We start from the raw sequence: 72,089 nt of genomic DNA on the forward strand, positions 1-72,089 counted from the left end.
GCCGATTCGATCTGGCAAGTGTACTCACTTGCCAGGCCCAAACCTTCCCTTTTACTACATGTAAGGCTATAGATGGTTGAACTCTCCCTGGCCATCTCCGCAGAGTGTTTCCCACCAAATTGTGTCTACCCAGTCACAAAACATTTATCACTTCCATTTCATTGCACATACCAAAAATAAACCAGAATTGCATGTGCATCAAATATTGTAACCCCTAAATCCAACGCCCTATCACAGTGTCAAAAAACAAGGCAGTGCAACAGTTTAAGTCTTTATCTTTCCAGCTTTCTTGCTTGCAAACCTTGCTCAGTTCAACTCCTTCCCGGGCCTGCAATTGTTCAGGCCATGGTCATGGACCTAGCCTTATCTGCAGCTCCTGCTTCCTCTACAACTTGGCTTAATCCACCCAATGTCTGCTCCAGTTGCTCCATAACTGATGGACGCGGGGAATACTGAATTGTAGGTGGCGCTGTTTCTGGCTTCTAACCATGCAACCTCTTTCACGCAGCTTTTGCTTTCAAACCTGCCGGCCCCGCTTCCCGGTTTGTATTCTGGAACCATTATACCTTTCCATGTTTACTGCTGCATGTTGGACCTGGCCCTTTTTGCAGGGTCATTCCCAAACTTTTTGCCTCCTTCCTCCTATTTTTCCTGACCTGTTTTTGTTGGCTTTTGAACTCTGAGCACTTTACCACTGCTAACCAGTGCTAAAGTGCATATGCTCTCTGTGTAAATTGTACTGTTACTTGGTTTATCCATGATTGGCATATCTGATTTACTAGTAAGTCCCTAGTAAAGTGCACTAGAGGTGCCCAGGGCCTGTAAGTCAAATGCTATTAGTGGGCCTGCAGCACTGATTGTGACACCCACACTGTAATCGTGTCTCAGACATGCCACTGCAGTGTCTGTGTGTGCAGTTTTAAACTGTAAATTCGACTTGGCAAGTGTACCCACTTGCCAGGCCTAACCCTTCCCTTTTTCTACACATAAGACACTCCTAAGGTAGGCTCTAGGTAGCCCCATGGGCAGGGTGCAGTGTATGGTTAAGGTAGGACATATACTAAGGTATTTCATATGTCCTGACAGTGAAATAAAACCAAATTCAGTTTTCACTGTTGCAAGGCCTATCTCTCTCATAGGTTAACCTAGGGGCTGCCTTTAAACATGATTAAAGCGTAGATTCACTTTGAGAGCAGATAGGCATGTGGAGTTTGGGTCCTCTGAACTCACAATTTAAAAATACATCTTTTAGTAAAGTTGGTTTTGAGATTGTGTGTTTGAAAATGCCACTTTTAGAAAGTGGGCATTTTCTTTCTTGAACCATTTTTGTGGCTCTGTCTGCTTGTGGATTCCCTGTCTGGGGTTAGTTTGACAGTTGGGTTGTTTGCACCTCTCTCCAGACAGTGACACAAAGGGGGCTGGGGTGTAGCCTGCATATTCTGATGAGCCATCTGTGCTAGGAGGGAGGGGAGGAGTGGTCACTCGCACCTGAAAGGGCTGTGCCTGTCCTCACACAATGCAGATTCCAACCCCCTGGTGTGTGTCTGAGGCCTTACGTGGGCAAGGCAGGATTTCACAAACAAGTGAGACTTTTCTTTGAAGTAAGCCTACTTCAAAGGCAAAAATGGGTATAAGAAGAGGACCCAAAACCACAGACTTTGGAGACTTCTTAGGGTAGACATTCTACATCACAGACACTTCTGGACAAGAAACCTGCTGGTGATGAATCCCTGAAACAGACCTGCCAAGAGGAACTGCCTGGCTGCCCAAAGGACTCACTTGGACTGCTTTTCTGGCAAAGACTGCTGCCTTGCTGTTGCCCTGCTGCCTTGCTGCTCCCTGGCTGTGCTGAGAAGTGCTCTCCAAGGGCTTGGATAGAGCTTTCCTCCTGTTCCCTGAAGTCTCAGGACTAAAAAGACTTCACTCCAACAACTGGACTCCTTGTGCGGCAAAAATTCAATGCACAGCCTGCTAAAAATGACGCACAGCCTGCCCCACGGTGAGAAATTCACTGCACGCTGAACTGGGACGACGCAGCGTGACATTGCAAGGAGAAGATCGACGCAGCGCCTTCGTTGCGACCAGAACTTCAACGCACGGCCCACCGGATTGACGTATAGCTGACCCGGGACGACACAGCCCGACTTCCCGAGAGAAATCGACTCAGCGCTTGTGACTTTGCTCCGCAAGCCCGGAATTCCACGCACAATCCCTGGGGCGCCAGAAATCCCTACTATCCGGAGAGGAACCAAGTCTGCACACCGGAAATCGATGCAAAACCTTCCACTGCGTGGAAAATAATAACGCAAGTTGGTGTGCGAAGGGGCGAAACCGACACAAACCTCCCCTTTTTCGACGCATCGCCTCCTCTGCGGTCCCTTGCGGAGATTTTTAGCGCGAACCAGGTACTTTATGCTTGCAAGAGACCTTTATTGTTTTTAAGAGACCTTTACTTGTTTTTAAAATCACTTTTACAGTGATATCCCAACATCTACTTATTGTATTTTAATCGTTTTGACCTGCATCTTATCAGATAAATACAACGAGCACACCTGCCTGCTGTCCTGGGGACCAGGATGCAAGGCAGAGGCTTGTTCCTGCCACTGCTCGCACTGCCCTAACCGCTTGCACCAGCAACTTTGGGCCCCATCTGTAATGCCGCGAGAGCCGGGCCACGAGTAAATATTCTGCAATAATACTTCAGCTCACACACCGCCCCAGCCTCCTGTGGGCTTCTCGTACTACAGCCTGAGGCACAGAGCATGCTACACAGCCAGCTCTGTGAAGGCTAGTCAGGGGGAGCTCCATTCAGCTGTTTCAGCCGCCGCTACCCTATGCCAATGTATTAGTTCCATAATCAGTCTGCTCCACCTGATGCAGAGCTCTCCCTGAGTGGTGTTGGGGACTGAGATCTTTTTGCAGAGCCAAATCCTCACTGTTGAGGTGTCCATAGACCTCAATTTGTTCCTCTTAAATAAGTTGGCTTCTTTAGCCTGTGTTGAAGACCCCATGACCTAGTAGCTAGTAGCCGGAGGGGCTCCTACGTTCACAGTTAGGATCAAAGGATTGTGATCGCTCTCGCACCTGTTGAGGATCTCAAACCTATCAAAATGGTTTGCTAGGGATTCCAGCAGTAAAATGTAGTCAATAGTTCTGATTCCTTTAAAGGTGCGGAGGATCTGATGTGGGGAGCTTTGACTTTTTAGAGCATGCTCGGCTGAGATTAGTTTGAAAGTATTTAGGAGGTCGTTCATTATTCCTTGTTCTTTAACAGTTCTTGTGATAATATGGGGATTTCTCAGGACCCTGATGTTAAAACCGCCTGTCAGCAAGACCTAATGTATGGCATATTTGAGCAGTATAGTTTCAAGGCAGCTGCAGAGATCGTTAGTTGTGCTAAGTCTCTGAGCTTTTGTGAATTATGGTACCAGTTTATCAGGAGTAAAAGTGTATTTTTGCGGCAGAGTGCTAGCCTGGTTGTCAGTGCCACTTATAAGGCCGGGGAGGCTTGGTTCAAAGGCATATGGTGGCCTTAATTGTTTGCTTGATAAAAATTAAAAATACAACCAAACAGGTTTGCACGTTTCACTGGTTTGAAGAGCTCATAATAGTCTTGTAGGACTGAAGGGCTAAGTGCCAATGTTTCTTGTAGGCATATTATGTCACTTCTGTTCAGCAGTGCAACTGCTGATTTGCTTGTCAAGATTGTCTTCCGGCCTTCCACGTTCCATGGTGTGATAACGACTGGTTCACCTCTATTTGTTTGAGGGTCAGTTCTCTATCCCTCCACTGATTAATTGGCGTAATATGATCAATCCTGTGGAACTAGAATCTTAGATTGTTCGGATGTGCCATCCTATAATGATCTGTCATGGGATATCTACTGCAAAAAGAACAGATGATGGACTGAATGCTGAACAATGCAATTATTCACCCACAGTCAAACAAATCTGTGTTTAATCCATTGGTTTTTTGCTCACCACGCCACCCCAGTTTGGACCCAGCTGTATGCAAATCAGGCTTGACCCTGCTCCCTATGGGAACAGTCAAACCCGAACTGCCAAGCCAGGTCCTCCTTGGACTGGAAACAAGTATCCTCGGACCGGTTTTCAGAGTATCACCCTTCATTAGGCAGGGTAACTTGAATCCAGTGCTCTCCAATGCTCCTGAATCCGTAACTTAAGACTGCGGTACGTGCTGTTAACATAAATCATATTTCAGCAACAGTCTGTTATAAAGATCTCAAATTGAGTGTTGCAGTTGATAAAGTGTTTAACTTTATGCACACGAGAGGTATTGTATTTAAACTCTTTAATCTTATTCTACCCATTTGTGCAATTGCAGCACGTATAAAATTCCAGGGATTTATCCGGTAGCCGTGTATCTTCAAGTTCTAATGACGTTACATAGCTGGGACATAAAAATCCCTAAGCGTGTGTCCTCTTTTATACACCACCATTGGATTTTTGCTTATTTTGCCCAGCACACCGGGAATCTCCAGCAGGAGATGCCAATGTTTCTTTAATACCTTAAAAATCCTATGACTACATAAGGTGTATCTTGTGACAAATGCTAGTTTAGCTTGTTTCCATCTAGCCTCCCTGCCCTTAGCCATAAGAGTCCCCTCTCTCTCTGGGTACATTCTGTACTCTTCTTTCTGTTATACTAATGGCCTCATTTACAACAAAATGGTGCATCAATCACGATGCGCCATTGTGCTTGCCCAGCCCTGCGCTCTCCTAATGACACCATGGTAGCGCTGTATTTACAATACAGCGCAACATAGCACTCATTAGCACAGCTGCATCAAAATTTCGGACCCAGTTGTGGTGCTTTGTTGGACTAATATCAAACATTTTGGCGATAGTCCAGCAAAGTTTGGGGAGACCCATTTAAAACAGCCTAACGTCACTTTCACGCCTGACCTTGAGCAGGTGTTAAATAAATGACACTAGAATGATGCAGTGGAACTGTGTAAATTTCACTGTTCCATTCCTGCACGTCTCCTAGAGGGGAACTCCTCCCTTGTATACCTCATACCTGGCACAGGTATAATGTAGCACAAGTTTTACAAACTGGTGCAATGGTCTCATTGCGCCAGTTTATAGATATGACATGGGGTGGGGGACTATTCTGCACTGCCGTAGCGTCAAAAAAATAACGCTACGGTAGCGGAAGGAGCATGTAAATGAGTCCCTAAGCATTTCAGGATTATAGCATCTGTGCAGGAAACTTTTCTTTGCATCATTGATGTTCATCTTGAAATTATCTTAAAATGATCAAGTTCACTATGTTTTCACATTATACAGATCATTTCACCAAACAGGATATTTTTAATTACAGATTGTGCATGTACACTCGAAGCATGCAAGATGGAAGGTTGCCCTGGTGCTGCCTGTGCTGTGCCTGTTCTTGGGGCACTGAAGCTTGAATCTCCTCTGCCTGTTCTGTAAGTGTCACCTGCTGCTCCCAGCTGCTGCCTGTACTGTTCCTCTTCTTGAGATAATTAACCTGAACCTCTTCTGCCTGTTCTGTAACAGTGTCGGTAACTGAAGGTTACCCTGCTGCCTGTACTGTGCCTGTTCTTGCGATGAGTAACTTGAACCTCTTCTGCCTCTTCTGTAACAGTCTCAGTAACTAAAGGTCACCCTGCTGCTGCCTGTGTTGTGCCTGTTGTTTGAAGCTTTCATCACTGCTGCCTTACTGTGCTTTGATGTGAGTGAATGCTGGGGAAATCTTCTCACTGAACAAAGTCAAACTGATTGGCTTTGTCAATGGGTCTTTGTAAGTCAAAAATACTCCAGTTGTTGGTACAATACATTCTCACTGTAACATGAAATAAAATCACATCGTTTATTTACCATGCATAGTTAATGAAAACCATTTGGTGACTGAAACAGCTCTCTAAAAGACCCCTGCTGGCAATAAAATACAACATGAAGTTCATCAGTCACATGTATAATTCTTGCATCTCTAGAGTAACAAAGTGTAGCACAAGTATTTCCCATAAGCCCATTGCCCAGCTGTCCCTACCCAAACTCGCTTGTGTTTCGATTAGATCATGTGCAATCATCGAGCAGTTAAAGTGCACGCTTGCAAAATACATATTAATTCAGCAATGCATCTAGAATGGTCGCTTCTAGTGCGAATGGCAGCGCAGATAAGGTGTAATTATTGTTTATTTGGCCACATGTCAATATCGCTTCTCAGTCCACCTCTGTCTTTTAAATGATGTAGAGCCGTCCAACTCTTACACTGCATATGGTGTTGAGCAGCAAAGAACTTATTTATCAGTAAAAGGGCCCATTAGTTCAAGCATGACGGGGCCTCCGAAACAGACGTTTGGATATAGATAGCCTCACAAATAACATGCAATAAATAACAATCCATGACTCAGAGCCAATGAACAGCCTACATCTATCAGTACATAGGACCCAGACTACATTGCTGCCAACTGAAACTCAGTTGTTGCCATAGGCAACAGGGGTTACCTGCATGTAGAATTTAACATAATAAAAAATTAGCTTGGTAGGGGACTCATGGTATAACGCATAATTATAAGAGTGTGGGTTTGTAGACTATATATTTTTTGTCAGTTTATTTGCTTTAATCTGTTTGGAAAATGTAGGCACTAATGAGATTCGATCTCACGATCTCCTATTTACTAAGCTAGCACTTTAACAAACCAAGCCACAGCGCCACCCTGTGAACATTATCGTCACTGTGTCTTAGTCAATGTTACAAATGTCAGATGCCACAGCGTGTTCAATTGTTTAAAGCCTCCGCTTCTTTTCATCTGATCCCAACAAAAAGACGAGAGAAAAGCAGACTAAGGAATGAATGTGTGCGTAGCCCGCGTGCCCGCCCTACTCCTCACGTGACCCCTAGCAGCCCTGTCCAGTGCTTCACAGAGGTCCCTGACACGCACTGGGTAAAGCAAAGCCCCAGAGAGCTCCCAGAGATAGGAAAGTGGTTTAGACGTTCTACTCGCTACATTCTTTCCATCTCCAAAGATGACGTTAAGCTAACTTTCCCGGTATAGCCGAGGGACCCGCCACTCTCGGAAAGAAAGCGAGATTGTTTTGTCCATGCAGTCCCCGAAATAAAGAAAGCGTGAAGAAGTGCGGGTCGAGTGTACCTAGAAAACGCTGAGGATGGCGCTTCAGCAAGTGTCAGCTATAACTATTACAGCATCCTGTAATCGCTCACACTTTTATTTAGTAGAATAAAGAAAAATCTACTCTGTAAACTGCTACTTAAAAGGTCCTGCAGGATGTGTACGTGGTTTTCTAGTTCATGAAGCTGCAAAGGAAAAGTGGTCATAAATTACAGGCCCGTACGGGATCGAACCCGCGACCTTGGCGTTATTAGCACCACGCTCTAACCAACTGAGCTAACCGGCCACATGTTATGAGAGGCTCATGCATTGGTAAATAGCTGTATACTGATAGAGCACAGGAGGCTCTGTTGACGTATTCCTTCAACAGACGTGGGATGAGTAATGCTTATGCCATCATCCTTTCCCTCAAGACATTTACGATGAGTAATGCTTATGCCATCATCCTTTCCCTCAAGACATTTACGATGAGTAATGCTTATGCCATCATCCTTTCCCTCAAGACATTTACGTGCTCTGGCAATGCTAAGTAAATCCACAACTTCAAACAGAAGGAAGCTACAACTACATAACACCGACATTATATCAATAATTGTACTGAAGGCGACAGGCTATCAAGAACCACAAGAGCCCCAACTCCAGGGAAAATGGACTGAAAAGTAGAATCGCTCCATAGACCCCGTCCAAGTACTGTGCATATGCAATCTTATGCTACTTTGTTGTTTCCTGTTCTACAGGTTGTCCTCATGCTTCTCGAGCTCAATCTATAGCACACACTATCATAAATTGTACTCTCCGTCCCTAGCCCTTCACTTCCCGTACCCTTTTCTCGGCACTCCTTCAACAACTCTTTTCCCGCCCAATACATTTTCATTGACTTTGAATACTTTTAGCACCTTTTTGGGGTCGAGCCTTCGCTAAAATGCGCTTGCGCATGCGTATCGCTTGTGAGACGCTGTAGTAGTTAGAAAAGGGATCGGAGCCCCGTCCATGTCACATCAGAGTCTTTCATTGGTTCGTGGGCTTGCTTTTTAAAGTCTACTTGCTTTCATTAGTGGAAGGCATGCATACGTCATGTCTTTTCCAGTGGTTAGCCCTCCTCGAGTGCAGCGACCAAGTACTGAAAACATACGAGGCTCGCTGTTTTCCATTAGGTTTGAAGACTACTTTTTCTCTTTTTTCACAGCACGATCTCGCTTGGCAGAAGTCTAGCGCTTTGCATGACATCACCCTGTTATATAGTTAATTGCACTTTTGCCAGTTATGCTAGCGCGCCTGGTCCTTAATAAGTAAACTTACAAGGGGATGTGTACAGGCTGATGAACTTTTTGGATCGCATGGAGTATCCTAGCTATGTAGTAATTGATGACCATCAATTATCAATGTACGTATCAATAAGCAATAAGTAAAACACTAATCATCAATCGATAATGTCAACATTTCATGAATAACCACAACTCAATTATACACTTTATCAATTTTATTTCCCTATTAGTTACAATACTAGTCCATTGATTAATTCAAACTTTATTTGATCAGCTCAGAATTAGTTAATTAGTGATCACGAATAACATAATCTAATCAGAACTTGAGAAAAACATATGCTGTAATGCTTCAGCATAAGCTAACACAGATGAATATATCAGCGTTAATGGCAGAGTTCAGTAATCAGTTTAATCAATCATTTGTCACTGTTAACTTCACCTAAAGGAACCTTACCTAACCTAGATTAGCATTTTCATGTGGGACTTCATGCGAAAATAATTTAGAAGACTAATTTAGAAAACATATAGCTAAAAGAAAAACGTATTCAAACAACGCAGTTGGTACCTAGAAAGAAAGGCAAAAAAAAAATTAACAGTCACATTGTCATGGCTACCTATCCACAGAATAGATCAGCAACAAAGTCAGTCTTCGTCTTCAGGTCATCAATCTATCAGCAACGCATCAGGCTCTCAAGAGCACGAGCCCAATGACAGAATCTCAAATCACATCTTCTGCCATCTAATGTCTGCATCAGTTCTCCCCTCGTATCTCCGAAATGTTTACCTCTTGCCATGACTTTTTAAAAGGTTTTCCAGTCCATCCCCCTAATTCCTAATTGGTCAGTCAATCACCAGTTATTACCGTAACCAATAACCTTAATTTCACAAATCTATGAACTCTAATATTATGCCGTTCTCAGTTTGTTGATTGGTTCACTGTATGGTGTCCTCATCATCCGGCTCATCAGGTATTGAAAATGTTGCATCTTCTTCTCCAGTCAGTGCCTCTATTGTTCAAGTCCTGGGAAAGTACATTGAGTCTGTCTTACACCAGTATTGTTATATGTCTAGTTTCATCATCTCCTATCGGTACATTGCAGAAAATTCTAGTTAAGCAGATTTTATTAACATACGCGGTTCATGGTCAGTTCAACGCACCAGCTTCTTTGTAGTGCTAGTAATTCAGCTTCTGCATGAGGCCTGGTAACTAGGCCACAACTTCGGTTAAGTTAACTCTATAATATAATGCAAAACATAGGTTATACATCTAAAAAGGACATGTTACTACGTTATTATTACTCTTTTTCACATTTTTAATCATTTTAGTACAAGTTTGTATAAGTTGGCTGTCACTCTCTGTGGACACATTTTCAATCGTGCACATTCATTTCTCTACATTTAATTTTTCTATCAATTTCCTGTTAGTCAAAATGCATAAACATTCCTTAATTATTTCGAATTAGAATATCTGCTTCAACAGTCCCTCCTCTGATGACTAAATATGTTGTCACACCTTTCTTCACCATCATTGCTTTAATAATTCTGTCTCATCAGTATTTTGTCTTCTTCTCAAATCTTCTCTATGGATTCTTTCCCTATTTCTTTCTTCCCTCCTTTGATTATTTTGCGATTTTCTCAATTTTATCTTTTGACACAATTTACATGAACCCCATATTCCTAATATACAAGCAATCACAATTAATATTCCCTGTATGATTTTTAATAGTACCCCATTCCAAATTTGACTAAGCCAATTTCCCTCTGAAGCAAATCCTTTTCCAACCTTTTCTCAAACACCTGGTTATTTCAGTTCTTTTAAGTCCTTCCTTGAGTTTGTCAGGTTAGTGAGTAAGTCTCTTATCGCCCTATCATTATTCAGGATATATGAGCAACAATGCCTAGAATTAATCATCTCACAAACTCTGCCGTCTTTCGCTAAAAGAACGTCTAAAGCAAGCCTATTTTGAAGCTTCATAGCTCTATCTGCGGCTAATTCAGTATCTATAAGGAGTATTGCCCCTGTAAAGTTTGTCAGCATGTTATCCACAATAGTAGACAACTTTCGTATCTTGATGGAATTTAGGATGACTCCCACTGAAGGAATCACTGCACCAAAGTTATCTCCCACCACTGCAGAAGAGGTTTCCCTCCTCTGCCGCTTATGATGTAATTCAGTCAATTTCGGAAACTTCTTTAAGTCATCTATCTAAAATCTTTGGGAAAACTATCCCCAAATAACATGTCCCATACCATCCTCTGGGAAGACGGTAATAAGCATTTGGTCCAGAAATATAATAAATCCTAGGAATCGCAGGGTCCTGACCATTCAGCATAAAAGTTCACTTACTCTGAAACAAAAACACATGCCTACATTCACTCGTTCCCACAAATAAAGTGTCATTGCGTGATTTTGGCCTATATATACAAAGTTTTCCTACATGTATTTAGTGATCTGAATTCCTGTCCATACACCAGCTGCACCAAATGGCCCATGCGGATTTGTAAGCCTTGGAGGTACCAGGGGCCCTGGACTGTTGGATGAGTTTGAGAGCATCCTCTGAAATTCCTGGGGTTCTCCAGGTCAACCAGAAATCCTCAAAGCAATGAGGAACAAGGAGTTGTTGAGGATCAAGTGGTGTTGTGGACCTTGGGAAGAGGAGGTTGGGGAAATGAGGAAGCCAGACCGGACGGTCGGTTGTTAGTTCCAATAAAGTTGGATACCAAGGATGAGCTTGCCAAAATGGGGTTATGAGAACTAGTGTGGATTGTTGTCTGCGTGCTTGTGCAAGGACTCAAGGAATGAGAAGGAAGGGAGCTAAAGAAGAGATGACGGCCAAATCTGAAGGAAATCATCCATGGAAAGAGCCTGCAGATCCGGCCTCCAACTGAAAAAGGAAGGAAAGTGGGAATTGAGGGGAGAAGCAAAAAGATCTATGAACATGTCGCCAAAGATGGAAATAAGATGATTGAACACTGAAGGGTGCAGCTGCCAATTGCTGGAATCGTGAAGATGTCTGGAATACCAGTCTGCAACTGTATTCAAATTGCCCAGTAGGTAAACTGCTCTGACTGAGATTTGTCGAGGAAGACAATATTCCCAGAGATACTTTGCCAGGGTAGAAAAAATCTTGGACCTGGTGCCTCCTAGATGGTTGATATATCTGACAGCAGTTAGGTTGTCCATCCTGAGAAGAATGGTGCAACTTACCTGGTCCTTCGTAAAGGAGCGGATGGCAAAGGAACCTGCAAGCATCTCTAAACTGTTTATGTGGAAGGACTCCTTCAGAGACCATGTGCCTCCAGTCGAAATCTGACCACATCTTGCGCCCCAACCGGTCCGACTTGCATCGGATTCTAATACAAGATCTGGATGGCAGAGAAGATAGTTCTTCCGTTCCAGGCATCTAGGTGAGTCAGCCACCATAGAAGCTCCTCTTTGGACTCGGAGTCTAGAACAAGTGGATCGGAATAGGCAAGGCCCCTGTGAAGATGGCGTATCTTCAGACGTTGGAGGGCGCGGTAGTGAAGAGGACCTGGGAAAATAGCTTGAATAGAGGAAGCGAGAAGTCCCACTAGATGAGCTAGAGTTCTGAGGGAGATGTGAGGAAGGGACAGAGATTGACAAATTTCTTTCTTGATTAAGGAGACTTTGTGCTGGGGAAGTTGAAGAATTGAAAGAGTAGTCTCCATGGGAAAGCAGAGAAATTCCAATTTTTGAGTTAGAATGACAGCTGATTTCTGAAAGTTGATGAGGAATCCCAATTTGAGTAGAAGAGCTTGACAAAAATGTAGATGAACAAGGAGAAGGTCTTTGTCCTGTGCCATCAGGATAAAATCGTCTAGGTAAAGAATCAGACGAACACAGTGAGAGCTGAGAAAGGCCGCTACAGGCTTGAGAATCTTGGTGAAACACCAAGGGGCCGAAGAGAGACCGAAAGGAAGAACCTTGAATTGGTAGAAAGAGTTTTGCTGAAATTGAAGAAATTTTCTGTGTGAGGGATGAATAGGTACCATGAGGTAAGCATCCTGAAGGTCTAATCTGACCAACCAGTCATTTTGAAGTAAAATATCCCTGAGGTGAAGGATAGTCTCCATCTTGAAATGTCAATAGACAACAAAATTGTTGAATTTTTTGAGGTTCAGAACTAGTCGAAACTTCAGATTTTTCTTTTGGACCAGGAAAATGGTAATGAGAAAACCCGCAGAGTCGAACTTAAATGGTTCTATGGCCTGTTTGGGGTGGAGAGACTGGACTTCGTTGTGGAGAAGTTGGTTTTCTTCTTGAGAAAAAACAAGGGGAAGAGTAAAAAGGTACTGACTTGGGGGTTGATAAAACTCTGAGAGGTAACCTTGAATGGATTGAATAATCCTGGGATCTGACGTGAGAAACAACCATGAATCTAGAAACAAAGCTAGTCTGCCTCCTCCTGGAGGAAGGCCAGAATTGGAAACACTTACCGGAAATCTTCTCTCCTTGCTGACATAACCCCTGTTTCGATAACCTCTTGAACTGTGGGGGTAGAAGCGTGGCTTGTATCCTGTGTGGGTGTCAAGCTGGTTCTGCTGGTTGTAGAAGTCTCAATTGGTATATTGACTTCTCAGGGAGCAGCCGGCAAAGCGAATCCTTCCTTTGCCGGCCCTGGCAAAAACCTGTGACGAAAATATCTTTTTAATAGAAAGACGAGCTATGTCCAGGGTGGCGAAGGTGGAGACGCACTTGCCCAGTTCCTTTATGAAGGAGTCTCCAAATAACAGACCTTTAGCCGAAGGGCCCTCTTCCTTAAAGGCCAAAGATGCCAGTTTATGATCGATCTTTAGAAGGAGACTCTTCCTTCTTTCAATAGACAATTGGGTGTTCGCATTCCCAAGCATACAAATAGCGTGTTGCGCCCAGTTAGAGAAAACCACAGGGTCTATTGGAGAATTTTCTATTTTGGCCTCCTCAGCCAAATCAAAAATCCTGGTGAGAGGTCCCACCAAATCCAAAAGCTTATCTTGGCAACCCGACCAGGCTCTATCCACACCTTCCTTAGGGTCTTTTCAAAATTTGGTAAAAAACATGAGCATATTTAGATCAATCACAGGGGTAGCAGTGACATTGTCGAGTAAAGAGGGACGGGGACATTCAGATTTGAGTTTATTCCTGGTAACCTTGTCTAGAGAGTGGCATAAGTAAAAAGAGACATAATCTGCCACATGGTCAGCAGGATACCATTACTTAGAGATTGGATGAACCATTAGGGAAGGGTCGAACATGGGTTCACCAGAGTGGTCTACCAAGACCTGAGACACAGGGTGAGCGGCACCACTGTCACTAGGAGACATTCTACGCCTTTTCTCCAGAGGCCCATAAAGATATGGATCCGAAGATCCGTCTATCTCATCTGTATGACTAGGAGAATCATCATCATCATCAGTGTCTCTTAAGTGGGTAATGTGGAGCGGGGAGGAAGGGGTTCCCGATTTAGATACCTCTCGGTGGGAGGACCAAGAGAAACGCCTTTTGAAGGTCCAGGAAGAGTGGCCGCACGGTTCTTGCCTTTTGTAGAAGGCATATCAGTAGCAGAAATAATTTTGGAAAAAGAGGCTTCTAGATTCTTTGTTTTGTCCAACATTGAAACGGACACTGCTTGTTGAACAGAATACTTAATAAAGGACTTTAAAGTTTCCTTAAAAATTTGGGAATCTTCTTCTTCAGACATACTGAAGGATGTACACATATATATATATATATATATATATATATATATATATATATATATATATATAGGCACAAAAAGCAAAGCTATAAGCTGAAAACTGGAGTAGTTAACTTGTTCTGGCAAATGAAGGGTTAAGCACAGAGCCTGTGAAGGCAGGGAGTGGCTATAGGGGTGGGCATGAGGAGAAACTCAAGGAAAACCTATGCAAGCCAAGAAGGTGGTAACCTGAAAGAAAAGCCCCTCTTAGGGGAGCTGCCCTCAGGGAAGAGGTTTTGTGCCTGTTAACACGGCCAAAACAAAGCATGTTGGAAGAGGTGCTGGAAAAACGCTGAACGCGAGCAGAATGAAGCACCAGCTGCCACACGCAAGGTAAGGGTGAAGCGCCGGCTGCGCACGCGTCTACAACGGTGAAAAAATGACCGTTAGTAGACACGCAGGAGATACGAATAAAAAGAAGCGGCGCGCAAGTGTGAGCGCGTACAAACCTAATACAGTTTGACAGCGGCAACAAACACACATATGAGCCATAAACAAATACAGTAATATACATGTAAATAATTTGATTAAAAGAAAAAAATTGTTGTACTTATCTTGACTGCTAGCATCAAGAAAAGAGGACTTGTTGTTCGCAGTCAAGATATTAATAGTTGTATTTGACGTCCTATTGGATAGTCCCATTGTGATGTCACTTTGTAGTTTTTACTTTATTGGGAAATGTAGTTTTTCTTCATGGCTGCTGTTGAAATTCAAAGCAAGAAAAGACTGCATAATATGAGCCTCCGGTCTTGTAATAAAATTAGTATCTGTATTTCTGCTGGTTTTAATGCAGAGGAAGGGTGGAGCTATGATGGTGGCGTGGTGAGACAAAAGTATCTCTCCTCTGACTGGGGCTGCCGCATATGATACCTTTGCCAGCCAACCAAAGCCCATTCGAAACACAGGATTGGAGAGCAGAACCCATGGGTGTGTGCATATATATTTTTTTCTTTTGGTGGGGGGTGTCCCGGACTGTTTTTGGTGGTGGCCACGGCCCTACTAGTGCAGGCAGTGTAACAGTATGATGGCCGAAGTGTTTCGCTGCACTGTGAGCATGCACACCAGGCTGTACCTAAATCTGGTGGTGGGGTTGGGGGACAAGCGCCCCGCCTTATCCTTTGCTGACACCCATGGCAGTACCTTCCAAAACTCTTTCTGACAGGTCAGCAGCTGCCAACAGGTCCTTTTAAGATACAACTGCCACAAATTCTGAAAAGTCTGGATTGGGGCATGCACAAAAAAACACAGTCAGAGTAGTGGAAGAGGTCACCGGTGAGCTCCAAAGGCATACAGGTGACCTACCTGGAGGCCAGACAGTGAAGTACAGTGGTACAAGGGAAGACTTGCCAATTTAGAGATTAAACTCACTGTGTGAGAATAGGTGCAGCCAAATGTGGGGGTGTGGGGAGTGGGTGGGGCCATTACCATTTGCTTATGAGACATGAGGAGCCAGATCCATGAAGAGGCTTGGGGCTTTGTGCCGAGCGTTGGCCCTACCATTTCCACTCCAAAAATATAAACACATTATTCAGAGGCTGCTGATAATGTTCTAGGGAGTTTGAACCCTGCCCTCATGGGCATCAGTTGTGTAGAGCCTACGAACTCACAGGATCTCGCAACTCATTTTATCTTCCATCATTTGATATCAGCTCTTTTCTGGGAGATCCATGTGAGCAGAGTTGATATTGTGCGACACACAGTAGCACCATATGGGGTGACATTTGGCCCTTTGGGAAGCCTGCCATCAGTGACAGAAGGGGTGCAGAGCAGGCTGCAGCTGGAGGAGTGGAGGCCCGGGAAGGGCTCTGGACATCAGAGCAATGTGGTGAATAACCTGAAGATGGTAGGTCCTCATAAGACTTTCACCTAGAACGAGGGAGAGAAAAACACAGAAGGAACAAAGGAATAGAAAGAACATGAGATGGAAAACAGTGACAAAGAAAGAAAGAAAGTTGGAAAAGAACCTAAAGGGGTGAGAGAAAGGGGCAAGCAGTGTATGGTGGTGGATGAAATAGGTATGAGGTGGGATAAAGACTAGGCAGCTTTGGTATTAGGCATCCTGAACTCAAGCACCATGCTTCTGAGCAAAACATTGGCAACAATGTACTTCTTTGTGAAATGCTCACCAGCAGTGCCTAAACAAAAACATAAGTTCCACTACTAGTGGGATTGTTTGCATATATCTAAAAGTGCAAAGACTGCAACAAACCAGACAGCGGATCCCAGCCATCTCCACCACTACACTCACACTCAGTAGTATCCAAGAAGAGGACACAACAGTGAAAACAAGGGGCTGAGGTTAAGGGAATGAAGACATCGAAACACAAGGGGGCGCCCAGAAGATTAGAGTTATTTGTAACAGTCATGGCCCCAAGTATACACAAGAAATAAGCTCCCCTTAGGGAGATGCTTACCAGTGCTGGAGCAGAAAAAGCATTCTCCTAAACTAGCTCCAGTCCTCCGTTCCAACTGGATGACTGTAAGCGAAAGGAAACAATGTTGGATGCACAACCTTCTCTAACATGCTCCTTCATAGAAGAGCTATTCTGAGGAATTAGCAAAGGTATATTTTGATTGAGAATCAACATCTTGAAATACCTCTGGGATAATAATGAGGACATTGCTACCTTAAGACATAGAGTAAAATACTTGGAAGAGATTCGAAATACAAAGGAGGATGAGGTTATCATGTTAAGATATCAAATTCCGGACCTACAAACACACTTAGAAGACCTCAAGAATCACTTGGAGTGGCAGAATATTAGAATTAAAAGTGTGCCAAGAGATGAGAAGGGAGGAGGCATAAAGGTGTACACCACAAAACTGTTCATGCATATAAAGCCAGAGCTAAAAAAAGAACACCATAAGTCGAGAGACAACACACAAAGTAGGACCATAGGCACGCAGCAGAAATACTTCATCAGATATTCTGACCTGTGTCCACTACTTCCAGGAAAAGAAGTCCATTATACAGACAACTATAGCAGCAAGTCTGTTTTTTTAGCCCTCCCCAACCAGCATTTATAAAGAACTATCCTCTATCACATTCTAGAAGCAGCAAGAGTTCTGAGCAGTGAAAATTTCTTCCAAAACAATGAAATCAAGTAATGGTAGGAAGATCCTTTCAGGATCGTATTTACTTGTGAAGGTGTGTATTATCAAGTGAGATCCCCTGGAGAAAACTGGCATATCTTGGGTTTGGATGACCCACCAGATGAACCTCAGTGAACAGCACCACACAGCAATTGCAGAGAGCCTAGACCATATTGATCAGTGATACTCTAAGTATGGCCCGGGGTCCGCATACAGTCCTTCTGACTTTTCCATGCAGCCCTCTGGTCAACAGCAGTACTGAGCTTCTGATTTCTCAACTCAGAACTAACAATCAGAAAGAAGTTAAATAAACACACAAGCCTTTATATAAAGGTTAATTGAAGTTAAAGAAAGGAAGTGACTAGATTTTCCTGCAATTTTCAACTTTAGAAACAGCTTTATTTTTAAGATATCTTGCAGCATAAGAGTAAAATAGGATAAGCTTACTTAAAAATTCAAAAAGTGAATTTCATTAGCATGCAAAATCATTTCACCTTAGTTCATCACATTATATCACTGCAGATAAGTTTTTTTAAAGAAATAGATTCAAACATGAAGTTACAAACATTAAATCTTTCCCTCATCCTGACAATAATGTCAATAGTGAACTAAGATGCAAGTCAGTTGTTAAGTACCCTCTTTGGGCTGTGTTCCTGCTATACATGAAAATCATTATGGTTTATTATTTCAAAACCAGGAGAAGGTTTTGTACAATACACATCCAGAAGTCATGTAATTTAACATCCTTTTATAGATGACAATGAAGAAATGAATGGGGAGTGAAATTAAACAATTGGCTAGGGTCACACAATTTGGTAAAGTGGGGAAGCTTGGATTAATACCAGGATCTCTGGTTTCACATTATTCAATAAAGCCGTAAGATGTATATGCTGTTCTTCTCCTACATATGCCCACTTTCGGGCACCTACGCACCCTCCCTCCCTGACAGCCACCATGCTGGCATCAATGTGGCCATCAGTCACATCACAGACAAACTCTTGGCCCCTGGGAAAAAGTTTGTGACTACCCATGGTATACATGGAGGACAGTCCAGCATAAAAAGAGTAGAGGGAAACGAACAACGGAGATTTTGGAAATGGAAAAGAGAGCAGTTCTGTCTCAGCTCCAAGAGGAAGGCTTCCTGCCAATATCTCAAGCAGAGGGAGGATAGCTGATTGACTTGAGTATTGTAAACAGGTTCAGATGAGTGTTTTTTTTTTTTTTTTTACCACTGACAGGTTCAGGACAGGGGATAAGACTGGAATGATGAACAAAGGCCCATGAGGAGAGAGAGCTAAAGTGACATCTGAACGTATGACAGGCTATTGCAGACTTGTATCTGTAAATGGGGATTGTCTCCATTATCTAATTAGCTCTACTAGGGCGATGGTGATTGAGAATTTTGGCTATTGATATTGAATTATAGGTCTAGGCGTAATAGTGTGGGGGAAGGTGAGACTAGTCCACTAGACACACTTGTAAACAGATCATCTTGGTTTTCCTAATAGAAAAACATAGCCAATGAACAGCACTAAGTACAAAGGACACTTTACCGGGGTACCCGACTCTTAGGTCATGTGCAGAGGGGCACACTTAAAATAATGAATAACAAAATAATCAGTCTACACGTATGGAGCATTAGTGGAGGATTAAATAACTTGCAATGTTCTCCTCCCTAAATGACCGTAGAAGTGACATTTGTCTGCTGCAATTGATCCATCTCATGAAAAAAGTCTGGCCTCACATGCATTGAAAATGGTTCCCTTACCACACATATCATCTGAACATCCAAAGTAGGGAGGTGTAGCCATGCTGCCGAGAAATGCATTTAAGGGCAATGTCAAAGAGATTGTTGTTGAAATAAGCAGGAGATTTACTGCCATTAGATTAGGAAGGGAAAGATCATACACTCACAGTGGCCTGCATGTATGGCCCAAATGAAAGGGAGGAAAACATCTTGAAATCAGAGACATCATATACTCACCAGACAGAGATATTATATTAGGAGGAAACCTTAATTTAGTTTTGGGCAGTAGACATAACCGAGAGTTGAGCACGCAGAAGTTTTATTTTTGGGGTCATCACCAGGCTTAAATACATTTGTCTAACATATATAGAGAGGTTCCTTCACCATGTGAGCATGCCTAACAGACACAGGCAAATAACATATATACAGTATTGACTGGATGAAATATTAGACATATGCTACCATCACTTTGTTGTCGAAATGAAGACCTATTTAATTATTTACAACTTTGGGTCCAAACATACCACATGTAATGAATATAAAATAATTCAAACCAATGAATTAATCTGCATAATCAGTAATTTAATTATCCAATCAATACTTTAAACGGTTAATTACTATCTTTTCAAATTATCTCTTAAATAATTTATAAATGCAAAGATTAAAATAACAAATTAAAATTGATAAAATAAATAGTATACAATTATGCAAAATATAGCTATAAAAACGTCATGCCTTTCTCTCTACTAAACCCAGCAGCGTGCCAATAAATAAATAAATTGAAATAAAATTAGGCGAATCTTTTTAACTTGATTTCCAAGAGCAAAAAAGCATACATGCCATATTTAAAAATAATTATACAGAATTAAAATAAAATGATAATAACCTTTACCACAAAAGGTAATAAAGCATAACAAAATAATTTAACAACTATATTATATGGAACTTTATTTTTTTTAAATTATCTAAACACTTAAAAAATATATTCTTACCTGCAATATTCTATATTCTGTTCTACAATATTAGTGACATCAAAATATTTTTGATTCAATATTTGCATCCTATTGCAAATGTTTGTGGTTTGAGTGGGATTCCACCAGATTTTTTGCCTTGTTGCTAAGCACTATATTTGCTGGCAATTTATTCTTGCTGATGGGCGGGGAAGCACTTCTGCTCCTCCTTTCAACATAATAAAATGGGCATACTTCTGGTTGGCTTATTTAACTTACCTTTACGTCCCTAGTATATGGCCCACACATGGTACCCATGGTTTGTAAGTGAAATATCTCCATTCGGCTACAGTACATATTGCTCCACCCCCTACAGTGACAATGCAATAAGGACAGGGGAGTTGCCCCCCCCGAATGGTCTGGGTGCTGTGCCCTGCCTCGTGATGCACTTCAAAGGTTCTCCCCTGTCACAGGCAGATGTAACTCACACCTGCACCAGCCCCCACTTTTGTCTTTCTGGTGAGGCAGGGCAGACACCAACACCGGTAGGAGGGACAGCTTCACCAGGACTGTTTTAGAGTGACCACGAGGTGGGGCTGTGAACATCCTCTTTGACAATAATTTGTCATGTCCTACTTTAATGTCACATTGTGTTGGCAGGTCTGCTGAGTATATAAATATATGTACCATTTTGAGCACACTTCAAAGAAGGTATCTAATGTCTGTTTGCTGGAAGCTGAGCTTTGGTTTTACTAGAGATGTGTCTATGAGTTTGTTAGGAGTAAAGGGACTGACTAAATCCTGATTTTAATGTTAGAAGTGGGAGGACACCAGGGTTACAATAACACACTCCTAACACCCCCTCCCCACCTTGAGATTCCTAATTTAACTTGACAGAAGGCTTTGACATCTTGAAAATGACCAAAGTGGTTTGCCTTTAAGTTAAGTCTGTCTGCTCTGTACAATCGCAACCAAGGGGCTGAGGTGAAGTTATTTATTGACTTTAGTGTTTTACCATGAGAAAGTTAGTGATTATTACTTATGGTGGGTACTTACCTCCCTCAACTAATAGCCCAGTTTCTTACATGTCCAGCGATATTTTGCAACAACATTAAGGCAATGCACTGTTTTACATTTGTTTTAATATTTGATTGTTACAGTAAAACTGGAAGCAATACCTTTTTTTAAATTGAAACAAAAAAAATGAAACTATGTAAACATTAAAAAATTTAAACGAAACAAATAGTAACAGATTGTGATTTTATTTGATATTTGAAGTGTTTGCAAGAAAGTCCTGAAGCAAAACAATTCCATTTATCGAAAACAATGCATTATCCAGCACAATGGTAGCCCACTCCTTCCTTTCTAGATTCAAACAGAGTAAGACCATCCATGCATTTGGGCTCTGAAATCACCTGTGGGCGCTTTGTCAGAAATCATCCACATTAACTATACATATTCTGCTTAATGGAACAAGAACTAGTGTGCTATGTTTTCTGTTCTTGTTCAGCCCAGGTTTTGCTGTGATTTCACAAACCACCACCTACATATTCTCTGTGACATACATAAGGTTAAAATCAGAGCATAATTTGTAGAAGAATAAGTGCAGTGGTAAAAGTTTCGAACAGAAACCTATGGGCAGTGCTATTGAATGCCATGATGCCAAATGCTAAGGGTGCATAGTCTTGATTAGGGGTGTGCAAAAGTTGCATACTTTGCTTTGCATAGTTATGCACATTTTCTGCAAAATTTCTCAAATGAATGCATAATTATGCGAGGTCATTATTTAGTGTTATCTTTGAGCACAAATAGAGTCTTCACAAATTATTTGCGTGCAAAAACGCGTTTTTCACTAAAATACAGCGCAAAAGCAGAGAGAACAACAGCCACTTCATGTACATTTGTAGAACATGTTTACTTTTTACTGTGAATCTCATATTTTTAGTAACTTTTTACCTTGAATGGAGCATAATTGTGTGACGTGGAAAATGACGTAATTTCAGGAATTTTACATAAAATTAGTAACATGAAATACACTACCTTTTTTTAAATTTCACCCCGGCCTAGTCTTGATTTAATCTCTCCAATCCACAACCAGACACTGCATGCATCTTTATTTCATTACTACAGATTCTTTTTCATTTTTGATTTCTCCCTTTGTAATTGTTGTTGTGTCTTTCTCTTCCTCCTTCTTTCTCCCTTTTGTATTTTTCTCTCTCATCCCCTCGCTCAAAGTCTGATGAAGAAAATAAGCAGCAGCGGCTCCTCCATAAGGCAGAGAAGCGACGCTCCACTGCTCTCTCAGCAGTGACAACATGAAAAGCAAAATGTTACTAGCACAGGTAAGTATCATTTTATTTGTCCGTACTGAGTCACGTCAAGGGCAGGGAGGGGCTGTGCCATCCTGATGACATCAGCTGCAGCAGTGGGAAGAGTGGTGGGCACTGCTGCACTTTCTCATGCTGGTGTGGCCTGCCATCTTAGGATGGCCAAACCGACATGTGCATTTAGATCGCTCTGCCCGAGTTGTGGTGCACAGCTGGGTGGAGACCAAGCACCAGCTCCTAAGGCCTGACTTAGCATCAAACCAGACCACTCAGGCCAATCACAGCACTGCTCCCATGCTGGTAAATAGTATACCAGCATGAGAGAAGCATGTGGATTGGCATTGGGGACTGGGAGCCTTGCTCTGGACTACAGGGAGTTGAGAAAAGCACTGAGGTGGTGGGCAGCAGGTAAGAGTTTTTTTATTTATTTATTTATTTATTTTTCTCCCCTGCGCTTCCCCCAATCAATCCCATCCACCTCCCCAGCTATCCCCCAATGCCCTGCCCTCACCCCCCCCATGTTAGGCAATCAGACCTTGCTTGGTCTGCTATAGATGGTTGAGCTCCCCCCACCATTTCTGCAGAGTGTTTCCCACCAAATTGTGTCTATCCAGTCACAAAACATTTATCACTTCCATTTCATTGCACATACCAAAAATAAACCAGAATTGCATGTGCATCAAATAGTGTAACCCCTAAATCCAACACCCTTCCAATCACAGTGTCAAAAAAACAAGAAACACAAGGCAGTGCAACAGTTTAAGTCTTCCGCCCCATCCTTCCAATTGCATGATCCCATCATGCCAGCTACCCACAGCAGTTATAATAGTCATGGGATCTTATGCTCCAGAATCTCCTTAGCCTTAACTGCAGAACTGATCAAAAAAGCTTGCGCACCTATGTCCTGAAAGAGTTTAATCAGCTACCTGAGATGCCACCTCTGGTCCACAGTTGCATGACAAAAGTCGGGCCGCACAGAAAAAGAGCAGCCATCCACTGTTCTTGTAGCGTCTGGGTGTCCTTTTTCATAGAGTGCCTGGCATAGTAAAAAATTGCAAAAGAAGACCAATATTGCTCAGGGTTTAGCCGTGTCTTTGTTAGATTGCTTGGCTAGTATAGGAAAGCAGTGAGCCCTCTGTATCGCCTGTGTCCAATCCCATCCCTGAAGTTCTGAAAAAGCCTTCTGAAATAGATCAATCAAAAAACCTCTTACAACCTCCCCTTCTTTTCCCTCGGCACCCCAAGAACTCATAAGTTGTTTTTCCCTTGCCGATTTTCCTGATCCTCCAGCTTCCACTGGATGTTCATCAGTGGAGACTTGTGCTCCTCTGCTAGGCCTTTCATAGTAGCGACATCGGACTCCAGAGACATGGTCCTCGATTCCAAGTTCTCAGTATGTCTACAGTTGTACAACACACTTCAAACATTTTGCAAACTGTGTTCTGTAACTTGAGAGTTGATAACCTAGCTTTCTGACTCTGAACACGCAATTTCTCCATGTGCGCCAAAAGAGAATCATGGATGAGTTCCAAAGTGGGGTGTGCCCACCTCCTGAGCTCCCCTCGAATGCCCTATTGCATCACACGTGATCAGTGGTGTACTATGAGTGTAGTCCCATTTTAAATCTTGAGGGCACTGTGAGATACCGACTGGGCTCTAATTGCGACATCGCTGAGCTCAGTGTTTTCACTAATCCTGCTACTGACGCCTTCCCCTGGATCCTTTACCCCCCAGTATGAGTCACTCTCTGATTCCACATCCTTTGATTCATCCGACCTGTCCGAGAGTAAGAAGAAATGCTCCCTGACCTCCACTTCCACCCCTTTTGCTTTTGCCACAAGATCATTGATTTTGCCCTGGACCAAGCCTCCTCTGTCTAGAATGGTTTCTATGTGTTACTCATGTTCCTCATGGATCATAGCCAGGCCAGTCATTGCAGGATATGCAAGGTCAGCCCCCCCTGCCTCTGCCTTACCTACCATGTCCACCCAGCAGCTCACTGGCATTAAGTTCATCGGCTTGCCAACACCCTGAGAACCCCATCATCTGGTGGTGAAAACGCAACATTGTTTGGGTTACTAATACCATCATCTACCGTCTCACAAATTACATCAGCAGTAGAGTGCATTACCTTGAATCCTGAGTCAACCTGATCCACTGCACCAACAACGGGGGCGGTACAGCCATCTTTATCCCCCAGCTTTCCAGCTTTCCTGCTTGCACTCCTTGCCAGGTTCAACTCCTTCCCGGGCCTGTAATTGTTCAGACCATTGTCATGGACCTAGCCTTAGCTGCAGCTCCTGGCTCCTCTACAACTTGGCTTCCTCCACCCGATGTCTGCTGCAGTTGCTCCACAACTGATGGACACGGGGATACTGAATTGTAGGTGGCGCTGTTTCTTGCTTCTCACCATGCAACCTCTTTTACGCAGCTTCTGCTTTCAAACCTGCCGGATCCCGCTTTCCGGCTAGTATTGTGGAACCATTATACCTTGCCATGTTTATTGATGCCGATTCCAGCCAACGAGCACACCCGCCTGCTGTCCAGGGGGCAGATATGTATGGCAGCGGCTTGTTCCTGCCACCGCTCGCACTGCCCTCACCGCTTGCACCAGCAACTTTGGGCCCTATCTGTAATGCCGCCGAGAGCCGGGCCAGGAGTAAATGTTCGGCAATAATGCTTCAGCTCACCAACAGCCCCAGCCTCCTGTGAGCTCCTCGTACTACAGCCTGAGGCACAGAGCATGCTTCACAGCCAGCTCTGTGACGGCTAGTCAGGGGGAGCTCCATTCAGCTGTTTCAGCCGCCGCTACCCTATGCCAATGTATTAGTTCCATGATCAGTCTGCTCCACCTGATGCAGAGGTCTCCCTGAGTGGTGTTGGGGTCTGAGATATTCTTGCAGAGCCAAATCCTCACTGTTGAGGTGTCCATAGGCCTCCATTTGTTCCTCCTAAATAAGTTGGCTTCTTTGGCCTGTGTTGAGGCCCCATGACCTAGTACCTAGTGGGGGGGGGGGGGCTCCTACGTTCACACTTAGGATCAAAGGATTGTGATCGATCTCGCACCTGTTGGGGATCTCAAACCTTCCAAAATGGTTTGCTTGGGATTCCAACAGTAAAATGTACTCAATAGTTGAGATTCCTTTAAAGTTGGGGAGGATCTGATGGTGGGGAGCTTTGACTTTTTAGAGCTTGCTCGGCTGAGATTAGTTTGAAAGTATTTAGGAGGTCAATCATTATTCCTTATTCTTTAACAGTTCTTGTGATGATATGGGGATTTCTCAGGCCCCTGATGTTAAAACCGCCTGTCAGCACGACTTAATGTATGGCATATTTGAGCAGTATAGTTTCAAGGCAGCTGCAGAGATCGTTAGTTGTACTAAGTTTCTGGGCTTTTGTAACTTATGGTAGCAGTTTATCTGGGGCAAAAGTGCCCTTTTGTAGCAGAGTGTTAGCCTGGTTGTCAGTGCCACCTATAAGGCCGGGGAGGCTTGATTCAAAGGCATATGGTGGCCTTAACTGTTTGCTTGATAAAATTTTTAAAAAGAACCAAACAGGTTTGCGCATTTCACTGGTTTGAAGAGCTCATAATAGTCTTGTAGGACTGAAGGGCTAAGTGCCAATGTTTCCTATAGGCATATTATGTCACTTCTGTTCAGCAGTGCAACTGCTGATTTGCTTGTCAAGATTGTCTTCCGGCCTTCCAAGTTCCATGGTGTGATAACGACTGGTTCACCTCTATTTGTCTGAGGGTCAGTTCTCTATCTCTCCACCGATTAATTGGTGTAATATGATCAATCCAATGGAACCAGAATCTTAGATCATTCAGATGTGCCATCCTATAATGATCTGTCATGGGATATCTACTGCAAAAAGAACAGAAGATTGACGGAATGCTGAACAATGCAATAATTCACCCACAGTCAAAAAAATCTGGGCTTGATTTATTATTTTTTTGCTCACCACGCCATCCCAGTTTGGACCCAGCTGTATGCAAATCAGGCTTGACCCTGCTCCCTATGGGAACAGTCAAACCCGAACTGCCAAGCCAGGTCCTCCTTGGACTGGAAACAAGTATCCTCGGACCGGTTTTCAGAGTATCACCCTTCATTAGGCAGGGAAACTTGAATCCAGTGCTCTCCAATGCTCCGAATCCGTAACTTAAGACTGCGGTACGTGCTGTTAACATAAATCATATTTCAGCAACAGTCTGTTATAAAGATCTCAAATTGAGTGTTGCAGTTGATAAAGTGTTTAACTTTATGCACACGAGAGCTATTGTATTTAAACTCTTTAATCTTATTCTACCCATTTGTGCAATTGCAGCACGTATAAAATTCCAGGGATTTATCCGGTAGCCGTGTATCTTCAAGTTCTAATGACGTTACATAGCTAGGACATAAAAATCCCTAAGCGTGTGTCCTCTTTTATACACCACCATTGGATTTTTGCTTATTTTGCCCAGCACACCGGGAATCTCCAGCAGGAGATGCCAATGTTTCTTTAATCCCTTAAAAATCCTATGACTACATAAGGTGTATCTTGTGACAAATGCTAGTTTAGCTTGTTTCCATGTAGCCTCCTTGCCCTTAGCCATAAGAGTCCCCTCTCTCTCTGGGTACATTCTGTTCTCTCCTTTCTGTTATACTAAGGGCCTCATTTACAACAAACTGGTGCATCAATCACGATGCGCTATTGTGCTTGCCCAGCCCTGCGCTCTCCTAATGACACAATGGTGGCGCTGTATTTACAATTAGCGCACCATGGCACGCGTTAGAACAGCTGAGTCAGAATTTCAGACCCAGTTGTGCCACTTTGCTGGACTAGTATCAAACATTTTGGCGATAGTCCAACAAAGTTTGGGGAGACCCATTTAAAACAGCCTAATGTCACTTTCACGCCTGACCTTGAGCAGGTGTTAAATAAATGACACTAGAATGATGCAGTGAAACTGTGTAAATTTCACTGTTCCATTCCTGCACGCCTCCTAGAGGGGAACGCCTCCCTTGTATACATTATACCTGGCACAGGTGTAATGTAGCACAAGTTTTACAAACTGGTGCAATGGTCTCATTGCACCAGTTTATAGATATGACATGGGGTGGGGGACTATTCTGCACTGCCGTAGCGTCAAAAAATAGCACTACGGTAGCGGAAGGAGCATGTAAATGAGTCCCTAAGCATTTTAGGATTATAGCATCTGTCCAGGAAACGTTTCTTTACATCATTAATGTTCTTCTTGAAATTATCTTAAAATGATCAAGTTCACTATATTTTCACGTTATACAGATAATTTCACCAAACAGGATATTTTGAATTACAGATTGTGCATGTGCACTCGAATCATGCAAGATGGAAGGTTGCCCTGGTGCTGCCTGTGCTGTGCCTGTTCTTGGGGCACTGAAGCTTGAATCTCCTCTGCCTGTTCTGTAAGTGTCACCTGCTGCTCCCTGCTGCTGCCTGTCCTGTTCCTGTCCTTGAGATAATTAACTTGAACCTCTTCTGCCTGTTCTGTTACAGCCTCAGTAACTAAAGGTCACCCTGCTGCTGCCTGTGTTGTGCCTGTTGATTGAAGCTTTCATCACTGCTGCCTTACTGTGCTTTGATGTGAGTGAATGTTGGGAAAATCTTCTCACTGAACAAAGTCAAACTGATTGGCTTTGTCAATGGGTCTTTGAAAGTCAAAAATATTCCAGTTGTTGGTACAATACATTCTCACTGTAACATGAAATAAAATCATATCGTTTATTTACCATGCATAGTTAATAAAAACCACTTGGGGACTGAAACAGCTCTCTAAAAGACCCCGGCTGGCAATAAAATACAACATAAAGTTCATCAGTCACATGTATAATTCTTGCATCTCTGGAGTAACAAAGTGTAGCACAAGTATTTCCCATAAGCCCATTGCCCAGCTGTCCCTACCCAAACTCGCTTGTGTTTCGATTAGATCATGTGCAATCATCGAGCAGTTAAAGTGCACGCTTGCAAAATACATATTAATTCAGCAATGCATCTAGAATGGTCGCTTCTAGTGCGAATGGCAGCGCAGATAAGGTGTAATTATTGTTTATTTGGCCACAGGTCAATATCGCTTCTCAGTCCACCTCTGTCTTTTAAATGATGTAGAGCCGTCCAACACTTAAACTGCATATGGTGTTGCGAATTTAGAATGTATTCATCAGTAAAGGGGCTCATTAGTTCAGACTTGACGGGGCCTCCGAAACAGACGTTTCGATATAGATAGCCTCACAAATAAAATGCAATAAAAAGACAATCCATGATTCAAAGCCAATTATCAGGCTGTATCTCTCAGTACATAGGACCCAAACTACACTGTTGCCCACTGAAACGCAATACGTGCAAGTAGAGTTTAACATCAACAAGAGTTATTTAATTAGCTTGGAAGGAGATTCATAGTATACTGCATAATTCTAAAAGCGTGGGTTTGCAGATTATATATTTTTTTGACAGTTTGTTTTCCTTAATCTGTCTGGAAGATGCTAGAAAAGGAAGGCACTGCTGAGATTCGAACTCAGGATCTCCTGTTTACTAGACAGGCGCTTTAACCAACTAAGCCACAGCGCCACCTGTCACATTGCAGCCTCAGCTGTTTCTTATTTAATGTTAGAAACGTCAGTTACGGTCCGGTTTTCAGTTAATAAAAGTCATCCCTTTTTTGTTCATCTGATCCCAACACGAATATGGAGAGGAAAACTAGATCTATGAACGGACCTGTACAAAAAGGGTCATGAAAAGATTAGGCAGACGAAGTGTTTAACATACGTGAAAGCTCAAAATGCACCCGAAAGAGCAATGATACAAAGATCACCAATGTGTACAAGACACGTAAATGAATGTGTGCGTAGCCCACGTGTCCTCCCTACTCCTCACGTGACCCCTAGCAGCCCTGCCAGTGCTTCACAGAGGTCCCTGACACGCACTGGGTAAAGCAAAGCCCCAGAGAGCTCCCAGAGATAGGAAAGTGGTTTAGACGTTCTACTCGCTACATTCTTTCCATCTCCAAAGGTGAAAAGACAGGGTATTGCTCGTCATTTTCTTATCAGATACGTGTTAAGTTAACTTTCCCGGTACATCTGTGGGACCCACCACTCTCGGAAAGAAGGTGTGTTTTTTTGTCCTGCAGCCCCAGAAATAAAGAGTGTGAAGTGCGGGTCGAGTGCACCATGAAAACACTGAGGATGGCGCATCAGCGAGTGTCAGCTATAACTATTACAGCATGCGCCCTGCAACCGCTTATAACGATTGTTCAACACCTCCCATTTTTATTGATCAGAATGAAGAAAATTCCACTCTGTAACTGCTACTTAAAAGGTCCTGCAGGGTGGGCGTGTTTTTCTCATTTGTGAAGTTGCAAAGGAAAAGTAGTAATATATTACTGTCCCGTACGGGTATCGAACCCGCGACCTTGGCGTTATTAGCACCACGCTCTAACCAACTGAGCTAACCGGCCACATAAGGAGGACATCTCATACATTGGCATATAACTGTCTATTGAGGAAGCAGTGGCAGCTGGTCATGTACAGGGATTACTTCAACAGGTGTGGGGATGAGTCATGCTTATGCCATCATAGTTTCCAGTCAAGACATTGAGGCACTTGGGCAATGCTAAGTAAACCCACAACTTGCACACAGAAGGAAGTTATGACTACGTAACACTGACATTATCTCATTAATTGCACTGAAGGCGCCTGGCTATCAAGAACCACAAGACCCCCCCAGCTCCAGGGAAAATGGCTTGAAAAATAGAATCGCCACATAGACCCCGACCACGCACCGCGCATGCGCAATCTTATGCTAATTGGTTGTTTCCTGTTCTACAGGTTGTCGTCATGCTTCTCAAGCTCAATCTATAGCATAAGCTATCATAAATTTTATGTCAAGACCGGAGGCTCCTATTATGCATTTCTTTTCTCTTTTTATTAAATAGCAGCATTCAAGAGAAAAAACTAAAAATCCCAGCAGGCAAAAGAAACATGGCCAATGGGAGAAAACAAGTAATCCATGAGTATACACCAATCACAATACAGTGTTCCCCTCTGCTCGCAGTCAAGATAAGTATTACATAAATTCCTCTTCCATTATTTATTGTTAAACATTGTTCGTTGTTAAAGTGCGCTGCGCTGTTTTATTGGGCTTATTGATTAAAATGCTGTTTCTAGCTGGCTTGTAGCCGCATTTTAACTCGTGTCTCTCTCTTAATCGCCCGTCTGTCAGCGCGAGCTCCTCTTCGAATGTTTGGCGTTTTCTCTCACAGCGTCGCCATTTTAGGCGCAACGGTTGAGAGAAACGTTGTTTCCTGTCAAGCGCTCGTCTTCAATATTAATATTTGGTATTTTTTCCTACCGTGAGGGTTTCTGCTCTGCGCTCCAGTCCTGTCTGCCTCTCTGCATCTGTTTTTTTTTTACTTCCGGGCCTTCCCCTTTCTCCGCCCCTTTCTCCGCCCACAGGCAGAGCCGAGTTGTTTTTTCCTCCAGTTGAGGAAATTATTAACCCTTTCTCTCTCTTCAGTCTCCTCAGTTTTTTCTGCCCTATTATTATTATGGATACAGATTGTTCCTCTCTGGATAAAACAATGAATGAAGGGGAGGATATGATTACTGGACATTTCAATGACTTTATTCAACTTTCTGGTGAACAGGCTGTTTCAGCCTCTATAAATAAACTGTCCAAAAAATTGGAAAATTCTGTTTTAAGCTTGGTTTCTAAGACAATGTTGGCCCAGTCTGCGGGGGATAGCAGAAAATGCCTTCTTTCTAATTGTACTCCCAAAAGGGCATTAGTTAGTGAGGTCTCCTCACGAAAGACAGAGGACGCAGCTCCTCACAGGCCTCCCTTCAGGGAGGGGTTTTCAAATATAAATAAATTGTCTTTAAAATGTTCTAAAAAATCCAAGCATATTCCTGCGCCTATTGTTATTTCCAATATTTTGGATATAAAATCAGAAATTCTTCAAACCCTTCGCAAATCTTCTATATCCATAAGAGCCCTAGCAAAGATGGTAGTTCTGCTTTCTTCTTCGATTCAGACCAACTTTCCAGGCCCGCTCCATTACAGAGCTCTTCAAAGACTTAAAATACATCATCTTCAAAAAGGCCTATCTTATCCAGACGACGTTATTCTAGTCCCAGAATCTCGCGCAGAATTGCAACGGGGGATAGACCATTTAGATGCCTGGAATGGCAGGACAATCTTTGCATCAGTGCCAGATCTAGTATTAGAATCCGATGCAAGCCGTTCCGGCTGGTGAGCCCGGTGTGGACCAATCTCGACTGGAGGCGCATGGTCTCTACAGGTGTCAAAGTTGCACATCAATTGTTTAAAGATGCTTGCCGGCTCCTTTGCAATAAAAAGCCTGGCCACGGAAAGGATTTGTTGCTCAGTTCTTCTCAGAATAGACAACATCTCTGCGGTCCATTACATAAACCATTTAGGAGGCACAAAATCCAAACCTTTAGCAGAATTAGCGAAAGAGTTTTGGGAATTTTGCCTCCAAAACAGGATTTCCGTCCAGGCAGAGTACTTGCAAGGCAACCTGAATACGGTGGTGGATTGGCATTCCAGATATCTTCTGGATTCAAGCGATTGGAGACTTCATTCCACGATTTTCAAGGCTATTTCCCGCAAATGGGGCCCTTTTCAGATAGATCTTTTTGCGTCCCGTCTCAATGCTCAACTCCCCCTTTTCTTCAGCTGGGGACCATATCCCATAGCTCTAGCATTCAATGCTTTTTTCTCATGATTGGTCAACTTTCCTCAATTATGCTTTCCCTCCGTTTATTATGATAAGCAGATTTCTAGCTCAAGTCAGACGTCAACAGGCCGTGATGGTTCTCGTTGTCCCCTTTTGGCAATCCCAAGTGTGGTTCCCTTGTCTACTGGAGTTAGCAACAGATTTCCCTTGTCTACTTCTGTCCTTCCCAGACCTCCTCTCCAATCCCCTCGGTCTTCCCCACAACTTGATTGTAGAGAATCTTCTCACCCTCTCAGCATGGAAATTGTCGGGGATTCCAAACCAGTGCCTTCTATTTCGGCAGAGGCTGCAGTCTTCATCGAACATTCACGGGCCTCCGATACCAAGAAGTCTTACAAATCAGCCTGGTCATTTTGGCATAGCTGTTGTATGGGAAAATGTATAAATCCCCTTTCAGCGGATGTAACTTTTATCGTTAATTTCCTTGTGGCAGAAGCAAGCAAAGGTAAGTCCTATCGTACGATCAATTTGTATAGGTCATCCATTTCCTCTCCCCATCCTTACATCAATGGAAAACCAGTTGCGGACACCCTTTGGTCTGTCGTTTGTTAAAGGGAGTAAAGTTTTCCAATCTTCCTACTCCAAAGTGCAGTTCTCTGTGGGGTGTTAATGCTGTTTTCAATCTATTTTTATCTTGGCCAGATAATATTTTGCTTTCTTTAAAAAAGTTATCGGCTAAACTTGCTATGTTGTTATGCCTTGTTTCTCTTAAACGCCTTTCAGATGTTAGAGCTCTGGAAATTACAGCTCGCCATTTTACTCCTTCTGGTGTATTATTTAATGTTCATAGACGTACTAAAACTAATTTGCCTACAGTTTTTTATCCTTATTTTCCTGACCAGCCTAAACTCTGTGTAGGTCAATGCTTAAAAATTTATGAACAAAAGACAGCCGATTTGAGATCTTCTTCCGCTTCCCAACTCCTGATTTCCTTCAAAAAACCTTTTAAGCCTGTTTCCTCCCCAACTCTAGCCCGTTGGGTTAAATGGATCATGTCTGCAGCGAGAGTAGATATTTCAGTTTTTGGGGCCCATTTTGCCAGAGGGGCTATGGCCTCTAAAGCTTTCTGGGCTGGCTCTCGGTTGGAAGACATTCTCAAATCGGCTGACTGTCTAACGATAATGTGTTTAAAGTGTTTTACTGTATGCCAGTTCAAAGTACCTCATTAACTGTAATTAAGTTGCTTTAAACTTAGCATAACAGGAGCCTCCAGTCTTGCCATAAAATGTAGATTTTAGAAGTAGTTATGAAAGAAAGTCTTAATTTTATTAAAGACACGGAGGCAAATATTATCCCTCCTCAACATATCTTGATATTTTGTTTTCTCCCTCCCTTTCAGCAACACTACTGCTTCACAATCGTCATCCTGATCATCTGTTCCCAGTGAACCTGCGATGGACTCTTCCTCAACCTCCGGATTCTCAACATTGCCTTCTACACCCGGACGGCTTTCTTTTCGCCAGTTCCAAGTCTCTGTTTTTGAACTTTGTTCAAGACCTTCTGGCTTTAGTTATGGCAATCTGCATTGTTTGTTCCATTTTGCTTTTATTTTTCACTTTCTAGACCCTCTCACACAAAAAGAGGGCTGTTCACAATCAATATTAGTATTTAGGGGAACACTGAACTGTGATTGGTGTATACTCATGGACTACTCGTTTTCTCCCATTGGCCATGTTTCTTTTGCCTGCTGGGATTTGTAGTTTTTTCTCTTGGCTGCTGCTATTTAATAAAACAAGAAAAGGAATGTATAATACTCGCCTCCGTGTCTTTAATAAAATGAAGACTTTCCTTCATAACTTACTAGGAAAACCTACATTGTACTCTCCGTCCCTAACCCTTCACTTCCCGTACCCTTTTCGCGGCACTTGTTAGAAATGGGGTTTCTGGTTGGCTAGGGTATACACCTCAGCCAGGCAGAACCTACCCACTCTAGTAAGGGCAAGGGAGCTACACGTCCAATATAACCCCCGCTCACCCCTTGGTAGCTTGGCACGAGCAGTCAGGCCTATCCCAGAGGCACTGTGTAAAGTGTTTGCACAACACACACAACACATGTGACGCAAAATGTACACCACAAAGTGAACACAACACTGGGCTATGTAAAAATAAACTGTATTGCACAAAACATAATTAGACCAACATTACACGTAAGTAATACCCTGCTACCTAAGCAGTTGTCAGAATGTTACACAAGTTACTAATACTCTGCAAAAATATACAATTGTCACATTAGAACACATAAGTACCCAGGATTCTGTAACATAAGTAGTAGTCAGGAATCACAGTAAAGAATTAAATACACTTGTCATAAAAGTATCATAAAGGCCTATATCAGGAGCACTTTAAACCATATTGCAAGTCAGGACATCAGATCAGTGTAGGATGCCAACAAAAAGAAACATCAACACATGTATGTTATATTACACCCAAAACAGGTTAGCCCAACAGCCCCTTCAATCCCCTAAAAGAACCATCAAGAAAGTGTTTGGCGGCAAGAGTACCTGTTTTGAATTTGAAGGGCACCTTCAGTGCTACGAAGCATACGAGGAGGGGCCCCAGAGCTCCTTGTGCACAACTGGGGCCCCCTGGTGATGGTTATTGAGGAGAGGGGGCGGCACCCACACCCTCCGGTTCGTGTTTCAGGCCCCTTTTGGGACCCGTGATCTTGTGGGAATGAAGGTTGCCACCGCCACCTCGCGGTGCGACTGCAGACGCCCAGCCCTCAAATCGGGGGGGGGGGGTCAAAGGATAAAAAAATTTCTAGCATTCGCGCTAAGAATCTTTCAATTCTATTAAGGACACGGAGGCGAGGATTATGCTTCTCTTTCCAACCTTTATTTTTTACAGCAGCCAATGAAAATCATGGAAAGTTAAAAACTACATGACCCAACATCAGTCATATCATGTGATAAACCATAGAGGAGGAAGCCTATAAAGTGTTGCATCACACCTAGCCACTCCTCTTTCTTCGTCCAAAATTCGCAACAGAAAAGTCAAAGTATTAACATAAACTTGCAAACGCAAATCCTGAAAACAGATGAACTGGCATCCCACTTGACTGGAAGAAGAACGATATTGCCGCAGTCCGCACTACTTCTCATCATTTCCTAGGAAAAATGAAAAAGTCCAGACCATAAAAACGGAATAACATAAGAAATACTTATAACAACTATTCAATAGGGTGGGATAGCACTGAAGTACAGTAACTTGCACATAAAATCAATAAAATACCATGAAACTCCACAATTATACATATACAGTGCGGTGGGATAATCCTTGCCTCCGTGTCCTTAATAGAATTTAAAAATTCTTAGCGCGAATGTTAAAAAATGTTTTATTCTATGTCAGGACCGGAGGCTCAGATTATGCTTGTTCAAAGCTGATTCACAACCACAGAGGCTATATCAACAATAGGTTTATAATAAAAATGTTTTAAAGGTCGAAGGCGAAGACCAATCTGCTGCCTTTAAAATGTCCTCTAAGCGAGAACCCAAAGCCAAAGACTTTGATGCCATAGCTCCTCTGGCAGAATGTGCACCAAACTCAGAGATATCAATGCCTGCTTCACTCAGCAACCAACACATCCATCTAGCGAGAGTGGCTGAGGAAACAGGATGATATGGCTTAACTAAAGAAATGAGTAATTGACCCCCCATATCAGAACGAAATTCTTCTGTACTCACCTCGTAAGCTTTAAGACACTGCACCACACAAAGTTTGGGGTTGTCTACAAAACAGGGGTAGGAAACGGACTTCAGGTTGCATTTAGTTCTACGTGAAATGGAAAAAGAGACTCCCTCAGGAGAAAAAACTCTCCCAGCCAAATCCAGCGCTCTAACATCTGATACTCTCTTACACGATATTAAACACAACAACATGGTGAGCTTAGCTGACAACTGTTTCCTAGATAAATATCTATTAGAAGGCCAGGATTCTAAAAAACGAAGGACAATATTAACATCCCAAAGGGGCGAATAACGGGGGCGAGGAGGATTAGCTAATCTGATACCCCTCATTAATTTGCATACAATTGGAGACTCACCGATGGGTTTACCCTCCACTGGTAAATGTCCTGCTGAAATAGCTGACCTATAATTATTAATAGAGCGGTATGCAAGACCTGACGCTGCTAGGGAGAAAAGGAAATTTAGGACCAGACAGCAACCTGCTGAGAAGGATCTGCACTCCTAGAACTACACCAAGTACTCCATCGCTTCCACGCCGAAGCGTATCTCTTGTGAGTACTGGAGGACCAGGAACCCGCAATGAATTCGGAAGACTCTTGCGAAAGCCCTGGGATGCTCCATCTTTCCCTGAAAGACGCCATGTCATCAGAGATAGTTGGCCTGACAGGATCAATGGATGTAACAAACCCTGAGGGTCCTGGAGGAGATTCTCCCGGAAGGGAAGACGGATCGGATGATCGCAACTCAGCTCCATTGCCACCGGGTACCATGCTTGAGATCTCCAAAGGGGAGTCACCAGAACTAACTCCGCTTGCTGACGTCTGATCTGGGCCAAAACCCTGGGTATCATTAAGAAGGGAGGAAAGGCATAACTCTGTTCTTGAGACCAGTCCTGAAGAAACGCATCTGTCCTTGATGCCTCCGGATCCGGCCTCCAACTGAAAAAGTGTTTAATCTGCCGGTTGAGGCGAGATGCAAACAGGTCGATCGAAAAAGGACCCCACCTCGCAGAAAGAGTTCGGAAAACTCTGGGATGTAACCTCCAATCGCTGAAGTCTCTCAGGTGGCGAGAGTTCCAATCGGCCACTAAGTTGCTGGCCCCATGGAGGTACTCCGCCACCACAGAAATCCTGTGCTGAAGGCAAAAGTGCCAGAACTCCTTGGTTATCTCCGCTAGAATGCGGGAACGAGTTCCCCCCAACTTGTTGACATATCTCACTGCTGAGATATTGTCCATGCGAAGGAGAATACAACAATTCGCTCTGATGGGAGAAAGACTCTTGATTGTGAAAGAGCCGGCTAGGAGTTCCAAACAATTTATGTGGAGACTCAACTCCGCGTTGGACCATCTGCCTCCTGTGGACACTGAGCCGCACCGGGCTCCCCAGCCCCAACAACTGGCATCGGACTCTATCACTACATCTGGGAGAGAGCTGAATATGGCCCTGCCGTTCCAGGCTTCCATATGATCGAGCCACCAATGCATCTCTGCACGGGACTCCTCTGACAGGGGAACCTGATCTGCATAACAGAGGCCCTTCTGAAGATGAGAAATCTTCAATAGTTGAAGGGCTCGGTAATGCAACGGACCCGGAAATATCGCCTGAATCGAAGAAGAAAGCAGGCCCACCATGCGAGCAATCGCTCTCAAAGAAACAGTCTGTTTGGATAATAGATACCTCAATTCTCTCTTGACTGAATGAATCTTCCTGGGAGGAAGAATCATTAGAGACTGCAACAAGTCTATCTGGAACCCCAGAAAGTCTATCCGACTAGAGGGAACCAGAACGGATTTTTGGGCATTGATTATAAAGCCCAGATTCTGAAGCAGAGACACTGACCATTCCAGATGATGCAACAGAAGGTCCTGATCCTGGGCCATGATTAGGATGTCATCTAGGTAGACAATTAACCGGACTCCTTGGGAGCGAAGGAATTCCACTACTGGGCGCATTACCTTCGTGAAACACCCAGGGGCGGCAGACCAACAGGTCCGACAGACCAAAGGGGAGAACCTTGTACTCGTAAAATTCGGTCTCCCAACAAAACTGAAGGAACCTCCGATGTGGAGGAAAAATAGGAATGGTCAGGTAAGCGTCCTTTAGATCTAAATGGACTAACCAATCTCCATCCTGGAGAACATCTCTCAGCAAATGGATACCTTCCATTTTGAAATGGCGATATAGCAAAAAAACGTTGAAGTCTTTTAAGTTTAGAACTAGGCGTGAACCGCCACCCTTCTTGTCTACAAGAAACACTGTGCTGACAAAACCTGAAGGGTGATGGGGAACCCTGATAACGGCACCCTTCTTGACTAGGGCTGAAATTTCTGCGGAAATTAGGTTGTGCTCTTGAAGGGAAAAATATCCCTGCCTGGGAAGGCATAGCTGATACGGGGACTCGTAAAATTCTAGCTTGAACCCTTGCACGGTCTCTAAGACCCAAGCATCCGAAGAAATTAGACGCCAATTCTCCCAAAAATTCTGAGTTCTGCCCCCCAATATTACTTCTGAACTCAAGACCAAGCTCACCTGTGGCTCCCGACTCCTGGGAGAAGGATTGTTGTCCCTTGGATCTCCCCCTGCGGAATCTGCCTGGACCATACCTAGGTCTCGACGGGTAGAAGGTAGAAGAGGAGGAGTCGTAACCCTGAAAATCCCCTCTTCCTTGTTGGTAGGATCCACGATGGGGGCCTTGTTGATTGAAATGGCTGAAGGCATGCCCTCTGTAGCATCCGGCCCCTCGAAAAAGTGGACGTAGCACTCTCTGGATGGATCGTTGTGCCTTGTCCAGACTGGCATAAGTGGAAACGAACTTAGAAAGTTCCTTCATGAAGGGAGACCCAAAAAGCTAACCCTGGGCCACGGGGCCTGGTTCTGATGCAGCGAGGTCCACCAGCTTGGGATCTAGCTTCATCAAAACTGATCTACGTCGTTCAGATGAGATGGCGCAATTAGCATTGCCCAAGAAACATAGAGCTCTCTAAGCCCAGCCTACCAGAATATCCGGGTTAATAGGATCATCCGATTCTTTGGCTTGAAAGTCCAATTCTAGGATCTTAGTTAGAGGTCGGGAAATGTCTAATAGTTTAACCTGGCATCCATGCCAGGCGCGATCGATACCCTTTTTAGGATCCTTTGCGGATTTCTTGAGGAAAGTTACTAGGGTAGGATCCAACTCTGGAGTCTCGGTAACCTTGGAGGGAAAATCAGGTCTGGGACACTCAGATCTCAGTCTAGAACGAATATCCTTATCAAAGCCGTGTCTAATATGGGCTTCTACATAATCTGACACCTCAGGGGGTGGTAACCACAGAGAAGACCTGGGATGCACAATGTCCTCTGGCTCGAAAGTCAACACCTTAGGGGTAAGAACTTCCTGGTGATGAGCTTTCTTCTTGCGTTTACGAGGAGGAGCATCATCCTGCTCGGAGAAATGCACAGAGGAAGAAGAAGCTGGATCATTAACAGCTTTCTTTTGTGCTCCCGCATTGTAATCATGCTCCCTTGCCATATTCCTTATAAGGGATTCAAAGTCCGCAGCATGCGGGTTTGAAGACTGCTTAGCAGACTGCGGGTTCACCGCAAAGGAAGAATCTCCCATGGGAGGGGAGCTCACCGGGGCTACTCAGCCTTGTTGATCTACCAAGCCCAACAGATGGTGTTTGATGGGCTGAATGGCCTGAGCGAAGGCCTGATTAACTGAGTGACACACACCTGCGTCTAGAGCATATACTAAGTCCTGGTCAAACGAGCCAGCAGTATCATCCATTTAGTATAATTCTTCGGCTTGGTCATCATAGCCAGCCATACTGAGACACAGCAGAAGGTAGCTCCAGAGGAGCAGTATAACAAATAAAAGAATAAATTAGGGCAGTAATCAAAGAGTCAAAATTTCGGATGTGGAGGGAGCTGCCCTGAAGGGGTTAAAACCAGGCCCAGCCTGAATAAGAATTGTTTCAACCCCAGTGTCCAAGCACTGGGGCGTAGATGGGAGCTGAGCCGGTGGAAAAACTAATAGAGGAATCTTAATAGCGCGGTTGCGCTTTGTTCACCCGAGGCAGAGCCTCTTAATAATGCCCTCATAAAGCTTAAGCATGAAAGAAAACCCAAATTAGCGCTCTGGCACGAGCGCTGTAACAGCCGTAACCCCGGGGGAAGAGCAAACAATCCAAAAAAAACGCTCCGGGGCGAGCGCTGACTAAGTGGCACCCCGGGGGAAAAAGCAATCAGAGAACACTCGGCCCGGCACATCGATCGGGCACGAGATAAAGCGGGTCGCACGGGGAGAGGAAAACCACACACGCACGTCAGGAATACACACGCAGTGAGGTCGGGGAGAGGCAGGATAGGGGGGAAACATTGAGCAGATGTGTGAAAGGTGTAGACCCCAAAAAACACGCTCACGCAGAGCGCGGGCCATAAAATAGAAGAAATCTAATCTCACCGGCATAAGACAGGACTGCGCTGAAAGCGCGAGTCCTCGCTCCCTTGTTCCCACTCCATGTATGAAAATCGCTCCAATGGACGCTTATAAGGAGGGGAAAAGCCCGCTCCCAATGCGTTAATAATAACAGTAAGAAGGAAATAACACTTATCTGGCTGCGAAGCAGCAAAGAAAGAGGAGTGGCTAGGTGTGATGCAACACTTTATAGGCTTCCTCCACTATGGTTTATCACGTGATATGACTGATGTTGGGTCATGTAGTTTTTTACTTTCCATGATTTTCATTGGCTGCTGTAAAAAATAAAGCATGGAAAGAGAAGCATAATCTGAGCCTCCGGTCCTGACATAGAATTCCCTGCAAAACTCCGGGCTTGGGCTCTGAAAGCCCCATTCCCCTGCCTGGCCAGTAGAGCTCCTCTTCTCACCTACCCGGACGTGGGGTTTCCTGGACACTCCTATCCTCAGTGAGCATCGATGGAGCCCTCCGGGCCCAACAAGGATGACATAGCGTCATGCTTGGCAAAGAGGGGGCTTTCTGTAAGGGGGATCCTCCCGGCAAGAAGAGACGCACCCACGGTGCGGTCTCGGCTGCGGCGGTAAGCCCACCCAGAAAGGAAAGTCTGCGGGTGTCCCAGGGGCGCTCCGTAACTCGCACGTCCCCCAGGGGCACCAGTAGGAGCACCACTGCTCCGGTCTTCTTTGTCTTGTGCCCCAGGGGCACGGGATGATGCGCGTTTTAGATGTGATCCAAGAATCCGGACGGCAGCGGTGATTTCCCTCGGGTGACGCGCTTCCAAGCGCGAGTCTTGAGAAAGCCACCAGCAGGGGCTTGCTAGGCGCTAGGGGGGCCACGGACAAAGCGCTGAACTCGGCGCTATGCCCCCCAAGGCAGTCAAAAGGAAGTTCCTCTCGTGTTGGGGATCATAGCAGGGGTCAGGGGCCATGGCACCCTGCCCATGGAGACAAGGGGGAACAAAAAGGAAGCACGGTGCTGGGGTCCCAGCTACAGCCCAGCACAAGGGTTACCGTCAGTGTCAGTTCCTTCTAGTGACCAGGCATGTCACAGGTCAGTACAGCAGCAGCAGTCCAAGGTGGGTCCTGGTGAGTCCTCTCAACAGCGTCCTATGTCCAGTCCCAGGTAGGGTTTCTGGAATCCCCAGAATGTCCAAAGCCATGTCTAAATTGTGGGGAAAATTCCCCTGTACTTATACTAGGTTTACAGTGTGTTTTACAATGGGCAGGAGAGGGGGTTCCAACCCGTTACAACTGGTTCTGGGAGTGCCCTTTCTCTCCTCCAGCACAAGCTCCAAACATCAGGGGGGGGTAAACGACCCTATTGTCTGAGGCCAGGGCACGGCCTTTACCAATGCAGGTGTGCCCCGCATCTCCGTTCTCTCAGCCCAGGAAGGCTTTACAATATGTAGATGCACCTCTGTGACACCTCCACCCTCCCTGTGTTCAGGCTGTCTGAGAAGTATGCACAAAGCCCCAACTGTCAGTCTGCCCAGACATTGATTGGAGGCAAGCTGCAAAACGCCAAAGTCATAAGCACAGATATATGCACACTTTCTAGAAGTGGCATTTTTGTGATTGTAATAAAAAATACACCTACATCAGTAAGCAGCATTTCTCGCCACTATCACAACCATACCAAACATGCCTATGCTACCCCTCATAAATCAGACAGTGCCCCTTACACATAAGGCAGGGCATTTCCAATGCAATCCTATGAGAAGGCAGCACTCAAAGCAGTGAGTCACCAAGTTAGGCTGTTTGTCACTACCAGGACAGGCCCGCAACATGGCACATGTCCTGCTTTCTACATACATGTCACCCTGCCCAAAGGGCTAGCTAGGGCGTACCTTAGGGGTGACTTACATGTAGTAAAAGGGGAGTTCTGGACCTGGCAAGTAAATTTAGATGCCAGGTCCCGGTGGCAGAAAACTGCGCACACAGGCTCTGCGCTAGCAGGCCTTAGATAGGTTTGGCAGGCTACTTCAGTGGGTGGCGCAAGCAGCGCTGCAGACCCACTAGTAGCATTTAATTTACATGCCCTGGGTGTAGGGATACCACTTTACAAGGGACTCATAGGTAAATTAAATATGCCAATTAGGTAAAAGGCAATCATACCAATTTTGTAAGGGAGAGCATATGCACATTAGCATTGGTTAGCAGTGAAAAAGTGCTATGAGTCAAAACGTCAGCCAACAAAGGTCAGAAAAATAAGGAGGCAAAAAGCAAAACGTCTGGGGAATGACCCTGTAAAAAGGTCAGGTCCAACAGCACTCCTTCAGCAACTCTTTTCTCACCTAATACATTTTCATTGACTTTGAATACTTTTAGCACCTTTTTTTATTAGTACCTCTCGTACACAGTTTATTCTGTCCAAACCAAATGACGTGTCCCAGAGTATAATTCTTTGCACCTCCCCCTTCAAAATTTGTCTAAGTTCTTATAAACTGAGAAGAAACCTCCCACTTCAGCTTCTACCATATAGGAGAAATTCAGTACTCATGTTTCATAAAAGTAGATGTGGCCGAGTGGTTAAGGAGATAGACTAAAAATCCATGGTGGTCTGTCTGTGCAGCTTCAAATCCTCCCAACTACGAGGTATTTTCAAAACACATGTGAAAGGATGTACACGGAGACTCTTTTTGAAGCAGTTTCTGTTCTATTTATTTAGGATATCGGTAAGAAAGACACCCCAGCCTGCAGAGCCGCTCCCGTCTCTCCTGTCTTTTCCAACCGCCACCGTCACCTTGGTTACCACCACAAAGTTCCCAGCAAGCGCATTCTAAGCATAGAATGCCACACATCTCCCTCTCATCATCAAACAAAACATAAGAAAAATAAGACATATAAGAAATTCAACAATTACAACTGTCAAGAACATCTAGGTACAGGAATAGATTACAGAAATACTTGTTATACAAAGTCATCTAGAATAACTATCAAGAACATCTTGGCACAGGAATGGTTTAGAGCAATACTTGTTATACAAAGGCATCTAGAATTTTAGGGCGTCTGATAATCCTTGAACTTTTCCTTAATACCCAGTTATCATCATCTTCCCTTCCTCCAACAGACTTCTCCCCACATCCGGTTTTCATGTTTACAACTCTTCCAATGTTCCACACATTAAAATCTTCAGTCCTTACAGTATTCCCCATAACCTTTATTACTTTGAGAGGAGCAGAAAACTTTGAATGATCCTTTGAAAGACCAAGACGAGGATTTCTCACTCTAACAAGATCTCCTACCCGAATCATTATTTTCTTTACAGCCTTCCGCCTATCAAACCTGATCTTCCTTTCAGAGACCTTCTTGAGTTCTCTCTCACATTTTTGCTTATCATTACTCAAGAATTCTGATTTTGAACCCACTTTGTCATTTACCCACGAACAACACAGCAGAGTGTTTGGTTTTCTTCTCCTGAATAACTCAAATGGTGAAAACCCAGTAATCGTATGTGGGGTTAACCAATAATTTGTGACCTTGCACAATAACTCTTCCTTCCAACACTTATTATTCGCCACAGCCATTTGGATAGTTTCTTTTAGTACCCTTTTAGTCTCTCCGCCATGCCATTTGTTTCTGGATGGTAAAGAGAAGCTTTCTTGTGCTTAATGACCCTGTCAATCAGATACCGTTCCATGCTCTGCGAAACAAGCTGTACACCATTATCAGTAAGAATAGAAGAAGGAAACCCTTCTCTGTCAAAAAAGAAAATGTATGACAACACACGGTTCTATAGCAGTAGCAATCTCAATTTCAGGCCATCTCAAAAACATATCCATTAATACTAGCACATATTTGTGCTGGAATGTTTGATCAAACCCAAACTGTTCAATTAAATTTCTTGACAAGGTTCTTTTGGTAATTCTCTCACCTCCATTGGTTGAACTCTACAGGTTAAAGTCTTATCAGCCCTAGAACACTCCACACATTCTCTAACCCTGCGCTCAATGTGTACATCCATCCCTGGCCACCAATACATGAGTCTCAACCTTTCCTTGGTTTTAGAAATTCCAGGATGACTCTTATGAGCCACAGTGATTAACTCATCTCTCAACTTTCCTGGCGGAAAAAGCCTAGTCCCTCTCAGTACCAAATCAACATGTGAGGATAATTCATCCCTGACTCTCCAGAATCCACTTAATCGCTGACCATTCTTCTCAGTACAATCCCATCCATTTCTGATCTTCTCGACAACCTGTTGTAAAACCTCATCACCAATCAATTCTGTCAGCCACTCGTTCTCTTTGATTACCCCTTCTCTGATCACACACACATCAAAATGATCTCCACCACGCATAAACTCATCCTCAGGTTCCATATCATCCTTTACTATTCTTGAACAACAATCAGCAATGTTGTTCTTCGCTCTGGGTATATACTGGACTTCAAAATTAAATTTCTGTAGTGCCACCACCCACTTTCTCATCCTACCATATACAGCATCCAAACCCTTTTTCTCAAAAATGTATTTTGACCCCTTCTGTGCCCAGGATGTAGCCATTACGTCCTGGGCACACAGCCCAGAGGGAGCGCTAGCTAGGTGGAAGGGGAAGCCCTTCCCCTTCCACCCCCACCCCCCTCACCCCCCGTGACGACAGCGCACGAGTGCGCGCTAATTGTCACAGAGCCTCCTCCATAGCTTCCAGCGCGATCAGAAGGGAAATGCTTTGCGTGGGGGAGGCCGAGAGAGGCTTCAAAGGGAAGGAAAGTCATTTCCTTCCCTTTGAAGTCTCTCTCTGCGTTTTGGCAGCCGGATTGAAAGCAATCCGGCTGTCAAAACGCCCACTAGACACCAGGGATTTTATTTACAAAAATGAAATTGACATAAGGGAGCGACCCTTTGGGCAAGGGTTGCTCCCAGGAGGGCATTTTTTTTGAAGGCCTATTATTAGGCCGATCTGCCCCCGGGGGGGGCAGAACCACAAGGCACCAGGTATAATTTTTTTTTTGTTTTGTTTTTGTTTAGTTTTTAGTTTTAGAGGTGGGGAGCGACCCCTTAGGCAAGGGTCGCTCCCATAGGGGGCAAATTATATTTAGGCCATTTCTGCCCTCCTTGGGGGCAGATTGGCCTATTTTTATGAGGCCAATCTGCCCCCAAGGGGGACAGAAACCACTAGACACCAGGGAGTTTTTTTTTTTGGTTTGTGAATTTCACGTAAGGGGAGCGACCCCTTAGGCAAGGGTCGTTCCCCTGGGGGTCAAATTTATTTTAGGCCATTTCTGCCTCCCAGGGGGAGGATCAGCCTATTTTAATTAGGCCAATCTGCCCCCAAGGTGGGCAGAAACCACTAGGCACCGGGGATTTTTGTTTTACAGATGGGGAGTGTGAGAAACTAGGGCTGATTGCAGAGGCCCCATAACTTTTTGCCCCCATTTTCCACTTTATGCTGGTGTTTTCCTGTCTCTGATGGTGCCCTGGGTACTGCTAACCAGTCCCAGGGCCTGTGCTCTGTGTAAAATGGATATGCAAATTAGGCTAATTATAATTGGATAAGTTAACCTACCTATAAGTCCCTAGTATATGGTAGGGCATGTAGGTTTAGGGACCACAGCATAGGTGGTGCACACCTAGGTGCATTGCTGAGGTGCCCAGTGTCATTTTAAAAGCAAGCCTGCCTTGCTGGCTGCTTTTAAATTTAAGTTATATGCAAATTCGACTTTGGAATTAAAGGTACTTCCAAAGTCTTAAACTACCTTATTTTTACATATAAGTCACCCCTAAGGTGTGCCCTATGTGCCCCTAGGGCTGGGTGCCATGTAACTATAAGCAGGGACTTTATAAAAATAGATTTATAAGCCCTGGTGAGGTAAAAACAGCCAAATTCGTTTTTCCCTCATTGAAGTAAATGCCCTTCATAGGCTAGAATGGGCAGACTTTATTTTAAATTTTAAAGTCTCCTTAAATGTTGCATACCAAGAATTTGGTATCAAATTAATTGTTGTAATAAATCCTACAACTTCCAGTTGTTGGATTTAATATAACTTGTCCAGGTAAAAAGTTTAGACTTTACCTAAAAAGTTGCCAATTTCAGCTCTGCATTGTTTTTGCTGCTGTGCTCTGATTGGCCAGCCTGCAGCAGCTTCTGCCAGGCTACCTTGATGAGGTGTGAAGTGGCCTGGCTTCACACAAAGGAATGTGCTTGGGGGAGAGAATCTCCCCTCAGCAGATGGTGAGGCAGGAAGGGGGAGGGCTGCCAAACTGGTCTTCAAAGGCAGAGAAGGACATTTGCAGCACCCAGCAACACCCCCACATCCTGCAACCCCAGACAGCTAGGTGCCCCCTTGATTAGATTAGGAGAGGGCAGGAGAGGGGTGTGTTTATGATTTTTAGCCACACCAGTGGGTGGGCTCAGCCAGATGTAACCTCCAAAAATCAGATTCATCCATGTTGGATTTTTAGAGACTGTTGCCTTCTGGGATGGATTTTTGCCACACTTCCCAGGAAGTGGTCATCACAGGGGGACGACCCTGTCCCTGATTGGAGAACCAGGGCCCCCCTGCTTTTCACCCAGGAGCAAGGATAAAACTGACAGACCTGCACCCACACCTCAGATCCCCTCCAGAATTCAACAAGAAAGGAACTAAAGAAGAAGAAGGACTTCCCTGCTGGACCCCTGGCCTGCACCTGGAACCTGCACTCAGAAGGACTGCACCAGCTGCACACTTGGGCTTCACCACAAGAAGGACTTTGCCTGGCTTCAACTGGTTCAAGGAGGGACTCCCTGTTTGCTACAGGTGAAAAATTGCTAACCAGAGTCCCCTGCACCAACTCCTGAAGAAAGCGACCAGCTGACCACTGTCCAGTGGCCAAAAAGGAGTTTGCGCCAGGTGTATTCTGGGAGTTGAAGTCCGCACCCCCCAAGGAACATCACAGAACTTCTGGACCCTTGGGGTGAGCTGTGGACCCCAAAAGAACCTTAAAAGAACATCTGGGTGAAGCCCCAGAAGTTTGGAAAAGATTTGAGAATTTTTGGAAAAAAGCTCCAGAGATGGACCGACCCGCCGCGGAAATTCTAGCCGGCTTGCCTCAACAGCGACCCGGCCTGACTTCGTGGTTCGTCCCGGTGACGAAAAACTTCAAAATAAAGACTAAGTCAGAAGGTAACTTTTTAACCAAGGCCTCCCGCGACCTGTAGCCGAGCAGGGCTCCATCGCGGTCGGCCTGAAAGTTTGACTTTGCCCCGGTCGAGGTGCAATCAGATGACCCGATTGGCGCTTTTTGTTTCTAAGCGCTAGAAAAGTAATAATTCTTTAAACATACATATCTCCGGTTCCCCTGAACCGATTTTAATCGTTTTTGTGTCATTTTAAAGATAAAAATATAAACTATTTTTATAAATTGGTTTTGGACTTTTAAACTGTTTTCTGTGTTTTATTTAATTACTGTTTTGTGATATTTGAATGCTTTACACTTTGTCTCCTAAGTTAAGCCTTGACGCTCGTTACCAAGCTACCAAGGGTTGAGCTGGGATTAATTTACTGAGACCTAACTGTACCTATGTGGAGGTTAGTGGCTTGTTGCTAGGTGTAGGTACCTACCTGCCCTACCAATAACCCATTTTCCAACATAATTGGAAGCAGCGACGGGATCCTGTACTTCTGTTCAATATCACGTTACAGTTTTAGGTAAAACAAATTAAAAGTCCTTTAAATTGTCCTAGTGCAAAAATTGTTTTTAATTTTTAATTTGGATTAATTTCAATTATTGAATTTTTGTAATGTTTCTAAATTCTTGTTTCCAATTTTTGCAAAAAGTTTTTGTTGACACAAAACTAGGGAACCATGGAGCTTGATCTGGCTAGCCTACCCACACTGACAGTAGTCCAGCTTAGGGGGTTGTGTATTGAAAGAGGGTTGCCTGCAACCACTGATCTCAGGAAGCAAATCCTGATCACATCCCTGACAGCATGGGCTGAGGCCCAAGAGGTAGAGTCAGAAGAAGCTCCAGAGGAGGGAGAAAGAAGGGAGGATGCAAGCTCTAACCACTCAGGGGAGGGAAGGCATCTGAGCCTAAGTGAGGATGAGGAAGAACGGTCCTCAGTAAACACAGTCACTAGGGGCAGATCCAAAGCTAGTGGTGGGAAGGGGGTCCTTTCAGGAGGAGAGAATCCATCCATCAGAGAAAGAGAGCTGGAAGCCCAGCTAGCATACATAGCTTTGGAAGCAGAGAAGCTGGCCCTAGAAAAGAAAAAGTGGGCATACAAAGAGAAAAGAGATGGAAGCAGCGATAAAGAAGCTGAGGTGTCCATGGGTGGGGGAGTTTGCCCCAGATTACCCAAAGGGGTGGTTCCTGCTTATGTAGAGGGGGATGACATAGATAAGTGGCTGGGGGCCTTTGAGAGGGCCCTCCAGATGAGGAGAGTCAAGCCTCAGTACTGGGGTTCACTTCTTTGGGAGTTAGTTCCCAACTCTGGGAGGGATAGGCTCCTAACCATGAGTGGGGAGGATGCAGACTCATACCCCAGTATGAAGAGTTGCTTGACTAAAAAGTTTGGTCTGACCCCAGAGCAGTATAGGCTCAAGTTCAGGGACACCCAGAAGGTCAGTACCCAGTCTTGGGTTGACTTTGTGGACATTTCACTAAAGGCACTAGAGGGCTGGATTATTGGCAACAAAGTAAATACTTATGAGGGGTTATACAATTTGATCATGAGAGAGCACATCTTGACCAATTGTATCCAAGAAACGTTACGCCAGCATCTAGTGGACTCTAAGCAGACCAACCCTAGAGAGCTAGGGGAGGCAGCTGATGAGTGGTTGAGAACCAGGGTGGTTGTCAAGTCCCAGGGGGGAGACTCCAAGAAGGGGGGGACAGGTCCCCAAAAACCTAAGGAGGGAGGTGGTAAGCCCACCACAGAGACTCCCTCTGTACCCCAGAACCCTAAGAAGGAGGAGAGTAAATCCCACTCTGACCAGCAGAGACAGTTAGACCCAGGGTTAAAAAAGCTCTTGGACAGTAGGGCTTGCTTTGACTGTCAGCAGACAGGTCACTTCAGAGGAGATGCAGCCTGTCCAAAGAAGGTGGTTAGCACTGGGCTGTCCAGTGTAGCCATAGAGGAGGATTCCTCAGATGATGAAGTCCTCCTAGCATTGTGCTGGGAGACAGGACCAGATGGTAAGCTGGTGATCCCTGAGGGTGGGAGTAGGCACTTCCACCACATTCAAGTGAATGGGATCCCTACCACTGGCCTGAGAGACACCTGTGCCAGTCACACTATAGTGAGTGACCGGTTAGTGACCCCAGACATGTATGTCCCAGGAAAGACAAAGAAAGTCAGGATAGCCACAGGGGAGGTCACCTCCAAACCTGTAGCCATAGTGCCCCTAGAGAAGGAGGGTATCCTTGACTGGATTAGGGTGGTAGTCAGTGCTGACCTTCCCCTAGATTGTATCCTGGGCAATGACCTCCCAGAGGTGAGTCTGGTCACAGATGGGGTGGTCGCCCAGGGCGCCCCCCCAAACCAAAGTCCTGGGGAGTCAGTCCCTTCAGTTAGGAGACAGGGGTCCCCAAGAAAAGAAAAGAAGAAAAGGAAGGGTAGGCCACTCTTAAAGAGAGTTCCAGGGAGCCAAGGGCCTTCTGCCCCAGTAAGGGGGGAGCCCAGAGTTGGCACTGGTGAGGCCTCACCTGACCCCAAGGAAGTCCTGAGTAGTCAGGCAGCTCTCCAGATGCAAGGTGTTGCCCCTGCACTGACAGAAGGGAGAGTGGAAGGAGGGTGTCTGCCACAGGAGGTGGTAGCCCCCCACTCTAGACAGCAAGAGGGTTGCCAGGACCCCAAAGTTGTCCCTAAAGCAGCTCAGCCACCTGTCAGTGGAGAGCTTAGGGTGTGGTTCTGGGTACTGACAGCTGTCAGTAGCCTCTGCTGGGTGCTAGCCTTCCTGGCAGCACTGTACTTGGCCTGGGAGGCAGACCCCAGGGCCAATAGCAAAGTAGGCCCCCTGACCCTATTGGTCATGGTGGGGTTGCTCAAGTGTTGGGTGACCTCTTTGGGTAAGCTAGGTGTTGCCCTAGCAAAGTTAGGAGTAGGGGAGGTGGGCACCTCACTACCCAAGTTGGCAGAGAGAGAGGAGGAAGACCCCCCTAGAGGGAAGTTTCAGTTTGAGTTGGGTCCTTTTACTGTTGGGATGGCTTCACTACCCAGAGGGAGTGACCCTGACAGGAGGATATAAGGCAGAGTAGGCCCTGCAAAGGGACAGCCAGTTTTCTTCACTGTCTTCCTCGCCTAACAAGCCAGGAAGACTCTCCCAGGGTTGGGCTGAGTCTCCTGGGCGTGTGGGCTGGGGGGGGGTTGTGTGAGAAACTAGGGCTGATTGCAGAGGCCCCATAACTTTTTGCCCCCATTTTCCACTTTATGCTGGTGTTTTCCTGACTCTGATGGTGCCCTGGGTACTGCTAACCAGTCCCAGGGCCTGTGCTCTGTGTAAAATGGATATGCAAATTAGGCTAATTATAATTGGCTAAGTTAACCTACCTATAAGTCCCTAGTATATGGTAGGGCATGTAGGTTTAGGGACCACAGCATAGGTGGTGCACACCTAGGTGCATTGCTGAGGTGCCCAGTGTCATTTTAAAAGCAAGCCTGCCTTGCTGGCTGCTTTTAAATTAAAGTTATATGCAAATTCGACTTTGGAATTAAAGGTACTTCCAAAGTCTTAAACTACCTTATTTTTACATATAAGTCACCCCTAAGGTGTGCCCTATGTGCCCCTAGGGCTGGGTGCCATGTAACTATAAGCAGGGACTTTATAAAAATAGATTTATAAGCCCTGGTGAGGTAAAAACAGCCAAATTCGTTTTTCCCTCATTGAAGTAAATGGCCTTCATAGGCTAGAATGGGCAGACTTTATTTTAAATTTTAAAGTCTCCTTAAATGTTGCATACCAAGAATTTGGTATCAAATTAATTGTTGTAATAAATCCTACAACTTCCAGTTGTTGGATTTAATATAACTTGTCCAGGTAAAAAGTTTAGACTTTACCTAAAAAGTTGCCAATTTCAGCTCTGCATTGTTTTTGCTGCTGTGCTCTGATTGGCCAGCCTGCAGCAGCTTCTGCCAGGCTACCTTGATGAGGTGTGAAGTGGCCTGACTTCACACAAAGGAATGTGCTTGGGGGAGAGAATCTCCCCTCAGCAGATGGTGAGGCAGGAAGGGGGAGAGCTGCCAAACTGGTCTTCAAAGGCAGAGAAGGACATTTGCAGCACCCAGCAACACCCCCACATCCTGCAACCCCAGACAGCTAGGTGCCCCCTTGATTAGATTAGGAGAGGGCAGGAGAGGGGTGTGTTTATGATTTTTAGCCACACCAGTGGGTGGGCTCAGCCAGATGTAACCTCCAAAAATCAGATTCATCCATGTTGGATTTTTAGAGACTGTTGCCTTCTGGGATGGATTTTTGCCACACTTCCCAGGAAGTGGTCATCACAGGGGTATGACCCTGTCCCTGATTGGAGAACCAGGGCCCCCCTGCTTTTCACCCAGGAGCAAGGATAAAACTGGCAGACCTGCACCCACACCTCAGATCCCCTCCAGAATTCAACAAGAAAGGAACTAAAGAAGAAGAAGGACTGCCCTGCTGGACCCCTGGCCTGCACCTGGAACCTGCACTCAGAAGGACTGCACCAGCTGCACACTTGGGCTTCACCACAAGAAGGACTTTGCCTGGCTTCAACTGGTTCAAGGAGGGACTCCCTGTTTGCTACAGGTGAAAAATTGCTAACCAGAATCCCCTGCACCAACTCCTGAAGAAAGCGACCAGCTGACCACTGTCCAGTGGCCAAAAAGGAGTTTGCGCCAGGTGCATTCTGGGAGTTGAAGCCCGCACCCCCCAAGGACCATCACAGAACTTCTGGACCCTTGGGGTGAGCTGTGGACCCCAAAAGAACCTTAAAAGAACATCTGGGTGAAGCCCCAGAAGTTTGAAAAAGATTTGAGAATTTTGGGAAAAAAGCTCCAGAGAGGGACCGACCCGCCGCGGAAATTCTAGCCGGCTTGCCTCAACAGCGACCCGGCCTGACTTCGTGGTTCGTCCCGGTGACGAAAAACTTCAAAATAAAGACTAAGTCAGAAGGTAACTTTTTAACCGAGGCCTCCCGCGACCTGTAGCCGAGCAGGGCTCCATCGCGGTCGGCCTGAAAGTTTGACTTTGCCCCGGTCGAGGTGCAACCAGATGACCCGATTGGCGCTTTTTGTTTCTAAGCGCTAGAAAAGTAATAATTCTTTATAAATTCATATCTCCGGTTCCTCTGAACCGATTTTAATCGTTTTTGTGTCATTTTAAAGATAAAAATATAAACTATTTTTATAAATTGGTTTTGGACTTTTAAACTGTTTTCTGTGTTTTATTTAATTACTGTTTTGTGATATTTGAATGCTTTACACTTTGTCTCCTAAATTAAGCCTTGACGCTCGTTACCAAGCTACCAAGGGTTGAGCTGGGATTAATTTACTGAGACCTAACTGTACCTATGTGGAGGTTAGTGGCTTGTTGCTAGGTGTAGGTACCTACCTGCCCTACCACTAACCCATTTTCCAACAGGGAGCGTCCCCTTAGGCAAGGGTCGCTCCCCTGGAGGAGCAAATTGTACTTAGGCCATTTCTGCCCGCTTTGGGGGCAGATCGGCCGATTTTAGGTCAATCTGCCCCCAAGGAGGGCAGAAACCACTAGGCACCAGGGATCTTTTTTTTGCGCCGTCACGCAAGGGGAGCGACCCCGTAGGCAAGGATCGCTCCCCGGGGAGGAGCATTTATTTTAGGCCATTTCTGCCCCCCCTGGGGGCAGATCGGCCTATTTTTATTAGGCAGAAACCTCTAGGCGCCAGGGCTAATTATTTTTTTTGTCGTTTTTTTTTTTTTGTGTTTGTTTGTGCTTTTTTAGAGATTGGGAGCCACCCCTTAGGCAAGGGTCGCTCCCCTGGAGGGGCAAATTGTATTTAGGCCATTTCTGCCCGCTTTGGGGGCAGATCGGCCGTTATTAGGTCAATCTGCCCCCAAGGGGGGCAGAAACCACTAGCCACCAGGGATCTTTTTTTTTTGCGACGTCACGCAAGGGGAGCGACCTTGTGGGCAAGGGTCGCTTCCCAGGGGGGGTGGGGGGCAAATTTATTTTGGGCCATTTCTGCCCCCCCTGGGGCCGGCTGAGCTAGAGGCCAAAATCCACAGGTAGGCACTTTGTAAAAAAACACCTCTGTTTTCTGTAAAAAAATGTGATGTGTCCACGTTGTGTTTAGGGCCATTTCCTTTCGTGGGCGCTAGGCCCACCCACACAAGTGAGGTACAATTTTTATCTGGAGTCTTGGGGGAACGCTGGGTGGAAGGACATTTGTGGCTCCTCTCAGATTCCAGAACTTTCTGTCACCGAAATGAGAGGAAAAAGTGTTTTTTTGGCCAAATTTTAAGGTTTGCAAAGGATTCTGGGTAACAGAACAGAACCTGGTCAGAGCCCCACAAGTCACCCCATCATGGATTCCCCTAGGTCTCTAGTTTTCTGAAATGTACTTGTTTGGTAGGTTTCCCTAGGTGACAGCTGAGCTAGAGGCCAAAATCTACAGATAGGCACTTTGCAAAAAACACCTCTGTTTTCTGTCAAAAAATGGGATGTGTCCACGTTGTGTTTTGGGGCATTTCCTGTCGTGGGCGCTAGGCCTACCCACACAAGTGAGGTATCATTTTTATCAGGAGACTTGGGGGAACGCTGGGTGGAAGGAAATTTGTGGCTCCTCTCAGATTCCAGAACTTTCTGTCACCGAAATGTGAGGAAAATGTGTTTTTTTAGACAAATTTTGAGGTTTTCGAAGGATTCTGGGTAACAAAATCTGGTCGAAGCCCCACAAGTCACCCCATCTTGGATTCCCCTAGGTTGCTAGTTTTAAAAAATGCACAGGTGTGGTAGGTTTCCCTAGGTGCTGGCTGAGCTAGGGGCCAAAATCTACAGGTAGACACTTTGCAAAAAACACCTCAGTTTTCTGTAAAAAAAATGGGATGCGTCCACGTTGTGTTTTGGGCCATTTCCTTTTTTGGGCGCTAGGCCTACCCACACAAGTGAGGTACTATTTGTATCGGGAGACTTGGGGGAATGCTGGGGGGAAGGAAATTTGTGGCTCCTCTCAGATTCCACATACTTTCTGTCACCAAAATGTGAGGAAAATGTGTTTTTTTAGCCAGATTTTGAGGTTTGCAAAGGAGTCTGCGTAACAGAACCTGGTCAGAGCCCCACAAGTCACCCCATCTTGGATTCCCCTAGGTCTCTAGTTTTCAAAAATGTGCTGGTTTGGTAGGTTTCCCTAGGTTCCGTCTGAGCTAGAGGCCAAAATCCACAGGTAGGCACTTTGCAAAAAAACCCTCTGTTTTCTGTCAAAAAATGGGATGTGTCCACGTTGTGTTTTGGGGCATTTCCTGTTGCGGGCGCTAGGCCTACCCACACAAGTGAGGTATAATTGTTATCGGGAGACTTGGGGGGAACATAGAATAGCAAAAAAGTGTTACTGCCCCTTGTCTTTCTCTACATTTTTTCCTTCCAAATATAAGAGAGTGTGTAAAAAAGACGTCTATTTGAGAAATGCCCTGTAATTCACATTCTAGTATAGGCACCCCGGAATTCAAAGATGTGCAATTAACCACTGCTCCTCAACACCTTATCTTGTGCCCATTTTGGAAATACAAAGGTTTTCTTGATAGCTATTTTTTACTCTTTATATTTCAGCAAATGAATTGCTGTATACCCGGTATAGAATGAAAACTCACTGCAGGGTGCAGGTAATTTATTGGCTCTGGATACCTAGAGTTCTTGATGAACCTACAAGCCCTATATATCCCCGCGACCAGAAGAGTCCAGCAGACGTAACAGTATATTGCTTTAAAAAATCTGACATTGCAGGAAAAAGTTACAGAGTAAAACATAGAGAAAAATTGCAGATTTTTTCACCTTAATTTCAATATTTTTTTTTTCAGTTGTTATTTTCTGTAGGAAACCCTTGTAGGATCTACACAAATTACCCCTTTCTGAATTCAGAATTTTGTCTACTTTTCAGAAATGTTTTGGTTTCTTGGATCCAGCATTGGTTTCATGCCCATTTCTGTCACTGACTGGAAGGAGGCTGAAAGCACAAAAAATCGTAAAAATGGAGAATGTCCCAGTAAAATGTCAAAAGTGTGTCGAAAAATGGGGTTTTCTGATTCAAGTCTGCCTGTTCCTGAAAGCTGGGAAGCTGGTGATTTTAGCACCGCAAACCCTTTGTTGATGCCATTTTCAGGGAAAAAAACACAAGCCTTCTTCTGCAGCCCCTTTTTCCCATTTGTTTGAAAAAAACGAATTTTCACTGTATTTTGGCTAATTTCTTGGCCTCCTTCTGGGGAACCCACAAAGTCTGAGTATCTCTAGAATCCCTAGGATGTTGGAAAAAAAGGATACAAATTTGGCATGGGTAGCTTATGCGAACAAAAAGTTATGAGGGCCTAAGCGCAAACTACCCCAAATAGCCAAAAAAAGGCGCGGCACAGGAGGGGGAAAAGGCCTGGCAGCGAAGGGGTTAAAGGTTTATGATCTGTTCTTACCAGAAATTTACTACCCCAGACAAACCTCTACAGCTTAATCACCGCCCACAACCCAGCTAACACCTCTTTCTCAATTACAGAATAATTTAACTCTGCTCCCCTTAAGCACCTTGATATGAAAAGTATTGTTCGCTCAACCCAATCATGTCTTTGCATCAAAACAGCGCCAAGTCGCTTGGCACTAGCATCTGACATAATTACAGTATCTTGCCCAGGTTCAAAACTCTGCAAGCTAGAGGCAAACCTCAAGCTTTGCTTCATACCTACGAATTCATCTTCACATTCTTTGCTCCATTAGAAGGTGACACCCTTCCTCACTAGTTCTCTCATAGATTTCGTTTTGTCTGCAAAACTGTCAACAAACCTACTGTAAAATTCTGCCATGCCAAGAAACTTTATCACTTCTTCATTTGAAGAAGGACTTGCAAGATTGAGAATTGTGTCTATTGAGTCTCTCTTTGGTTCAATACCTCTGGAGGAAATCCTGTGACCAAGAAAGTCAATCTCATCAAGGTTAAATTTACATTTTTCCGCCTTCAATGTTAAACCACTCTCCTTCAGTCTCCTTAGCCCAATGTATTAAGATGGCCGCTTAAACGAGGAGAAAACACTTCCTGTTTGCAAAATAAATTCTTCAGGAATTTGCGCTTGTACTATAACGTGGAGACGCACACCAAAACTTGCGTGACACAGTGAATGAAGCACAGAAAAGCCAGTTGGACAAGAAGTCACGCGTCGGTAAGTTTTCCAAATGTGCTCATGTACCAAAGCTCCAGTACTCGCGTGCGCCAACGAGACCAGGGCAGGTGCGCTAGCAAAACAACAGATCGTCACCAGTCGAACACTTTGTCAAATGCACTCGGATGCGCTCGGCTCAGCACCAGTGGTGGTGGGACCCGGCGGTGTCTGAAGATCAGCACCAGTGGAGGAGGTGGTGGGACCCAGCGGCGTTTGAAGATCAGCACTAGTGAAAGAGGTGGTGTGGGACCCAGCAGCAAATCTCAAGTCATTTATCTTTAACTTGTTTTCTCCCATCTCCGTAAGCCTCCCTGCTCTAAACTCTAGCAAAATATTCCTGAGGATCACTGACCAATGCCTGAAGAGTCCAGAGTTTAGTATGCCAGGAGTTCCTTCGATGGAGATGAACAGACCATCATACGCTACCTGCACCAGGGTGATGCTGCCTCTCCGACATTCCCCACTCTGCCATCAATTACACTGTCTCAGAAGAGAACCACTACAAGATGCCCTGATTCAGCAGGAGACCGTGATCAGTGATTTCCCGGGTACCTTAGTCCTAAAGTGCCTCTCTCCCCTACATAGGCAGTCATGAGAGCATTTAAAAAAACTGTGAACTACAATTAGCTGATCAGTCCAAGACTTGTGCTGTGAGCTCTGTGTTTTCTGAAGCCACTGAGGAAGAGCCAGCATTGTCTCTTGCACAAGTGTGGCATAGAGAATCCAGAAGACAAGGTGTCATTGGACTTGAGTATTCTTGTGAGGGAGGTTCCCATCCTTCTCTGTGGGTTGTGATTGACGGGAGTAGGTCAGAAGCTATAGCCACTGGGCTATACTTTTATGCTGCAAATGATGGCCATTACACAGCAGGTCTAAGAGTTGGGGTATATGTCAGTGCTGCACTCTGAAATCACTGGTTTTGGATGGTAAATCTGTGCAGCCTCCTTAGGCATGAGACCAATGGTTCTAGGTGCTGCAGTATGACTTGGAGCTGCACCTCGAGATGAGATCACTGGTTCTGGGTACTTGGGCATGAGTTGGTGTTGCAGCTTAAGACAAGATCACTGGTTGTGGGCGCAGGAGTATGCATCCGTGCAGCAGGCTGAGATGTGATTAGTAGTTGTGGGTGCGGGAGTATGCGTCAGTGCAGCCGGCTGGGAGGTGTGATCAGTGGTTGTGGGAGCAGGAGTATGCGTCAGTGAAGCACGCTGAGACGTGTGATAAGTAGTTGTCGGTGCAGGAGACTGCGTATGCTGCTAGCTGAGATGTGTGATTTGTGGGTGCAGGAGTAAGCATCTGCTGCTGGCTGAGATGTGTGATTTGTGGGTGCAGGAATATCCATCTGCTGCTGGCTGGGACGTGTGATTTGTGGGTGCAGGAGTATGCGTCATGCTGCAGATCGAGATGTGATCAGCAGGGGCAGAGAATAGTTGATTTCAGATCCAAGAACTGTTACCTCATTGTTGGCTTTCTGGGCAGCCAGCTTCCGGGAAGGGATTATCTGTTCTGTTCGACCACATCCTGTCCCCTCCTTTGCAGCCAGGGAATGATTTCTCTTTTGTGCATCGTCCAGCCTCTCAGAGTAACTGCAGGCGAGACTTCTGTTGACCCCCTCGTCTTTCTGTGGTCACTAAAGGTGTGCTTCTTTTTAGCTTGACGTTGATTAGTTAAGGGCTATTGGGAGGTTTAATTTAAGATTTTGTCCAACATGATTTCATTTTGTAGTATGGTCAAATGTAAAATGTTTCCATCTGTTGTGCTTTGTCTGCTCTTTGTTCTTGTGAATTTTTTCAGAAGCCAACTCAAAATGTGCAATATGTATAATAAGAGGCTGTTGTATGCCAGAATAGTCTAATATTCGCAGAGCTAGGAAGCTTCCACTTACTCCACGAGTCTGGTGGGGTGGGAGATACTCTCAAGTACATAATGTTCCCTCGTGCTAATCCGTCCAGTCCTGAACCTTCACGGAGGACGGCCATCCACGAAAGCACCCTTAGCTCCACTCTAATTCCGACCTTCCCTTCGTCCTCTTTAAGTCAGTGCATGGGAGAACGTCTGGTATTGTCGGCAGTCCTACAGTAATATAATGTGAAAACCTAGGCCCAGCCCAGTGACATGAGCTGTGGGCCCAACATGACCAGGGAGAGGAATCAATACTTTGCCGACTGACACCTTCAGATGAGTCGAACATTGGTAAGATAAACTCCTGACTGCGTCTACTCTCGCGGACTTCTACTAGCTGCTCTTGTAGAAGAAGCAGCGATTATCAGCCTCATTGATGCAACACTGGGGGGACCCGCGGAGAGGGAGACTCATTCTAGTCTCTCTGCTGGTCTTTTTGGGAGGACAGGAAGTGGCGCGGGCGCGCCTGAATGGTTCCAGGTAAGTGGGGGTGGGTTTTAGGGTAGGATATATAAAGGGGTGGAGGGGTGGGGTCGGCCTCTTTTCCTGGGCCGACCTAGAGCGAGAGGAGTCGCCTGACGAGGGAAAGAGGCAAGTGTAGGCGGCCTGTTTGACAGGCCGGGGAGGGCGGGCTGTGCACGCGGTTTCTTGTGCAGGGGCGGCGCGATCGGGGAGGTGTGCCGCGGGTGTGGGAGAACCGGCGGGTGCGGCCGGGCATTTCTCTTTGCCGGCAACATCGCCGCATATTTAAAAAGGAGCGGACCCATTTCGGCGGTCGTTTTTTTTTTGGGGACGCGCGGAGGCTTATACAGCTCCGGCGCGTAGCGTTGGATAATTTGGAGTTAAGGGGACGCGCGGCGGCTGTTCGGCCCCGGCGCAGGTGTAAGACAAAAAAAATTCAGGACGCCCACGCAGACGTGAGGCAGCACGGCCTACACGCGCGACGGAAATACAGGGAAAAAAGGGAGGGGGGGCGCTCCCAAACAGCGGAAACGCGGTTTGGCTGTGCACTGGTCAATGCACAGTGACAGGGCAGAGCAAGCACTGCAGAAAGTTTTTGGGGCATATGCGAAGGGGTCATCTAGGGGTCAGGCCCCAAGGGCTACCAGGGCCCAATGCTGGAGAGGGCCCGGGGCCTTAAACAGGTGAGAGGCATTACGCACTGCGGCCAGTGGGAGGGGTAGGCAGAGGCAAGGCCACGCAGGTTATTTTACACACCGGGTGGCACAACATAGTTGGGGGGCACGCAAGGGGGTGGACAGGGGACCAGTGGCCCTAATTCAGAGGGCAGCTCTAACACAGAACAGAGCGGTGCACACACAAGTAGGCGCAAGATACAATTTGGGTTGGCACGTGGGCAGGGCAGCACCATGACTACAGGACATGATGCGGAGGCAGTCAGGGTGGCGCTTCGGGTATTAGGCGAAGCAGGTAGGGCTGATCTTCTTAGGCCAGGGGTCTTAGAGCAGACCTGGGTAGGCATGATGCGGCCTGTGCGGGCAGCATCCAGCGGAGTGGCGGCGGCAATCGCCGCATGCGAATCACAAGATTCAGAGGTGGACAGGGACGAGGTCCCTGTGAGACAGGGTCAGGTTCCGGAGGCACCTGTGAGGACACCTACCCCGCTCAGCCCTTAATTTTCAGCAGGGAATTACAGAACACACAGGACCCAGGCGTGGGGACCCCAGGAGCAGGTCGGGCAGATACAATAGGTGACAGGCCTCCCAGCAGGGAAGGGGACTCCGCAGTAGGACAGGCCCCCAGGTTACAGGGGGACAGGCTGGAGCTACCTATGCCAGGGCCCAGCGGTATGCAAGACCCATTGGACCTATCTTGCCCCAGGGGCGGAGCTAACCAAACAGTGGGCTACGGGGCCCCTGCCAGGAAGCGAGGAAAATACACAGGCAGATCCAGGGGAGGGACGGTCAGACACAGGCCTTCCCCACGCCAGCCGAGAGCTACGAAGAATAAGACAAGTGAGGAGATAGGGTTCACGGAGCCCTCCGGGCCACGGCACACAGGGAACATGGGACCAGGCAGAGGCATGGGACCTGGAAGCCAGGATCCGCAAGCAGCACAGGGTTGTGGCAGAAACAGAAGCCAGGTGGGCCCAGTTGTGCAGGGACAGGGAGGAAGGGGGTACAGGACGAGTAGATAACAAAAGGGGCAGGGATGCCACAGACACGAGAGGGAATTAGCCTGAAGGCACAGGAACAGGTAGTTGGGTCTGGGTACCGCAGACAGAGACAGTTAAGGGTCAGGAGGCTCGTGCGGCCGGAGGGCTGGTCGGCTTAGGAAGTCCCTGTGGCGCATACGGCCACAAGGGAAGAGGTAATACGACGCCAACGGCAGAGGTTGGCAGAAGACGGTGGTTGCCAACTGGGCGCAGTGCGGCCCAATCGCGTTGGTCCGAAGCAATAGGGGGGTCCTCGACGGCCTTCTCTACTCCGTGGGAACGTGGGGATCTCCACAATGGTATGCGCCATGCGGGACAAGAGCCAACGGATACTCCGGCAACAAAGCCATTGAGACACGCGGAAAACAAAGGGGAATGGGTAGGTGAGGAAGAATTGGAATTGGACTATGACGAAGATGGGGAGGATTGGGAAGATGGAAAATATGAGAGGAGGAAAGGAGCGGTGGCAAGAAAGGGGGCGGAAGAGGGCGCAAGTGCGGCGCAACCCCGGCTTCTGCATTTGTTTTTCAGGACTCGGTCGCGGCCGAAGGGCCAACAAGTTTGCGGCAAGCAAAACCACGTGGTAGAGGGATGAGGAGAATGCCGCGTAACTTAGGAGAACAGGTTGAAGGTCAAGGGGAGATGGTGGTCAGCTTGAGGTGACGGAGGGGAAGTTGCAAAGGCTGCATGTACTAGCAAATCCATAGGTGTCGGTGATGGATCAGTTTTAGAGACACAAATCGGGGTTGCTGTTCAGAAAGGAGCTAGGACGGGGGATAAGGGAGCAGTACCCACTACGGTCTCAATGGCAGGCAGTCAGGTGGCAGGGGAGGGCCCTAACACGGAGGATAAGGAGAGTGGAGCACATAAGAAACATCTTCCGTACATGGGTTTGGCCATGCCGCTAGGGTCGCACGTGGCAGAGAAAACTAAGACAAGGATATGGAAGCACGAATACGTAGATGTTTTTAAGTTATTACACAGGGACATACAGGCTAAAGAAGGATCTAAGGAGGAGGAATGGGAGCTAGCGCGTAGGCCCAGGGTTCCAATTACGATGGACAATTGGACGTCCGCATTTCTAATATTCGCCAGCATATATTGCGAAAAGTACCCAGACAGGGCCATTGCATTATTTAAATATATGGACATCATTAGGAAGGCTCAGATGCACTTTGGGGGCTTTGCATGGTTGAGCTACAACGAATAGTTTAGAGCCCGGATAAGCGTGAACCCTGAAAAACCATGGGGAGACGTAGACCCCTAGTTATGGATGCAGTGGATGGCATCAGCACAAACATCGGCGTCCACTCATACGGCGAGTGGTCTGCCAGTAACGTATAAGCCTTTTCAGGCTCGTCCCGCCTCGGGAGGGGCGGGCAACGCTACCAAAACCCCAGTGTCTAACAGGGGGGCTTGTTGGAATTTCAACAAGGGTTTCTGCTCACGGGCGCAGTGTAGGTTCAAACATGATTGCTCCAAGTGCGGGGGTCGTCATCCAGTCATCCAGTCATCCAGTGCTTCTCACTCAACAGCCCGGAAGAACAATGGAGGGCGGCGAGAGGAAGAGGCCCGCAAGGAGCTCCTGCTCCAAAAGGGTCCTACACCAGTTAGGTTGGAAGTGTTGCTGCCTTGGTTGCACAGGTATCCAGACGCAGTCAGGGCTAGACAACTGGAATGGGGTTTTCGCGAAGGTTTTAGAGTAGGTTACCAGGGTTCAAGGCAAAGAAGGTGGGCAGACAACTTATGGTCAGCCAAGGAACAGCCCCAAGTGGTGCGGGAAAAATTGAGGAAGGAGATAGCCCTCGGGAGAATAGCTGGGCCATTTTTTGATTGGCCAACGGATAAGCTGATGATATCTCCCTTAAGTGTGGTACCCAAGAAAGCGCCGGGTGAGTTCCGTCTGATACATCATCTGTCATGGCCGGAAGGGGCGTCAGTTAATGATTTTATCGCGCAAGAAGACACCAAGGTCATTTACGCATCAGTAGATGACGCGATAAAGTTAGTGTTGAGGTGCGGGAAAAATTCGGAAATGGCCAAATGTGATATACAATCAGCGTTCCGTTTGCTACCTATTCATCCAGCAGACTTTGACCTTTTAGATGTGCAGTTGGATGGAGCTATATATGTAGACAGGGTATTACCCATTGGATGTGCGATATCATGCGCGTTGTTCTAATCTTTCAGCACCTTCTTGCAGTGGGTCTTCGTTAAGACAAGTGGGCACAAGGCAGTGACACATTATCTGAACGATTTCTTATTCGTAGGGGCAGCCGCATCAGGAACATGCGGCCAGGCTTTGGCGGCCTTTCAGAGGCTAGCAGCACAGACAGAAGTCCCATTGGCCCCGGAAAAGACAGAGGGACCACTATCAATTTTGACCTTTTTGGTCATCGAACTAAATGCAGAAACAATGGTGGCCAGGTTGCCGGCGGCCAAAGTGGTAGAAATACTAGAATGCCTAGCACGGGTATACACTTTGTACAAAATGGATTTACGGACGGCACAAAAACTGCTAGGATATCTCAATTTCGCTTGTAGGGTAGTGAGGGGAGGATGCACTTTCTGTAGACGGTTAGGGCTGTCCATGTCGGGTGCAGATTTACCTCATCATAGGATACGAGTTTCCTTGGCGCTGAGGGAGGATATCAGAGTATGGGAGACCTTCTTGAGAAAATTCAATGGGGTACCAATGTCATTTGGAGACACAAATACCGTTTGGCAGGTTCAAATATTTTCGGATGCAGCAGGGGCGTCGGGTTTCGGTATTTACTGGGACGGGAGGTGGTGTGCCGAGAAGTGGCCCCTGCAATGGTTGCAACAAGGAAGGAGCATTGCTTTTCTTGAGTTTTTTCCTTTATTGGTGGCTCTGGTAGTCTGGGGAAGGGAATTGGCCAACAGAACAGTGATTTTTCAGGTAGACAATATGACTGTTGTGGAATTGGTAAACAGACAAGGGACAAAAGACATCAGAGTGTTGCGTTTACTACGACAATTTATGTTACAATGTTTATCTCTCAATGTTATTTTCAAAGCTGCACACATACCGGGGGTTTACAACAAGATTGCAGACTCCCTATCTCGTTCACAGTGGCGACATTTTCACGAGCTGGCGCCAGTAGCGGAGTGGAACAAGACTGCGGTCCCGGCAGACATTTGGGAGTGGGGGGCATGATGATCTCAGGGCTGGTGGAGATGTCTTTAGCGGTATCCACGCGGCAAAGTTACAGGCTTGCATGGTTGGAGTTTCAAACTTTTGAGGCAGTTGTAGGCAGTTTTTGGGCTCAAGGTTTACAGGCTTAGGAGGCATGGGTTCTGCGTTTTGTGCTGCATCTGATGAATGAGGGGCTATCCCCGGCCACAATAGGAGGGAAGTTAGCAGGGGTCTCTTTCTATGGGAAACTTTTCTTTGGCACGGACCCGGCGCGCAATAATTTATTAGGCAAGATGTTGAAAGGTTGGGGCAGGATCAGGGCCGTTTCGGCAGGTATGGCAAGAGAACCTATCACTTTTGAGGTACTGCTGGAGCTGCTGCACGTTTTGCTGGTATGTTGTGTGGATGAATATAAGGTAGGACTTTTTAGGTTGTGCATGGTGTGGATGTTTTTCGGTGCTTTCAGGGTATCTGAACTGCTGGGTGTAGGGAAGGATTGTGGCGTGAAAGTAAAAGAGTTTTGCATGAATAGGGAAAGGTTGGGGATATGGCTCAGGCGGTCCAAAACGGATCAACTAGGTAAAGGAAAATGGGTATGGTTGGAAAAAGGTGGAGATGAGTTAGCGTATCCGGTGAGGGAGTGGATGGTCTTCAAACAAAAGTTGAGAGGAGCAGGGGATGCAGGAGTGTTTGTTCATATGTCAGGCAGGAAGCTTACTAGTTACCAGTTGCTGCAAGTGTTGAGGACGGCGCTGGGACGGACGGGACGGTGTGCAGGTGACTTTGGGACGCATTCTTTTAGGATTGGGGCAGCTACGGCTGCAGCTCATCTAGGTTGGGACTGGGCCAAGATCAAAGCGATAGGTAGATGGAAGTCTAGATGCTGTGAGCGTTACGTTAGGCCTTGAGGAAGGGTAGTGTGGGGGGGGGGGAGTTGGATGTTCACTGCAGTTGATATCGTTTTTTTTGTTTGCAGGATGCGTGGCCGGACCACAGAAAGATAAGATGGTGACATGGCTGGTCGGTCACTCATTCGTTCACTGGGCGGCGAAATTCGCAGAAAGACAAATTTACTGCAGATCAATGGGACTGCCCAGCAGACACCACGAAGTGCGTTGGTGGTGAAAGAGCGGCATGAGGTGGGGGAGTTTACTCCCATTCATCACAGACAACTTGCCGAAGTGGGGATGTCCGGACTTGTTACTGATTCATTTGGGTAAAAATGATTTGGTGAAGCAATTGGGGCTCACACTGATGCAATTTATGCAAAAAGATTTAGAACTATTGAAGCAAAAGTTATGCGGGACATGCCTAGTGTGGACGGAATTTGTACCCAGACGGGTATGGAGAGGGGCAATCAATCATGGAGCCATTGAGCGGGCTGGGAAAAAGCTGAATAGAACCATGAGGGTTTTTTGCTCGGCCCAAGGAATTAAGGTGCTGAGGCACAAGGACATAAAGGAACAAGAAGAGGCATTGTTCAGGGATGATGGGGTGCATTTATCACAACTGGGCAATGCGTATTACCTGATGGATTTAAGGCTGCTATTGGAAAATTTGTGGGGAGAGAATCTCTGGATCAGGGAACAAGAAGAGATAAGGAGCGTAAACAAAGAGTTTACGTGTGGGGCAGCAAAACGCCAAGTGGGTTTTGCTGGTTGGCAGGAAATGGGGGAGGGGGGTGAGCCAGATGCAGGCTTGTCCCCCCTTCCAAGGGAAAAACCAGGAGTACGATCAGAATGGGGGGGTGGGATCTTACAAACAAGGAGGGCATGAAAGGAATAGGGGAGTGTCTAGGGGAGGAGATTTGAGGAGAAGTCATTGGAAGAGAGAGTGAACAGCATAGGGAAGCATTTTAAGTTAAGGTTTGGGCAAAAGGGAGTTATGCAGTTATTAAGGTATTGATGTTTATGTAAATCCTGTCCTAAATAAATGACCTTTTACACCATTCATGAGTGTCACTGTATGTGAATCCCGAATCGTCAGATAACAGGGTTTCAGTTCTGATTCAAACCTGTGTTATCTTGAAGGTGTACAGTTTGAGGTTCTTGTGGTACCTTCCGTCCCTCTCACTGCGGCTCCAGTTTTCACTGCCTGCTGTATTTGTCACCCGGACTGCACGAGTCGGGGCACCTTCTTGGATTAAGACGTTTCCACCCACAAGCTCTTTCCCTCCAGACCCACAAGCTGAACCTGTTTGCGTAGTAACATTTTGTTACTTGCCTTTTGCAGTTCTGCGGGACCTGTGCACGTCTTCTCGAGTCCCACTCTTCCAGCTTTGTTGTTCATTTTGCAGACGGGCTGTTTATTCCGTATATGTGCCCTCTGACCCGCAGGGCAGATATTGTGGTTTGTGCCATCATTGTTGAGCAATAAATACATGATAGTTAGGCGTTTAGTAATTCATTTCAGTTCTACATGGTTAATATGCATATGTGTATGTTTACACGTACACATTTAGATACCAAGTTGTCTGTAGGCGTGTATAATATATACATACATTTGTATAAGTACCAGACATAATTGCATTGCTGTGTCTGACTGTTTCACTGTATTAACTTTTAAAATAAAGACACAGTACCTCTGCCTTTCAAAAAAAAAAAAAACCTTGGTTACCACCACAAAGTTCCCAGCAAGCGCATTCTAAGCATAGAATGCCACAACATACTTGTTTTGAATTACCACAAAGCTCTAGCTTCTATCACCATATCATGCGGTATTCAATTGCAGAAAGAGAGAGGCTTTGCCCTCTACAAGATAGCCGTACCATGACATTGTCTAGCACAATTTAGTGTTCGAGTTAAATTTATTTATTTTTACCACAAAATATTCTAGAATTACACACTTAAAAAAATGAAATAGATCAGTGAGCAATTCAATCATGAGCTCTACCGCAGTTTTAATGCAACTTCAAACTATTAAACTACAAAAAAGTGGGTATTCTGTGAACTCTGCCTGATTATATAATTATAGCTATTCATGATATAGTGCCACTCGTGGTGTCACACACAAAGGAGCTAAATGTCATACACTGGCACATTTAATAAATGGAAGTGTCACGCATAAACATATTGAATACTTCGTATCTGTATTTCTGCTGCACACTCTCCTCAGCCTTGGGCTTCTGCATATGATACCTTTGCCAGCCAACCAAAGTCCATTAGCAACACAGGACTGGAGGGCAGTACCCATGGGTGTGCACAGATTTTTTTTTTCTTTAGGTGGGGGGTGTCCCAAACTGTTTTTGGTGGTGGCCACTGCCATACTAGTGCAGGCAGTGTAACACTATGACGGCCAAAGTGTTTTGCTGCACTGTGAGCATGCACACCAGGCGTTACCTAAATCTGTTGGCAGGTTTGGGGGACAAGCGCCCCCCCTTACCCTCCACTGACACCAATGGCAGTACCTTCCAAAACTCATTCTGACAGGTCAGCAGCTGTCAACAGGTCATTTGAAGATACAACTGCCACAAATTCTGAAAAGTCTGGATTGGGGCGTGCACAAAAAACCACAGTCAGAGTAGTGGCCAAGTTCACCGGTGAGCTCCAAAGGAATACAGGTGTCCTACCTTGAGGACAGACAGTAAAGTACAGTGGTACAAGGGCAGACTTGCCAATTTAGAGATTAAATTCACTATGTGAAAAGAGGTGCAGCCAAATGTGGTGGTGTGGGGAGTGGGTGGGGCCATTACCATTTGCTTATGAGACATGAGGAACCAGGTCCATGAAGAGGCTTGGAGCTTTGTGCCGAGCATTGGCGCTATCCTTTCCACTCCAAAAATATTAACACATTATTCAGAAAATGCCGCTGATGTTCTAGAGAGTTTGAACTCTGCCCCCATGGACATCAGTTGTGCAGACCCTATGAACCCACAGGGTTTTGCAGCTCATTTTATCTTCCATCATTTGATACCAGCTCTTTTCTGGGAAACCATGTGAGCAGAGTTGATATTGTGCGACACACAGTGGCACCATATGGGGTGACATTGGGCCCTATGGGAAGCCTGTCATCAGTGACAGAAGGGATGCAGAGCAGCCTGAAGCTAGAGGAGTGGAGGCCCAGGAAGGGCTCTAGACATCAGAGCAATGTGGTGAATAACCTGAAGATGGTGGGTCCTCATAAGACTTTCACCTAGAACAAGGAAGAGAAAAACACAGAAGGAAGAAAGGAATAGAAAGAACAAGAGATGGAAAACAGTGACAAAGAAAGAAAGTTGGAAAAGAACCTAAAGGGTTGAGAGAAAGGGGCAAGGAATGTTTGGTGGAGGATGAAACAGGTATGAGGTGGGAGCAAGACTAGGCAGCTTTGGTATTCGGCATCCTGAACTCAGGCCGCAGGCTTCTGAGCAAAACATTGGCAACAACGTACTTCTTTGTGAAATGCTCACCAGCATTGCCTAAACAAAGACATAAGTTCCACTACTAGTGGGATTGTTTGTATATATCTAAAAGTGCAAAGCCTGCAACAAACCAGACAGGGGATCCCAGCTAACTCCACCACTACACTCACACTCAGTAGTATCTAAGAAGTGGAAACACCAGTGAAAATGAGGGTCTGAGGTTAAGGGAATGAAGATATCTACACACAAGGGGGCGCCCAGAAGATCAGAGTTATTGTCAACAGTCATGGCCACAAGTATACACAAGAAATAAGCTCCTCTTAGAAAGATGCTTACCAGTGCTGGAGCACAAAACGCAGACTCCTATACTAGCTACAGTCCTTCATCCCAACTGGATGACTGTAAGCGAAAGGAAACAATGTTGGAAGCACAACCTTCTATAACAGGCTCCTTCATAGAAGAACTATTCTGAGGAATCAGCAAAGGTATATTTTGATTGAGAATCAACATCTTGAAATACCTCTGGGATATTAATGAAGACATTGCTACCTTAGGACATAGCATTACAATGGAGGATGAGGTTATCACATTAAGAGATCAAACTGAGGACCTACAAACACACTTAGAAGATCTGAAGAATCACTTGATGTGGCAGAATATTATAATTAACAGTGTGCCAAAAGATGAGAAGGGAGAAGGCATAAAGGTGTACACCACAAAACTGTTCATGCATATCAAGACAGAGCTAAAAAAACACAACATAATTATAGACACAACACACAAAGTAGGACCATAGGCATGCAGCAGAAATACCTCTCCAGATATTCTGACCTGCGTCCACTACTTCCGGTAAAAGGAGTCCATTCTAAAGACACGTATAGCAGCAAGTCTTTTTTTATTTTTGAGGGCCCCACAACCAGCATTTATCAAGAAGTATCCTCTATCACATTTTAGAAGCAGCAAGAGTTCGGGCATTGATAATTTTCTTCCAAAACAATGAAATCAAGCACTGGAAGGGAGATCCTTTCAGGATCCTATTTACTTGTCAAGGTGTGCATTATCAAGTGAGATCCCCCAGAGAAAGCTGGCATATCTTGGGTTTGGATGACCCACCAGATGAACTTCAGTGAATGGCACCAACACCACCACACAACAATTACAGAGAGTCTTGACCATACGGATCAGTGAAACTCAAAGTATGGCCCAGGGTCCGTATGCAGTCCTTCTGACCTTTCCATGTGGCCCTCCAGTCAACAGAAGTGCTGGGCTTCTGATTTCTCAACTCAGAACTAACATTCAGAAAGGAGTTAAATAAGCACACAAGCCTATATTCAAAGGTTAATTGAAGTTAAAGAAAGGAAGTGACTAGATAATCCTGCAACGTTAAACTTTAGAAGCATCTTTATTTTTTAAGAAATGTGCAGCCATAGAGTGAAATATGATAAGATTTCTTAAATATTCAAAAAATGTATCTCATCAGCATGCTGAACCATTTCACCTTAGTACATCACATTATATCACAGCAGAGATTTTGTTTTTTAAAAGCAATAGATAAAAAAAATAATTTACAAACATTCATTATTTCCCCCATCCTGACAATAATTTCTATAGTGAACTAAGATGCAAGTTAGTTGTTAAGTACACTCTTTGAGTGTGTTCCTGCTATTAATGAAAAACATTATAGTTTATTAATTCAAAATCAAAAGGTTTTATACAGTGCACACCCAACAGTCATATAGTTTGACATCCTTTTATAAATGAAAATAAAGAAATTAATGGGAAGTGAAATTAAACAATTGCCTAGGATTCCCAAAATTTGGTAAAGTGGGGAAGCTTGGATAAATACCAGGATATCTGGTTTCATATTATTCAATTCAGCCATAGGATGTATATGCTATTGTTCTCCTACATATGCCCACTTTTGGGCACCTACACACCCTCCCTCCCCGATCACCACTGTGCTGGTATCAATGTGGCCATCAATCATAACACAGACAAGTTTTTGGTCCCTGGAAAAATGTTTGTGACTTCCCATGGTATACATGGAGGACAATCCAGCATAAAAAGAGTATTGGGAAACCAACAACGGAGTTGTTAGAATTGGAAAGGAGAGCAGTCCTGTCTCAACTCCAAGAGGCAGGCTCCCTGCAAATATCTCAAGCAGAGTGAGGATGGCTGATTGACTTGAGTATTGTAAATATGTTCAGATGAGTGGGTTTTTGACCACTGCCAGGTTCAGTGCAGGCGATAAGGCTGGAATGATGCACAAAGGCCCAAGAGCAGAGGGAGCTACAGTGACAACTGAAGGTATGATAGGCTATTGTAGACTTGTATCTGTGAATGGGGATTGTCTCCATTATCTAATTAGTTCTACTAGGGCCATGGCAAATGAGAATTTTGGCTGTTGATATTGAATTATAGTTGTAGGAGTAATAGGGTGGGGGAAGGGGAGACTTGTCCACTAGACACACTCGTGAGCAGAAGAATATCTTGGGTTTCCTATTCGAAAAACTTAGCCAATGAACAGCACTAAGCACACAGGACACTTTACTGGGGTTCCCTACTGCTAGGTCATGTGCAGAGGGGCACACTTAAAATAATGAATAATGAAATAATCAGTCTACACATATAGGTGGTCATTACAACCCTGGCGGACGGTGTTAAAGCTGCGGAAATACCGCAAACAGGCCGGCGGACAAAAAAAGGGAATTATGACCCTGGCGGAAACCGCCAACTAAGACAGCCACTTTAACACACCGCCCGCCACGGCGGTACAGACAAGCAGCGCGGCGGTCACCACCAACAGACAGGCGGGAGACAATGTACCGCCCACAGTACTACAACCCGCCAATCCGCCACCTTTTCCGGGGCGGATTCACCGTGGATAAAAAGACGGCGGAAACAGCTTTTGCTATGGAAAAACGCTCACCTGAACACATCCCACGAGGAACGAGGACTCCATGGAGCCGGAACTCCAAAATACTCCCTGCCCTTGTCTTTCTGCTCCTCTACGACCAACAGCTACGTAGGTGCCGAAGACAACGGTGAGTACTGCACCTACGACACAGGGGAGAGGGGAGACAAAAGTTAGGGGGGCACCCACCAGGCACCCCCACCCCCACCCTCGCATATTACAACATACACACCAATGCATTCACAAAAATCACAGTAACAACCCACAATCCCCCCGGAAGAATGAATAGACAATGCGAAATTCGGTCAAACATTGTAATGTGCCAATATACATGGCATACAAAAATATACAGATATATAATTGAAAATCAGTCACAATTATATACAATACGAGACGTAGTGCAGATATGTACACAACAATGTCCGTGCACCAACAGTCCAAAAATGCATGGGCGAGGCCCACAAACGATACCTGACCAAAATCGGAGAGAACACTGCCGGGGCATCAGATAGAAATACTACAGGCACCTCAGGGGGAAGGGAAGGGAGGGCACCTCAGCCAGATGACTGCAAAGCCAGATCCACGACGGGGCTCCATGCCCATTGATGTATCCTGGGGAGTGCAAAGCCACAGTCTCTCAAGTCTCTACAGTGGGTGGTTTGCCCACTGTGCCATCCTGGGGAGTGCAAAGCCACAGTCTCTCAAGTCTCTACCGTGGGTGGTTTGCCCACTGTGCCATCCTGGGGAGTGCAAAGCCACAGTCTCTCAAGTAGACGCAGGTCTCTACTGGTACTGGGGGGGGACTGGTGCCCAGACTGGATGAGTCTCCCCATGAAAGTTCCTGTCCTGTCACTGTCCCAGCTGCACATGGGATAAGGATGCCTGATGTGGCGGTCCATTCATTCCTACCCGGTCTTTGCCCTGTTCAGCAGTGCTTTGCCATGGCGGTCTTTGCCCTGTTCAGCGGTGCTTTGACATGGCGGGTCAGGACTGTTCAGCGGTGCTTTGCCATGGTGGTCTTTGCCCTGTTCAGCGGTGCTTTGACATGGCGGTTCAGGACTGTTCAGCAGTGCTTTGCCATGGCGGTCTTTGCCCTGTTCAGCGGTGCTTTGCCATGGCGGTCTTTGCCCTGTTCAGCGGTGCTTTGCCATGGC

General features: G+C 45.5%; 2 non-coding genes across 2 annotated transcripts; both read right to left on the minus strand.

Annotated features, from left to right (window-relative positions):
• Positions 1-28,751: 28,751 nt before the first annotated feature.
• Positions 28,752-28,825, minus strand: TRNAT-AGU (transfer RNA threonine (anticodon AGU)). The gene has a single exon. It is a non-coding gene; the product is annotated as a tRNA-Thr (tRNA).
• Positions 28,826-29,637: 812 nt separating this feature from the next.
• Positions 29,638-29,711, minus strand: TRNAI-AAU (transfer RNA isoleucine (anticodon AAU)). The gene has a single exon. It is a non-coding gene; the product is annotated as a tRNA-Ile (tRNA).
• Positions 29,712-72,089: the final 42,378 nt, after the last annotated feature.

Source organism: Pleurodeles waltl, chromosome 12 (genome assembly GCF_031143425.1).
Source record: "Pleurodeles waltl isolate 20211129_DDA chromosome 12, aPleWal1.hap1.20221129, whole genome shotgun sequence".
Taxonomy (NCBI): domain Eukaryota; kingdom Metazoa; phylum Chordata; class Amphibia; order Caudata; family Salamandridae; genus Pleurodeles; species Pleurodeles waltl.